The sequence below is a fragment of the Strix uralensis genome, chromosome Z, assembly GCF_047716275.1.
Source record: "Strix uralensis isolate ZFMK-TIS-50842 chromosome Z, bStrUra1, whole genome shotgun sequence".
Classification (NCBI taxonomy): Eukaryota; Metazoa; Chordata; class Aves; order Strigiformes; family Strigidae; genus Strix; species Strix uralensis.
In genome coordinates this window covers 16494954-16555901 of record NC_134012.1, presented here as the reverse complement: position 1 = coordinate 16555901, position 60948 = coordinate 16494954, and the positions used below count along the sequence as shown (strand labels likewise).

At 43.5% G+C, this 60948-nt stretch overlaps 3 protein-coding genes across 3 annotated transcripts; all 3 read left to right on the top strand.

The window, feature by feature from the left end:
• Positions 1-272: 272 nt before the first annotated feature.
• On the top strand, positions 273-15375 carry LOC141938218 (RNA polymerase II elongation factor ELL2-like). Its single transcript, XM_074856886.1, has 10 exons — positions 273-325; positions 509-672; positions 3324-3583; positions 6302-6426; positions 6570-6657; positions 7675-8233; positions 10531-10597; positions 14000-14171; positions 15082-15126; positions 15265-15375. The coding sequence occupies exons 1-10, from the start codon at positions 273-275 to the stop codon at positions 15373-15375; spliced, it is 1644 nt and encodes a 547-aa protein (XP_074712987.1).
• A 5317-nt stretch (positions 15376-20692) lies between these two features.
• LOC141938217 (RNA polymerase II elongation factor ELL2-like) lies at positions 20693-35798 on the top strand. Its single transcript, XM_074856885.1, has 10 exons — positions 20693-20745; positions 20929-21092; positions 23744-24003; positions 26722-26846; positions 26989-27076; positions 28094-28652; positions 30950-31016; positions 34423-34594; positions 35505-35549; positions 35688-35798. Exons 1-10 carry the CDS (start codon positions 20693-20695, stop codon positions 35796-35798), a joined length of 1644 nt encoding a protein of 547 aa, XP_074712986.1.
• Positions 35799-41115: 5317 nt separating this feature from the next.
• Positions 41116-56215, top strand: LOC141938215 (RNA polymerase II elongation factor ELL2-like). The gene is made up of 10 exons (XM_074856884.1): positions 41116-41168; positions 41351-41514; positions 44165-44424; positions 47143-47267; positions 47410-47497; positions 48515-49073; positions 51371-51437; positions 54840-55011; positions 55922-55966; positions 56105-56215. Exons 1-10 carry the CDS (start codon positions 41116-41118, stop codon positions 56213-56215), a joined length of 1644 nt encoding a protein of 547 aa, XP_074712985.1.
• Positions 56216-60948: the final 4733 nt, after the last annotated feature.

Sequence of the window (60948 nt, the reverse complement as noted above, 5' to 3'; positions counted from 1 at the left end):
CAGAGCGGGTGATGACGCGGGTGGACATCTTTGGAAGCAAGATGAGGGGAGACCAGGGCGCGGGCCGCGCGCGGGTCTCGAGGGGAGGCTGGCTTGGCCTCCCCGGGCCTCGCAGTGCCCAGGGCCACCACTGGCCACCTCAGGTGGAGGGGAGGAGAGATGTGCCCATCTGAGAGCCGGGCGGCTGGTGGAAGGCCTCTGGGGCGGGGCCTACGTGACGTCACAGGGCCGCTGTAACTGCCCGAGTTGTCCTGGCAACAGTCATTGCAACAATGAGCCACCAACGCTGCGGGCAGCCTGCCTCTCAAGCACAGTACACCGACAGGTAAAACTGATACCATTTGGACATGCAGAGACAATTTGGAATAGGTTTACGCCCTAGCTAGCTGTCAGGACTGGAAAGAAGATTTTTCTTCACCTGTTAAGACAGGTTTAAAAGTTCCTGATACAACCATGCTTCTAAACGTGAACTAGCGCTTGGGCTCAACCTTTTCCAATGTTTTTATAGTTCTGGAGCCTCTCAACTCAGTTGCCTGGGACTCATGCAGAACAAAATTACAGTACGTGCCACAAGTGATTCCTATCCGACGACCAAAGCGTGCATGACCCAGCCAGAAGAGGAGTTGCGCAATGGAAGTGCAAAGGTTATTAAACCTGATGGACCATTTTTAGGTATGGCGGTGTTTCACTTTTTACTAGATGCCTGTATGTTTTTAAACTCAGTAATTCATTTTTTCAGGATTCTTGGGAAAGTCGGTGTGTTCAGAGATCTCTGATGTAGGTAGCTTGCCCTCATGTTACAGTCTGCTCGTGCTGCATTCAGACATTAGCCCTTTTTTTCCCCCGAGAAAGCCTGCCAGTCGTTCCTCGTTCCCATATTGCTTGACTGGTTGAAATTTTGACCACTGAGGTGAGGGATTTTACCACCCCATGCCCTGAAATTCTCTGGTTCAGTACCTAACAGTTTGGTTTTGTGACAGCACTTTTGAGGACCTAAATACTGTGCTAAGTCATTAGCCTGAATTTGGAATCTAAAAAAATTCACATTGAGGAAGTCTCATATACAAATTCATAGGCTTTATAGGAAAAACTTTGCTTTCCACACTTGCTAATGCTGATTAAATTTTATTTATGTCTTGGCCATCAGTAAGCAACTGCTACCACAAGACCATGGTTGGTTTTCAAAAAAAAAAAAAACCTTAAATTAAGGCAATGCTGGCATGGGAACGTGGATTTCATCATTTTCCACAAAACAGAAAGCATTTAGGTGGTATTGTTTGTTATTAAACTGTTCTAAGTACCGTTTTCCTGAGGAGCCTGGAGCTGGCTGCAGAGAGGTGCAAGGTGAGCATCCCCTTTCTAGGCACTCAGTGGTACGGGCAGCGGCGGTCCTGCCCGCAGCAGCGAGCTGAACCAGGTACATCCATCTTCATTACGTAAAACAGGCTCTCACTTGGCTGCGGCCGCAGTTGTCCGCCAGCACGGACATCCCTGACAGCGATGGTACAACGCTTGCTCTGCCTCAGCAGGGCATTTGAAGCCAGCTTTGTCACAGCTTTTTGGAGATACAACACTAAGTGTGTGTGGTCTTGACACTAAGGCAGCTCAGCACGGGTTGATACAGGGACATGGAGTGGGGACTGCTTCCCCTGTATTGTCTAAACTGCTCTTTAACGGCAGCGTGAGAGGAGCCACTTTCATGTATTTCAAAACTTCTCCTTGGGGAAGTTCTATTTTACATGTGAATGATCTGTGTGATTCCTGTTGGTGGTTTAAATAGATCTTAAGCGAATATTTAACATTAAATAAATGGGGTCTGAAGATTGACAGTAGGACAGTTAGGATATTTGGGGGCACTTTTGTTTCAGACTGGCATTGAGGAGGCTCAGGTAGGACAGGTCTTGTTGCTGGTAGGTCACGGGGGTGACTCTGCAGCGTGCTTCGTGCAGTACAAATCAGGAACTGCGGTTGTTAATCATGTTAATGCTTGGTTATGTTCTCCGTTATTCTTTTTAAGGGATTCAGAGACATGACTTTAGGAGGTGTTTTGTTTGAATGCTGGTTACACCATCAGCTGTGCCGGGGGTGTGTGTGTGTGTGTGTGTGTGTGTATCTACACAGAAATGAACTTGTCCTGATGATTGTAATGCATTCAATTTAAAACTGCTAAGTTCACACTGTTCAAAAAATGGAACTGTGTGCATTTGCATGATGAGGTTTCCTCTTGAAAACCAGAAGGGCAAAGTCCAGGGAACATGCAGGGTGCCAAGGTTATAAAGGTTTGGCCTCCACTGCAAAAGGGAAACAAATTCCTGCTACTCCTGAGGACAAGCAGTACCTAAGCACAGCTCAGTCTCTGTGTGTCTGATGGAGAGAGCAAGCTCCAGATTTTCTCACCAATACTCATTAAGTCTCCCTCATGTACCAAACGTGAGCTGTTGGTTTCAAAAAAATAGCTGGTTTGTGTCACATCCTCTGTTGGATTGCAAACAGGTTTTACTACAATGATTTTCTGTAACATTCTGATAATTTTCTCTTTTTTTTTTTTTTTTTTTTTTTTTTTTTCCCCCTGCCTGATAGCAGAGCAAGGAGCTCAGGTCTTTTTCTGGAAAACTGAGATTCAGCTCGGGTAGTGTTGTTTTTAAATTCTGGATGCGTTGCTTGCGCACACTTGCATTGTTCCTCCAGTTGAGAAACGCATCTTTTTATAGAGTTTGATCCAAAATGCTGTGCAGGCCATGTTTTAAAACTTCTCCGGCCTTGATCCCAAGAACTGTTAAATTTTGGGTGTACTGTTGCTGACAAACCTGGGGTTATTTAACAAGAGGGGAACATTTCAGCTTAAAATGTGGTGTAAGTTATGGTAGCTCAAAAGTGATCAACACCAAGTGTTGGTAGTTTCTTTAAGCAGTGATGTGATTAATTGTGTAGACTTGTTCTCCCTAGGCATTAACGGGGGATCCTTTAGTTATATGGAAGACCTTTGCATCACACTTGGGAGCACTCTCCTGAAAAAAATGCCCGATTTTGAGTATTCAGTGCTTGAGCTTATAAACTGGAAAAATAATAAAAGCACCATGTATATAAATAATCAGTAAAGCCTTCCTACCGGTATCACTCCCCAGTTGTTTTAATACTGAATATTTCTTTGTTAATGCCTAGCTCGATGCAGCTTTGCTACCTGTATTCTTATAGATCTTGAAATGCTAACTTAAGTCATTTTTAGAGTTTATCTGGCTCGGTAAAGTCTTTAAAACAACTTTCTTGTCTTCTGCCAATCTCCCACATCATTCTCTCTTTTTTTCTTTTTACCCTTATTTCAGGAAGAAAAGCACAGGTCAGAAAAGCACCACAAAAAATTCCAGATCCTGTGCCTGTGAGGAAGAGATCAACGCCCATGAACCCTGCAAACATAACAGGGAGGACTTGCACACAGAATGTGGTTTGTCGGCGGCCGTACAGGGATAGGGTGATTCATTTGTTGGCACTGAAGAATTACAAGAAACCAGAGTTACTCACTCGCTTGCGGAAAGATGGTGTCCACCAAAAGGACAAGAATTGCCTTGGAATGATCCTTCATCAGGTGAGATCATAGAGTTTGTGCCAGAAATTCTTCCTTCCTGCTATTCTTTTCAAAATAATTTTGAGCTGTGTCACTTCAGTGTTTAAATCAGAAAATAGTAAGCAACTTAATGCTTCTTGTTTAAGTTTTTCAATAAACTTCATGCAGATGCCCCAAACTGCAAGTCAGTGTGAGGAAAGGAAAGACAGATGAAAAAATTCTTGGCGAGTGGTTTTGTTTTGCTAGAATGCCAGGCAATATTAACTATTTCTAGCTTTGTTTCTCCTAATGTCTTATTTTTTCCCCTCTCTCTTTTACTTGGACTGCTTAGTTGAGAGAAGTTGACTGTGCGTTCTCTCAATTGTGTGAAATAGTTTGTCATAGTACTTCATGTTTTTTGTGACGAGTTTATGTGAAGAGAAATTTGGTAACTGCAATCGCATAGGTTAGTCCTTCGTTTGAACGTGGCTGGTGGCCTGTAAGTGGCACTTGACTTCCCTTGGGATCTGTCGGAATTGCAACCAAGGGAAGGGTGTTCCAGCGAAATCGTAAATGCTAAAGGTGGTGGTCCGATTTTGAGCATATTATTTCTTTGCTATCATGTGGACTGTGTCTTTACCTTCCTTGAAACTTTTTTTTATTCAGTAGCTTTTCCAGTGCTCCTTTAAGTTCCACCTGTATTTCTTTATCACATCCCTCAAAATTACTGGTAAGTCTATAATGTTGTATAGGTGAAACTTTTAAGCTGCGTGTTCAAGAGCGTCACTTATTAATTTGCTACAAAAGCAGTTCAGAAAAGGCTTCTTAAAGTACCGTAAGATGCAGTGGCTCCTCCCTTACTTTTCAAATACTCCCTGTACCCATAGACTGTGGCTGAATTAGGCACGTATTGATGTGTGAAGTAGGAATATTTCCTACTTGTCTAGGAAAAAAGTGTTTGGGAACCTCTTGAAGTGAGCAAAATTCAACATTTATACAGCTTTGGTTGATCCTACACTGAATTCTAAAACCTCATTCCTTGAATATGTTAAGTGTTATTGTTTTGTTTCCCCAGTGCGATGGTAGTTGGTTTTTTTCCACCCCGAAGACAGACACAATTTAATGACAGCCATGTTCTTACCTACAAATTGAAGGAGTCAATCTATATTTTAAGTTGGTTATAAAATTCTAAAAGCTCAGCTCCCTAGAGCGTGAAAGGTGCAAAAACTTCCTCTTGTCCCATTATGCTTGGCAATGTTTAAGGAGACTTTCCTGGAGTCTGTTTCCTGTATGTGGTGTGAACCTCAAGGCACCAGTACCTCAAGGTACTGGTTTGCATCAGAAATGGTCGTGTTAGCAACGCTACACCCTGAAAAGCCTTGCTCATGTTTTTCTGAGCTCTGTAATGAGTTTTTTTTTTGTACAAATCTAAAATCAGCAGCCTGAACTTGCTAAGATCTAATATGCACAGATTTGCTTCTCTTAGAATACAGCTTTAGCTGTTTTTAACAAGTGAATTACTGTTTAAGGGTATCTTTGTTACTTTTAATTGTTTTTTTAGATGGGGACAGACAGACATGGACACAGGCATGAATTTGCAGTATTTACCATGTTTTGGAGGAAAAAAAAATAGGCTGAGCTGAAAAGTGGTGGTGGTGTGTTGATGAGTAGTTACTCCACATTTTGTATCAGGCAAAGAGAGATAGTTTTGGGGGTTTTCCCTGAAACTCTGAACAGGTGTCAGGTGATGAAGTCTAAACCAGCACTTTAGGTGTCAATGATCTCAAGGGCTTTTTAGCTCATTTTAACCTTTTGAGTACACTTTGCATTTTTCTTAAGGAAGCTATAAGCCCATTTTATTTTCAAAAGTATAGAGCGAGGCATGCACACAAGCCTCTCGTGACAATACTGAACCCTGCGTCTGCAGAATGAAGAGCACGTCTGGCCTGCACACCTCCCCTTAAACATTTCAGCACTAAAGCATTGTTAGACATGAGTACAGTTACTTTTTTCCCAGTTGGTAAAACTTTGATATGGCTTAAAACTAATGGGATAGATGAAGAATTCATCTTTGTACCAGAAGTACTTGTCTAGCGCCAGTTAGGTTATCAGGTACAACTGTTCAGTAGAGAGATACAGTTTCTTGTGGCTCAGGCACTTGAGAAAGAAAAGCAGTTGCGTTTCTCAAGACAAATGATGACATAGTGCGTTCATTAATGTGATGATGGAAAACAGGCGTTGTTCCAAGCACAGTCTGTGCTCTGCCATTGCCGTATAGCTGTGTACAACCAAAGAACAGCAGGTGTCCTCCTGAAGTTGAACCAATCTGAATTTGTATGTGGAGATAGTGTTCTTCAGTTCTTAAAACAAAACAAAACAACAAAAAGCCCCAAACAAAAAAAGGCAAACAAAACCCCCCACAAAACAGGCCTCTCGGCATATTTCATGCAGTGAATATTTAAAGTTTTGGCATAGTTTGCCTTGATTCCCAATGCTGTATTACAGACCCCTGGTGCAGAGAGAGGTTTGCAGCAGTTTGGGATTTTCTTACCTTCAAATTTCTACATCCCAAATTGACCACATTTTTAAAAATTGGTGCTCGTTACATGAGAGCTACTCGGATCTTCACATCTGAAAAACCTGGAAAACTGGTGTGTGATTCTGTTTTCAACTTCTATTTTACTTTGCAGTACGAATCTTATTTCTGTGGTGTGCATTTAGGTATCATGAACATTTATTTTCTTAAATGTCTGCCTATAGGTAGCCAGCCTGAATACAAAGGATAATTCTTACAGTCTGAAGGATCATCTGTTTAAAGACATTCAAAAAGATTGGCCTGGATACAATGAAATCGATAAACAGTCATTGGAGTTAATACTTTCTAGGTAAGTTCAGTCTCCAGGGGAAGGAAAATTGCCATTTAAAAACCTTGTTCTGGGAAATGAATGTCTGTCTTCCCTATAATGAAAGAGCTATGACATAGACATTTTTTTGCCTTGTAACCTGAAATGTTGGGTCATGCTTACAGAAAATTAAATTCATCTGAGGATGCCCCCAGCACCAGTCATTCGGGATCTCCTGTAACTCCCAGTAAAGATGGCCCATCAAATGCTCAGGTATTTTGTACTTTTTTTTATCATTATTTACAGTGTATTAAGATTTATCACACTTTGCACTGATGTAAAAGTTGTGATGTGAAGCACTAATATTGTCTTAAACACATGAAAAACTGAAGCATTTATCTTTAATTGGACGTTTCTTCTTTTGAAAGGTGGTTGCACTGTCAAGGACTGCAAAAAACTTAGTCACGTAGCTTTAAGGGCTGCTATATTTAGTGTTCTGTATTTCAGAATGTTTATTAAAATACTTAAGACAAGATGGGAAGCACAGAAAGCCTTTCACCACTGAGATATTTACATTTACACAGAGGAGGGAGGGCACACCTCTGTGTTTCCCTGACTTTCTTTCAGAGCATGAAATGGTGCAGGTCCCAGGGACCTCTTCCCACCTGCCTCCCTACCCACAGAACCCAGATTTATTCCAGCAGGGTGGCACAGAGCCGCGCCTGGGGCTCCCGGCCCAAGCTGCCGCTTGTACATCGACGTGAGCAGCGTGCGCTTGCTAGAGGAGAGGATGTGAACCAGCTGGAGAGCAGCTGGGACAACAGCTGCAGCAAAACTGGGGGGTTTACCCGTTCTTATCGGCTTTGCACATCACGCGCTCTGAGAAGCATGCCGCTGCGTGCTTCTCGGGGCCGCTTTAGTAAATCGCGTGGCTGTGTGCCAGCAAAAGCTGACTCTTCACCTGGTGTGTCCGAACGGAAATCGGTGCCTAAACGGTACCAACCTGACCTCCTCGTTTTGGGGAAGCCTTTGCTAGAGCTGCTGAAGAGAGTGTCTTTCTCCCAAAGCCTTTTAGCTGTAGGTTTGAAGAACGACTTGTTAATCATAAAATTAGAAACCAAGGATGAAAGAAACCATGTATTTAGCTGCAGTACTTCCTCGTTTGACAGCTAGTTTTGGAGAAGAAAGATGTGTTTTCAACAATTGCCAGTTCAGAACTGTTCCTTTTCCAGAACGGGAGCAAAACTTAGTTCTGCTGGTTTTTACGGGTTTTTTTCTTTATTATCACAGAAAAGGGTCTTGAATTCCTCTTCCGTCGGTCCTCTGAACAAAAAGAAGAGGATCTCTCGCCTGGGCAGTGGAATCCCGTCCCCGCTCAGAGACCGCTTGTCTGCCTTCAGGGAGAAAGCCGCTGCCGCCCCTCTGCCGTCTCCCCGCCCCACGGCCACCTCCATTCCCGCTCCTCACCCGCTGCCTGGGACGCGCCTTCACGCTTCCAACCTGCCAAAAACTGCCAGCTCCACCTCCCCCAGCACCCCTGAGGGGCAGGGGACACAAAACCTGCCCATGGACAGCTTCAGTCCTAATAGCACTAAGGCCTGTGAGGACCAGCAACAAAAATATACCTCTTGGAGTTCTTTGGGGATCCCAGAGCCTGCCGGGGTGCAGGTGAAGCCTCCTAAGTCCACAGGCAAGAAGCTGCACCAACTGCCCGAGAAGCTAAAAGAGCGTAAGGAGAAGGATGAAGGCAAAATGCAGCACACTGTGAGTGTGAGCATGGAGGAGAAAAACCTCAGAAAAGAAGAAACTGCCAAGCTGAGTACATCCTCCTGTTTGGATTCGGGTGAAGGTATTAATACGCTGCTTTTCCTAACTCCTGTATGGGTAACCGTGGTGCAAAGAGACCTGTAAAACGAGGGACTGGAAACCCAAATGGTCTATTTTTTCACTTGGCTTTGCCATTATCCCTGCTTTATGGTCATGAAGAATCCATATTGTTTTTCCGCTGTTGTATTACCTTGTAAATGTTAGTTTAAAGAGAACAACAACAAAAAGCAGAAGCTGTTCTGCTGGAAGCTTATCTAGAATTTGGTTCATTTTTAAGAATTCTCCCTCTGTAGTACAAAAATCGTTAGAAAGAAACCTGAAATGGATTGCTGTAGGGCAGAAACTGGTTAAAAGGAAGAGCTAGGAACTAGAAAAACACAAGGAATGGAGTTTTTTTTCCTTAATTTCCAGTAAACTGACAGTTCACTGAACTTACTCTGCTTCTTCCACGAGCCAGTTTTAAGGTCTGCGAGCTGCAGATAAAACCTGTCACAGGTTTATGGCATGCTAGCTTACTGAAACACATAGATCAGACTTAAATGTATTTCATGGCGTATCACAATGCAAGGTTCATCAGCCTCTGCCTTTTCATGGAGAGCCTAAAACCTGCACAAACTGGCATGAGGTTTGCTGGAGTTTTGGTTTGAACTGTGCTGTGAGCTCCTCTCTATCTGCAGAATTTATTACTTCCAAAGATGTAGAAACGGTGTGCACTGAAAATGGTAGTGAAAAGATAAACAGCAACCCTCGGAGAATACTTGACTTCTTGACGCACACACACACAGAGTAGGGCAGAGTTCAGTTCCTTTGTTAAGTCTGTGTGTTGTCTAATTTCAGAGGTTTGACGTGCAAATGAGAAGTCAGGTTTAGCCCTTTCCTATCACAGCCCAGAGGCGTGTTTGGACTAGGCAGGGTGCCTCTCTGAAGTGCTGTTGTGCTTGTCGACAAGGGTGCTTTGAGATGCTCTTTTCACTTTTACCCTGGACATACTACACAGTGCCCACGTGGCTTGGGATTTCTTTGCAAATATTTGTGCTTTCAGATATTTATGAATTTATATACAGGTGAGGGTCTTCCTGTGGATGCCAGTAACGAAATTCTGAACAGCTAGGGAAGGAAAAATCTGCACTGCATTTCAAGTTGGTGCTTACACTGAGCCATGTCAACAAACACACCTGAATTTTTGGAAATGAAGCGCTCGCAGTGAAACTGTTCACCTAAGTTGCATTGTACATGCCGCGACCGTTAATATTACTGTTTGCATTTCTCTCAAATGTTGTTCCCATTTTTACACCACTTTTTCTACTCCTGCTGTACTGCGTAATAATTTTAATACTAAAAGTAAAAGAATAGAGTAGAACATCACATGATAGTTCTTTTTCCCCCATGACCTAAAGCTCGGAGAGCTTAGAGATTGCAAGAACAGTTGAGCTTTAGCAGAAATACTGTGTTTAAGCAGTGGCAGTGGAAGAAAACAAAGAATATATAGGACTGTGTGTTTTTTAACTGCAAGACCCCAGATGAAAAGCAGAGAGAGATTACCAAGATCTTGAGTGTTCCTCCGTGTTCCAGCTAACTTTTCCTTATGGCCGCTATTTTTCTTATTTACCAAAAAGTCAGGAGGCTCCTGAAATATTCCTTTAAAAAGAGGGACTAGAGATTAAGTGTACTGTGCTCTCATAATGCCATTTAAAAGAGCAAAAGAGCAATTTACAAGTGCAAATAACTTTCAAACCCAGTTTTGCCACGTTAATGAGGAGCAAGCCTTTGTTGCAGGTCATTGAAGCCTGAATGCCAGGAACCTATATACAATGCTCCTGACTTTCCTGCTGAAATTAAATCTGACCTTGGATACCTGTAATTGGCAGGGAAGGAGGGATAAAAACATGGCATGAAAAGAACTTCAGCTTTCTGCTCTATTTCTTGCTGGAACCTGGACGTTGAGATACATCTATATCTACATAGATACAGATACATCTCAAGCTGTTGTCTTTTGTGCAGCCACATCTGTTGCTGCATAATTTGAATGGCTGTGCAGACGCCACATCGTGTCTTCAAATAAGAAAAGCTGACCTTGGGTTAATACTGCGGTAGCGCAGAACCTGTAGAATAAAGTAGCCGTGCCCTCTTTCTAAAGCCTGGTACTGCCTACTATGGAGAAGGGCATGTGAGCCCTATTATTAACTTACAGAGCTTATTCCAAGTAATTTACTCTGAGAATAAAACTCTAAAGGCTTTTTTCAAGCCCATTAAGCTGGTATTGTTTGGCTATATTAAAAATCTGTTTACCGCAAGTGTCAAAATTCTGCTTTTCTGTAGGAGTTGAAGAAACTTGCACTGCCTCCACAGGTTCTCCTTCAGCAAGCCAACCACCAGACTACTTCACGTGAGTAAAATAACAATTAACTTTCTTGCCACTCATTGAAGCAGATGAAAAATCACCTATAAAAACTCTCGTTTAGCTACAAAATTGAGAATTGACCAAAATGTAGTTTTAGAATAATGACAAGTTCCTTCAAGTCACCCAGCTGCCTCATTCAACTACCTGCAAGTTTTAAACTCTGAGGGTGTCCCTTAATTATTGCGGTGCGAAAAGAAGCCATAAAAAGTAATTTTAATACCCTTTAGAAGAAGACGTAAAACATTTAATTTCATTCTTCTTCAAGAACACCATAAGAAAGGAACACGAACCTGCGCTGTTTTCTTTTTAGAGGCAAGGCAAAACAGGAGGAAAGCTGAATGCTAGAATACATAAATTCGAACACCTTTCCTGCACTTTCACTGCTTAGTGCATTCTAAGGTGGAAAGTGGGGAGGGAAGGTAGCAGACTTTAAAGTCCAGAGTTACAAAGCCTATATGTGAGCTAACAGGAGTTAACCGTCAAAGTTATTTCTAAAGCTTTGATGTAAAATGGTCACTGGCTAACTTGAAGCTGCAGCAAAATATCCAATTTCACCGCAGAATTGCAGACCAAAGAGCTAGAGAAAACAGAAGAACCTCAGTTCAGATTTTAACTTTTACCTGCTTAATTTTGACTACAAAGCAAGATAAAAATACATTAAACTTGCATGTGAAAGGTAACATACCTACAGTGACTGCCATGTTGCAGTCTGTAAAACTACAGAAGGAGTTTACTTTTGGTGAGTTTACTTTTGGCTCCTGAACAAGTTGTCAAACATCAGATTGACATTTCCAAAAAGCTGAGATTTACCTGCTCTATAAAAAAGCTTTTCATCCGTGACAAGTGTTGAAGAACTTGCTTCAAAATGAAATACCTCTAACACCAGAATCATGTGGTTGCCTAAATAGTTTTTGACAGTATCAAAACTTTCCTAGGAGGAGGATTTGTCTTTACCGTTGCAAAACAGGGAAATAGCTTCTGCAAATGCCCAGTGTCTGGGCTTCTCCCCCACTGTTTTACTGGTGGCCTTTTTTTAAAAATGTGAAAGTTGAAGGAGGCCGCACTGGAATAATTGTGGAATAACGTGGTCAGCGCCACCTGAATTTCTAATAAAATGGGCTTTTTGGGGGGAGGATGGGCACAGTGGGGAGCAGTCTAAAGCTCTTTCCTCGGTTGGAAGGATGAGTTTGAGAAGGTTTTGAGGGGCCTTCGGTGCTCAGAGTTGGAACGAGCACCCCGACAGGTAAAGCCAGGACGAGCCCGACACTTCCTAGCAGCGCAATTGCCCAGCGTCAGCCGCAGCAGCGGCGCTGAGCCCATGGTCGTGTCTGCGGTGCAGGAGAGGAGGGAGAAGTGTGTTAAAACGCTGCGAATTGCCAAGTTCAGCAGCTTCTGTCAGAGGAGTAACATCAGCAAGGGAGGTCAGGCCTCCGCCTAGCGCTTGAACTTCGGAGCATCTTCTGCCTGTGCTGAAGCAGACGGCATGGCAGCGCTGTGCGTCTCACTTACTCTATTAAGTGATGCTCCACGGAAAGACTGAAATAAGTCTGGCCCTGCAGGGAAGCAGTTTAGTGCTTCACGTGTTAGGCTGAGAACTCAAACCGATGTTTAATTCTTGGCCTCTGCTGCGTGCCAATGAAGCGATCCAGCTCCCCGCTGTCTGCTTCCCAGTCAGCTGAGGGCAGGGATGCTGAGGAGGAAGGTTATTTGATGTAATCTAGTATTAAAGTCGGATGCCAATAGCTACTGTTAAAAGTTTAAAAAAAAACCCAACACAAAACGACCACCAACAAAAGAACAACCAACCAACCAACCAAAACCCCAAAACCCCAAAGAAACCTTCATGCAAGGTTTCATGAAGTTGGTTTAGTTCTGACTGGGATTAAAAACCTTAACGAAGACTTCCCTGTGAAAGGAGCAACATCTGGAGCAATCTCACAGATAATCTACTGGCCACAGTGTCCTGGAAAAAAATTAGGGTGTGCTGTTTCAGACTGATCACTACAGAAAGATTGAAACCTGAGAGCACCTACAATCTGATCCAGTTTAAAGGACTTTGGTAGTTTATTTCAATTTCTCTTCCTGTCTAAGTGCTCTATAATTCATGAGTATAATCACAGCTTTAGCATAAAGATACTTTCCATCTTAGTCTAAAGAAAGATGATGAGAGTAAAGGAACTCAAGCTTTTTAGGCAAAGCTTAAGGAAGAGCTAGACAAACCAAACAGATTCACCTTTCTCCCCACTTCTATCCTCATTTCTTCCCTCTGCACACGCCCACATTGCGAGTGCTCTGCTGGGCTCTAGTCCTGTGCTCAACTCCTGCTGTGGGATGTAACTGTGCACGAGCTTCACAGGTCCTTCCCAAAATGCTGGGGGGCACCTGTAGTTTTTCTTTTAAAAACCATCCAGCACTCTAACCAGGTGCCTCTGGCCTGGGACATCACCGAGCAAAGTTGTCATCTGCATTGGTGCAGACTTTCAACTTGTTAAAGTTTTACTGCTCGTTAAAATTAATCTAAAGGTGGTTTGAAGGATTTGTCCCCGTGTGGAGGTGCCTGTGTCACCCAAAGAGAACGGGGCCTTTAGGCTAGGAGGACCAGAAGCACTGGTGTGACAGCGGTGGGAAGTCCTATCTATTACTCGCATTCCCGCTTCATCTTGGATTTGCATAATGACCTTGTTAAACCTGCTCCTGGTGATTTGAGGGAGAGGGGAATGAAGAAAGTTTCAATCGCTTCAGTGGCTTTAAGCATTTAAGGGTTTTTCCCTCCTTAGGAGGTGATGTGATGGGTTTTTTTGTTTGTTTCAGACCTCTCTGCAGTTTGTTTTTGTTGCTGTATTGCAAGTGCCTTAGTTGAATGGACATCAGTGGAACTGGTGTTCCCTAAAATAATAAAACGTTATCATTAACTATGCTTGGCTGTTAGGTTTTTGGCTACATTTGTGCCTATCTGACTGCATCCAACACTGTAAATGTAGTCCCTTCCAAAAATGTAATGGAAATGAATTTTCAAAAGTAAATATAATCTAATTAACTTCTCCCTTCATAGAAAGAGATTATAATCTAGCAGTTTCTCTTCTCTCTCTGAAGCTGATGCATTTATTGATCCTTCTATATTTGAATGATTGCTTATGTTTTCTAAGTATGCTACGCCTTCCTTGTGCACCTTGTGAATGACACTCTAAGAAGTAAAATATTAGCAAACAGCTCTCACAGAAATATGGTAGATTTCTGTAATTACCTAAACACTTTCCCTTGGAGCACGTGTGCTTACTTGTAGAAGCAGTCAGTCATGTAGTTAACTGACTTAAAGCTTGGGTGTCTGTGCTTGATATTCATTATGTCCTTGGTGTGAAATTGCATGTGTGCTTATTTTTGCACCAGAAAATACACAGCCATAGTCTCATACGAGCAACGCCAGCGTTACAAGAATGACTTCTATGCAGAGTATGATGAATACAGGAACTTGTATGCTCAGATGGAGAGGATCAGCCAGCAATTCATGAGTCTTGATGCACAACGGCACATGCTTTCTCCAGGGTCCAAAGAATATAAGGTAAAGAAGGATAAAACTGTGAGGATTGTGTTTCATCTCCCTCTTATCCCTTCCAAAAGCCCACATTTTCAGCACAGGCAGACCTTTCAGTATATATATCTGTTAAATTATATTGACGTGGTTTTAAAACGAACATCTGAGACTGAGTAACCGGCCGCAGGGCTGGAATTGCCAGACTGGCTCATGCTTCGCTGTCGAGGCGTGGGGGTGCTGCGGTGCTGTTACACAGATCGGGGAGAAGATTGGAAGTGCGTGGAAACCAGCAGCTGTAATCCCAAAGCTTTCCTGACCCTCTGTTTCCCATGGTTTTATACCCTTAACTAAACCTGCAGCCACAGGTTACCCATCTTCCTGATGCTAGCTATGATTCTAGCAGAGAAGGGTGTTCAAAAACTGATACTCTGGCCTTCCACGCAGACTTCTCTGATTTGCACATACAAATTCCTCATGTTCAGTACCAGAATTCTTTAATTCTGTGTGCACGCTGAGGATTCTTGACTGGCGTTTTTTTTAGTTTTTGGTCAGATTGCAAGTGTATTTGTGAGCAGAAGGAGTATTTTAAAATCCCCGGTACTGCTCAACTAGACAAAGGGAAACCTTTTAGAATGGGCATACATCCTCAGACCCTGTGTGGGCTAGCCCGGATTTTTGAAGCTTGAAAAAACCCTGCAAAAAGTTGTTCAGCCCTCAAACTCCACCTATCTGAGCTGTCTGCAAACAGACAGCAGCGTGAGCGACTTGTCAAAGGGAATCGTCAAACACATGCCCCTTTTGTTGCCTATTTACACGTTTAATTGCAGATTTGGGGTGATGTGGGGGGATGGGAGGTTATTTTTGCATTTTCTGGTAGTAGTGAACTGTTCTTCGTGTTGTCTTCATGTTTGTTTGTCTGTTTGTTTTTTCCTTGAAGATGCTTTGTGAGGAAGTCTTAGAAGAGTACCGAAAGTTAAAAGAGGTATGTGTAACACCAGATTTGTGGGAGGTAGTAATCACTGAGCCTGGCTCAAGGGTATTTTTAAGCAAAGGACATGAAATATTGAACTCTGCAGAAACGTTTTCATGCCATGATTTTCTTTTTATCTTACCTTTACAGTCTAGCCCCAGCTACTTTGAAAAGAAGTGTAGATGCCAGTATCTCCACAGCAAGCTGTCTCACATTAAGAAACTAGTAGGGGAATTTGACGAACAGCAACAAGAGTTCTAGCACTAGCCTCCTGCTTCGACCAGGACACGTGAATGGACAGAAGCTTATGTATTTAAAACTTAAGATTAGTTTCTCTAAGATTCTAAAAGGTAGCATTGAACCTTTTTGTTACAGAAGTTTCCGTATTAGCAGAGTTAACTACTTTTATTGTTGTTGATGTTGCTTACATGTGTATTTAAAGCTGCTTCTTCTGGTCCCTTCTTTTTGTCAAGATTTTTGTTTGTGCATTTAATTAGTTTTAGCAGTAGATAACTGGGGAGCCAGTACCTTTACTATGAAGTTGTGCGCATATTAGGAAAACATTGTAGCAACCTGAAAGGCTGATGGATAGGTGTAAGGCTGTTTTCTGACCTTTCTTGTTAATGCAAACTCTTTGCCTTAAATGGTAGAAGGTTTAGAAATTAGCACAAAACAGAAAAACCACATTGTTTTGGAGGGTTAAAGAGGCACGTAGATGTGCAGTATACAGGGCATTTTGTGACAAAAGAAACTCGCCCCTGCAATTTAACCCCCCCGTTGCAGTGGCTGGTTGCCTTAAGGTGTTTGGTTGTGTATATTTAGTGTAGTTAAATCATGAGCTGCACTGCTTCCCGCTTTGCCGAAGCACCTGGGAAGCACTACGTGGCCTATCGGTGTCTGGAAGCGTGTGCTTGTACCGCGTGTGTGCGAGAATGTGTGGGTGTGAGCGTGTGCGACGGGGAAAAAAACCAAGCTGCTACTCTAAGTAGGCCAAACGCTCAGGTTAAAACAACTGACGAGTGTTGCTGTAGGCTTTTTCCTACAGAATTGCTACTTGTGTTCTGGAAGGTGAGAGCATTTCCATTTCGGTCATTTGTCAGCTTTAATAATACTGGGGAAATTGATACTTTACCAAAATGAAACAGATATATAGTTTGGGGGCAAGATTATGGAGTTAGACATGTAGGTTACCTATTTATATACTACTTAAAGTATTTTTTGAAGAGAGATATGCAAAGAAGCTATTGCCTGCATGAAATAGGTATTTAAAGATTTTTGTCCTGGGTGCCAAGAAGACAACAAAGAGGAGATGTATTTAACTATAAAATGATGTGATCACCAAACAGCACAAGCTTTCATTTCATGAAGATTTTTTGTTTATTTTGATGCAAGCCGTTGCTTACTTTATCAGGTGAAAACGCAGGTTATTTGGTCAAAATTGAGCAAAATCTTTGTGTGTCTTACTGTGTTTGTCTTTTCAACGTATTGCCAATTGAAGAGGGAAGCATTATGTTTACAAATCTGATTTTGGACCTTTTGCCAAAGTTTTGGTAGTATTGCTGATAGACAGAAAAAACTGTTGTATTATCACTGTAAACCAGAAAATGTCTGACTGCCAGAAAACACGCGTTCAGGTAAATGGGAGCGATGGAATTTTTGCCTTAAATTTCTGCGTTCAGAGACGATACATGTTTGTGAAGACGGCATAGCGAGGAAGGCGCATCCCTTTCTGCTGCCTGCCAGCGATAGTGGTGCTACCGACGGGAGACCAGGCTGACTCTGGGTCCCTTGGATTAGCACAGCTGTTTTCCCTCCGCATTTCAAGTGGCGAAATGAAGGGCAGATGTCTTGCTCCCTGTTAAGAACTGAGTTCATCTGGGTTTAACAACTGCATTCGGTCCCCAGCCTGCGCACGCAGGGGCTGTTAATTTCACTGCAGTTCTGCTGCCCGCGCGCTGGGGGCCCAGCTTTCAACCTAGAGACAGAGCTGCTGCTCAGATTAAAACGGTGGGAAGATCCTGATGTTGGGACCCAGTTTGGCAGTTGTTGGCTTTTTACCTAAACTGTGTGCCCGGGTCTGACGTTAACCGCCAGGACGGGACAAGCCGCGCTGCTACAACCGTCTCGACGGCTGGCGATCACCCGCAGTGCTGTCACTGTAGAACTGAGACCCGGTGCAGCTGACTGATTTCCCCCCCTGCCCCCTTTTGCCATCGCGCGCGTCTTCTGGTTTAGAGGCCGTGTACGTGTTGCCGCTGGAGGTTAGCGCTACTTCAGAGGTCCCGCGCTGCAGACCACCATCAGACCGGACAAGCTACTGTAAAGGCCTTAATCGAAGGCCTTAATACCTCCTATTAAAGCCAAGTTGTCTTAAATAAAAGAGTCATTGTGTGTCTAACTACCCATGCAGCTCCTTGAGAAATTTTAGGAGACTATATTCACCTCACATCCTTCCCTTTTGCATGAAGCAGGGAGGGAGGAATCATCCTTCTCGAGCAACACTGCTTGCAAACTAAGTGTTCGTGCATTGCATTAGTGGCATTCACTGCTGGCAGACCCTTTTTAACCCTTCTTAAACATTAACAAGTTACACCTCTTCAGCACTTCCTATAAAATAAATATTACCTATAAAATGAAGGTAGTATTGTAAAGACAAAAGAAGAACTACTTCAGGAGGCATATCCCACTGAATTTGGGCAATACCCTCCTGGCAGCTCTTTCTGACCCAAGAGACTTTCTGAACCAACACCTACCACAAAAGGTGTTTTCCTTCTTCAGCTGTTAGCTAGCAGAGATCACTGTTCTTCTAATTCAAGATTGTTTCTCTAGAACAAGTGCACTTTCCACTCAACTTTCTTCCCCGAAAGGAATCACCTTAATGGTAAACTGCAGTGGCAGAGAATTTTATGTGTGTAATACCTCTGGAGGAACCAGCGTTCAAATCAAATCTTTACAGAACCAAAATACCTCGGCTGCCTATAGGAGATGCCAACACTTCAGAGAGACTCTCAAACTCACCACCTTCGCTTTCCCCTTCGAGTGAAACCCCAAGAAATTGAGGAAACCTGCGATCCATACGCCAGCTGCTTCTCCAAACGCCAGCACACACAGACCTTGCTACGCAGACCCTTTGCTTGCGCTCAGCTATCAAGCATCTAAGGTCCTGTCTGCACTTCCAGAGCAGTGAACGTCCCCAAGATACTGTCGCTGTGTCTGACGGCTGCTGGTGGAATCAAAGGAGGCTCCTCTTCTAAGGTCAGAGAAGATCGTGATATGGGCAAAAACAAGTGAAGAGGAAAGGCCAGTGGTGATTTGGACATGGTTGCAACAAATACGCAGCATAGTGCTTACACAGTGGGAAAGCAACAAAGGCCTCAACACCCTCTGCTATCACCTCACTAGTTCCTAGACGCTGAAGGCTGTACCCCACTCCCACATGGCAGAATAGCAGAGTCCTTTAGCTGATGGGCTCAGGTAAGGCAAGTAGAGAACAGCTAGAAATAACACTGCCAAGATATTAGAAGAGAACATAAATCGGTGACCTTATCCATAACTGCGTGACCATGGTGTTTCAGAAGCCAAATGTAATACAGCAGCACCTTGTCCTGGTTCTCTGAGTCAAAGTGAACAGTGTTAACATCTCCCGAAAAGGCAAGAAAATGCCCTGCTTTTGCATTAAGTTTGCTTCAGCTTCTAGAAGATTACGTTCAGCGTCGTATCAATGTAGTCCAGTGGTGTTGAATAACTATTTGTCCCATTTGATTAACTGGGCTATCACAGGCAGAGTTTATGCACTGATCTGGGAAGCTGATAGCAAACAGGCACGTGGATGCTGTTCAGGTTCTCAGTCACAGGCGAGCTTGTGCCCTCAATTTCAGAACAGAGATTTCTCTAGATAGTGGGTTTTGGGAGCAATAAGCGAATGAGCTGATTTAATAGCTCTTTGCCTAACAGGAGATCTCTCACCATACCCATCCTCCTCTTTGTCCCCTTGCGCTAGGTCTCTTCTACTACAATACAACCTTTCAGTGAACTCATGTAACTGATGGGATTGGCAAAAAGCCGGATGGTTTAGTGGCAGACCTGGGCAAGCCTGGGGCAGTGTGGGCTTTTGGTTTTTTTGTCGGTTTTTTTTTTTTTTTTTGTTAAACTGTATCTGAAAGGGGCCAGACAGCTGCCACAGCTGGCAGAAAGCAAGCGGCAGGAGTGCATGCCAGGGCTGAGAGGTCCTGCCTCCGCTCGTGGCTTGCCCCTCCCCAGCATCTCTGATGACACTCTCTCCTTTAGGAAGGAGCACCTTCAGTTAAACAAAACTGTGTTTTTTAAGTAAGATTAAATTCAAGCTGCTTTAGCTCTGAATAATTCCAGATAGCAGTCTAGGTAGTTTTAATGTGGTTTTACTAATCTTCTTCAAAATCTAATTCAGACTAGCTTTCGTGAGGTCCTTTGTAGCCAGCTCTCAGTTTGTGCAAAGTGCCTGCAAAGTTAATGCAAGACTTGTGTGGTGTTACACACAGAGTCATTTAAAAGAAAATAAAACCAGAAAGGACCTCTGCAGGGTGTCTAGTCTAATTTTGTGCTCCAGTCAGGTCTGGCTTCAAGACTGTCTTGGATTTTGAAAACGCCCAGCCTGAGGAGAGGGGATTACACATCATCTCAGTCAGTGCTCGACTGTTCCTGTGGTGAAAGGAAACAGGCAACGGATAAAAGCTGTGCTTTAGATGGCAAGAAGGACCTTTATTTCTGTTGCAAATGCAGGGATTTCGGAACAAGGGATCAATACCTAGCCCTAGGCTATGGACAAAACTGTAGCTGGATCATCTTGAAATGTTGGTCAGGGCCTTGGTCCAGCTTTGACTTTCAGAAATGACGTGGTAAATTGAGACATGAGATTCTTGACCCTTCTTGGAGGCTTGATGGGGAGTTTGAGGGTGGCTAAAGTGTTTTCGGGTGAGCTAAAGCCAGTATCCTCTCTCTGTTCAGAGCCATTGCAATGGCAGGTGCCACACAGTGTACTCGTTAAGAGCAGTGACAGTTAGGCCAGTTTAAACAAAGCCGCTGTTAGTCAGTCGAGGTGCCCTCCTGGCCGGACGCAGCGCACTGCGGGTGCGCGTGTGGGCTGAGCATGGAGGGCTGGGCTCCTCCGGAATGGCTGCCTGAAGCCCCACGCCCACCCTGACGTTATCGGGGAGAGGTCACCGTCCTTCCCCTCACTCAGCGTTTGCTCTGAGTGCCTCTTCTCCAACACGAATCCTCACAGAAGCGGGCGGGTGGACCCCACGCACTCCTCAGCGCTGCCAGAGGCACAGAGCGGGTGATGACGCGGGTGGACATCTTTGGAAGCAAGATGAGGGGAGACCAGGGCGCGGGCCGCGCGCGGGTCTCGAGGGGAGGCTGGCTTGGCCTCCCCGGGCCTCGCAGTGCCCAGGGCCACCACTGGCCACCTCAGGTGGAGGGGAGGAGAGATGTGCCCATCTGAGAGCCGGGCGGCTGGTGGAAGGCCTCTGGGGCGGGGCCTACGTGACGTCACAGGGCCGCTGTAACTGCCCGAGTTGTCCTGGCAACAGTCATTGCAACAATGAGCCACCAACGCTGCGGGCAGCCTGCCTCTCAAGCACAGTACACCGACAGGTAAAACTGATACCATTTGGACATGCAGAGACAATTTGGAATAGGTTTACGCCCTAGCTAGCTGTCAGGACTGGAAAGAAGATTTTTCTTCACCTGTTAAGACAGGTTTAAAAGTTCCTGATACAACCATGCTTCTAAACGTGAACTAGCGCTTGGGCTCAACCTTTTCCAATGTTTTTATAGTTCTGGAGCCTCTCAACTCAGTTGCCTGGGACTCATGCAGAACAAAATTACAGTACGTGCCACAAGTGATTCCTATCCGACGACCAAAGCGTGCATGACCCAGCCAGAAGAGGAGTTGCGCAATGGAAGTGCAAAGGTTATTAAACCTGATGGACCATTTTTAGGTATGGCGGTGTTTCACTTTTTACTAGATGCCTGTATGTTTTTAAACTCAGTAATTCATTTTTTCAGGATTCTTGGGAAAGTCGGTGTGTTCAGAGATCTCTGATGTAGGTAGCTTGCCCTCATGTTACAGTCTGCTCGTGCTGCATTCAGACATTAGCCCTTTTTTTCCCCCGAGAAAGCCTGCCAGTCGTTCCTCGTTCCCATATTGCTTGACTGGTTGAAATTTTGACCACTGAGGTGAGGGATTTTACCACCCCATGCCCTGAAATTCTCTGGTTCAGTACCTAACAGTTTGGTTTTGTGACAGCACTTTTGAGGACCTAAATACTGTGCTAAGTCATTAGCCTGAATTTGGAATCTAAAAAAATTCACATTGAGGAAGTCTCATATACAAATTCATAGGCTTTATAGGAAAAACTTTGCTTTCCACACTTGCTAATGCTGATTAAATTTTATTTATGTCTTGGCCATCAGTAAGCAACTGCTACCACAAGACCATGGTTGGTTTTCAAAAAAAAAAAAAACCTTAAATTAAGGCAATGCTGGCATGGGAACGTGGATTTCATCATTTTCCACAAAACAGAAAGCATTTAGGTGGTATTGTTTGTTATTAAACTGTTCTAAGTACCGTTTTCCTGAGGAGCCTGGAGCTGGCTGCAGAGAGGTGCAAGGTGAGCATCCCCTTTCTAGGCACTCAGTGGTACGGGCAGCGGCGGTCCTGCCCGCAGCAGCGAGCTGAACCAGGTACATCCATCTTCATTACGTAAAACAGGCTCTCACTTGGCTGCGGCCGCAGTTGTCCGCCAGCACGGACATCCCTGACAGCGATGGTACAACGCTTGCTCTGCCTCAGCAGGGCATTTGAAGCCAGCTTTGTCACAGCTTTTTGGAGATACAACACTAAGTGTGTGTGGTCTTGACACTAAGGCAGCTCAGCACGGGTTGATACAGGGACATGGAGTGGGGACTGCTTCCCCTGTATTGTCTAAACTGCTCTTTAACGGCAGCGTGAGAGGAGCCACTTTCATGTATTTCAAAACTTCTCCTTGGGGAAGTTCTATTTTACATGTGAATGATCTGTGTGATTCCTGTTGGTGGTTTAAATAGATCTTAAGCGAATATTTAACATTAAATAAATGGGGTCTGAAGATTGACAGTAGGACAGTTAGGATATTTGGGGGCACTTTTGTTTCAGACTGGCATTGAGGAGGCTCAGGTAGGACAGGTCTTGTTGCTGGTAGGTCACGGGGGTGACTCTGCAGCGTGCTTCGTGCAGTACAAATCAGGAACTGCGGTTGTTAATCATGTTAATGCTTGGTTATGTTCTCCGTTATTCTTTTTAAGGGATTCAGAGACATGACTTTAGGAGGTGTTTTGTTTGAATGCTGGTTACACCATCAGCTGTGCCGGGGGTGTGTGTGTGTGTGTGTGTGTGTGTATCTACACAGAAATGAACTTGTCCTGATGATTGTAATGCATTCAATTTAAAACTGCTAAGTTCACACTGTTCAAAAAATGGAACTGTGTGCATTTGCATGATGAGGTTTCCTCTTGAAAACCAGAAGGGCAAAGTCCAGGGAACATGCAGGGTGCCAAGGTTATAAAGGTTTGGCCTCCACTGCAAAAGGGAAACAAATTCCTGCTACTCCTGAGGACAAGCAGTACCTAAGCACAGCTCAGTCTCTGTGTGTCTGATGGAGAGAGCAAGCTCCAGATTTTCTCACCAATACTCATTAAGTCTCCCTCATGTACCAAACGTGAGCTGTTGGTTTCAAAAAAATAGCTGGTTTGTGTCACATCCTCTGTTGGATTGCAAACAGGTTTTACTACAATGATTTTCTGTAACATTCTGATAATTTTCTCTTTTTTTTTTTTTTTTTTTTTTTTTTTTTCCCCCTGCCTGATAGCAGAGCAAGGAGCTCAGGTCTTTTTCTGGAAAACTGAGATTCAGCTCGGGTAGTGTTGTTTTTAAATTCTGGATGCGTTGCTTGCGCACACTTGCATTGTTCCTCCAGTTGAGAAACGCATCTTTTTATAGAGTTTGATCCAAAATGCTGTGCAGGCCATGTTTTAAAACTTCTCCGGCCTTGATCCCAAGAACTGTTAAATTTTGGGTGTACTGTTGCTGACAAACCTGGGGTTATTTAACAAGAGGGGAACATTTCAGCTTAAAATGTGGTGTAAGTTATGGTAGCTCAAAAGTGATCAACACCAAGTGTTGGTAGTTTCTTTAAGCAGTGATGTGATTAATTGTGTAGACTTGTTCTCCCTAGGCATTAACGGGGGATCCTTTAGTTATATGGAAGACCTTTGCATCACACTTGGGAGCACTCTCCTGAAAAAAATGCCCGATTTTGAGTATTCAGTGCTTGAGCTTATAAACTGGAAAAATAATAAAAGCACCATGTATATAAATAATCAGTAAAGCCTTCCTACCGGTATCACTCCCCAGTTGTTTTAATACTGAATATTTCTTTGTTAATGCCTAGCTCGATGCAGCTTTGCTACCTGTATTCTTATAGATCTTGAAATGCTAACTTAAGTCATTTTTAGAGTTTATCTGGCTCGGTAAAGTCTTTAAAACAACTTTCTTGTCTTCTGCCAATCTCCCACATCATTCTCTCTTTTTTTCTTTTTACCCTTATTTCAGGAAGAAAAGCACAGGTCAGAAAAGCACCACAAAAAATTCCAGATCCTGTGCCTGTGAGGAAGAGATCAACGCCCATGAACCCTGCAAACATAACAGGGAGGACTTGCACACAGAATGTGGTTTGTCGGCGGCCGTACAGGGATAGGGTGATTCATTTGTTGGCACTGAAGAATTACAAGAAACCAGAGTTACTCACTCGCTTGCGGAAAGATGGTGTCCACCAAAAGGACAAGAATTGCCTTGGAATGATCCTTCATCAGGTGAGATCATAGAGTTTGTGCCAGAAATTCTTCCTTCCTGCTATTCTTTTCAAAATAATTTTGAGCTGTGTCACTTCAGTGTTTAAATCAGAAAATAGTAAGCAACTTAATGCTTCTTGTTTAAGTTTTTCAATAAACTTCATGCAGATGCCCCAAACTGCAAGTCAGTGTGAGGAAAGGAAAGACAGATGAAAAAATTCTTGGCGAGTGGTTTTGTTTTGCTAGAATGCCAGGCAATATTAACTATTTCTAGCTTTGTTTCTCCTAATGTCTTATTTTTTCCCCTCTCTCTTTTACTTGGACTGCTTAGTTGAGAGAAGTTGACTGTGCGTTCTCTCAATTGTGTGAAATAGTTTGTCATAGTACTTCATGTTTTTTGTGACGAGTTTATGTGAAGAGAAATTTGGTAACTGCAATCGCATAGGTTAGTCCTTCGTTTGAACGTGGCTGGTGGCCTGTAAGTGGCACTTGACTTCCCTTGGGATCTGTCGGAATTGCAACCAAGGGAAGGGTGTTCCAGCGAAATCGTAAATGCTAAAGGTGGTGGTCCGATTTTGAGCATATTATTTCTTTGCTATCATGTGGACTGTGTCTTTACCTTCCTTGAAACTTTTTTTTATTCAGTAGCTTTTCCAGTGCTCCTTTAAGTTCCACCTGTATTTCTTTATCACATCCCTCAAAATTACTGGTAAGTCTATAATGTTGTATAGGTGAAACTTTTAAGCTGCGTGTTCAAGAGCGTCACTTATTAATTTGCTACAAAAGCAGTTCAGAAAAGGCTTCTTAAAGTACCGTAAGATGCAGTGGCTCCTCCCTTACTTTTCAAATACTCCCTGTACCCATAGACTGTGGCTGAATTAGGCACGTATTGATGTGTGAAGTAGGAATATTTCCTACTTGTCTAGGAAAAAAGTGTTTGGGAACCTCTTGAAGTGAGCAAAATTCAACATTTATACAGCTTTGGTTGATCCTACACTGAATTCTAAAACCTCATTCCTTGAATATGTTAAGTGTTATTGTTTTGTTTCCCCAGTGCGATGGTAGTTGGTTTTTTTCCACCCCGAAGACAGACACAATTTAATGACAGCCATGTTCTTACCTACAAATTGAAGGAGTCAATCTATATTTTAAGTTGGTTATAAAATTCTAAAAGCTCAGCTCCCTAGAGCGTGAAAGGTGCAAAAACTTCCTCTTGTCCCATTATGCTTGGCAATGTTTAAGGAGACTTTCCTGGAGTCTGTTTCCTGTATGTGGTGTGAACCTCAAGGCACCAGTACCTCAAGGTACTGGTTTGCATCAGAAATGGTCGTGTTAGCAACGCTACACCCTGAAAAGCCTTGCTCATGTTTTTCTGAGCTCTGTAATGAGTTTTTTTTTTGTACAAATCTAAAATCAGCAGCCTGAACTTGCTAAGATCTAATATGCACAGATTTGCTTCTCTTAGAATACAGCTTTAGCTGTTTTTAACAAGTGAATTACTGTTTAAGGGTATCTTTGTTACTTTTAATTGTTTTTTTAGATGGGGACAGACAGACATGGACACAGGCATGAATTTGCAGTATTTACCATGTTTTGGAGGAAAAAAAAATAGGCTGAGCTGAAAAGTGGTGGTGGTGTGTTGATGAGTAGTTACTCCACATTTTGTATCAGGCAAAGAGAGATAGTTTTGGGGGTTTTCCCTGAAACTCTGAACAGGTGTCAGGTGATGAAGTCTAAACCAGCACTTTAGGTGTCAATGATCTCAAGGGCTTTTTAGCTCATTTTAACCTTTTGAGTACACTTTGCATTTTTCTTAAGGAAGCTATAAGCCCATTTTATTTTCAAAAGTATAGAGCGAGGCATGCACACAAGCCTCTCGTGACAATACTGAACCCTGCGTCTGCAGAATGAAGAGCACGTCTGGCCTGCACACCTCCCCTTAAACATTTCAGCACTAAAGCATTGTTAGACATGAGTACAGTTACTTTTTTCCCAGTTGGTAAAACTTTGATATGGCTTAAAACTAATGGGATAGATGAAGAATTCATCTTTGTACCAGAAGTACTTGTCTAGCGCCAGTTAGGTTATCAGGTACAACTGTTCAGTAGAGAGATACAGTTTCTTGTGGCTCAGGCACTTGAGAAAGAAAAGCAGTTGCGTTTCTCAAGACAAATGATGACATAGTGCGTTCATTAATGTGATGATGGAAAACAGGCGTTGTTCCAAGCACAGTCTGTGCTCTGCCATTGCCGTATAGCTGTGTACAACCAAAGAACAGCAGGTGTCCTCCTGAAGTTGAACCAATCTGAATTTGTATGTGGAGATAGTGTTCTTCAGTTCTTAAAACAAAACAAAACAACAAAAAGCCCCAAACAAAAAAAGGCAAACAAAACCCCCCACAAAACAGGCCTCTCGGCATATTTCATGCAGTGAATATTTAAAGTTTTGGCATAGTTTGCCTTGATTCCCAATGCTGTATTACAGACCCCTGGTGCAGAGAGAGGTTTGCAGCAGTTTGGGATTTTCTTACCTTCAAATTTCTACATCCCAAATTGACCACATTTTTAAAAATTGGTGCTCGTTACATGAGAGCTACTCGGATCTTCACATCTGAAAAACCTGGAAAACTGGTGTGTGATTCTGTTTTCAACTTCTATTTTACTTTGCAGTACGAATCTTATTTCTGTGGTGTGCATTTAGGTATCATGAACATTTATTTTCTTAAATGTCTGCCTATAGGTAGCCAGCCTGAATACAAAGGATAATTCTTACAGTCTGAAGGATCATCTGTTTAAAGACATTCAAAAAGATTGGCCTGGATACAATGAAATCGATAAACAGTCATTGGAGTTAATACTTTCTAGGTAAGTTCAGTCTCCAGGGGAAGGAAAATTGCCATTTAAAAACCTTGTTCCGGGAAATGAATGTCTGTCTTCCCTATAATGAAAGAGCTATGACATAGACATTTTTTGCCTTGTAACCTGAAATGTTGGGTCATGCTTACAGAAAATTAAATTCATCTGAGGATGCCCCCAGCACCAGTCATTCGGGATCTCCTGTAACTCCCAGTAAAGATGGCCCATCAAATGCTCAGGTATTTTGTACTTTTTTTTATCATTATTTACAGTGTATTAAGATTTATCACACTTTGCACTGATGTAAAAGTTGTGATGTGAAGCACTAATATTGTCTTAAACACATGAAAAACTGAAGCATTTATCTTTAATTGGACGTTTCTTCTTTTGAAAGGTGGTTGCACTGTCAAGGACTGCAAAAAACTTAGTCACGTAGCTTTAAGGGCTGCTATATTTAGTGTTCTGTATTTCAGAATGTTTATTAAAATACTTAAGGCAAGATGGGAAGCACAGAAAGCCTTTCACCACTGAGATATTTACATTTACACAGAGGAGGGAGGGCACACCTCTGTGTTTCCCTGACTTTCTTTCAGAGCATGAAATGGTGCAGGTCCCAGGGACCTCTTCCCACCTGCCTCCCTACCCACAGAACCCAGATTTATTCCAGCAGGGTGGCACAGAGCCGCGCCTGGGGCTCCCGGCCCAAGCTGCCGCTTGTACATCGACGTGAGCAGCGTGCGCTTGCTAGAGGAGAGGATGTGAACCAGCTGGAGAGCAGCTGGGACAACAGCTGCAGCAAAACTGGGGGGTTTACCCGTTCTTATCGGCTTTGCACATCACGCGCTCTGAGAAGCATGCCGCTGCGTGCTTCTCGGGGCCGCTTTAGTAAATCGCGTGGCTGTGTGCCAGCAAAAGCTGACTCTTCACCTGGTGTGTCCGAACGGAAATCGGTGCCTAAACGGTACCAACCTGACCTCCTCGTTTTGGGGAAGCCTTTGCTAGAGCTGCTGAAGAGAGTGTCTTTCTCCCAAAGCCTTTTAGCTGTAGGTTTGAAGAACGACTTGTTAATCATAAAATTAGAAACCAAGGATGAAAGAAACCATGTATTTAGCTGCAGTACTTCCTCGTTTGACAGCTAGTTTTGGAGAAGAAAGATGTGTTTTCAACAATTGCCAGTTCAGAACTGTTCCTTTTCCAGAACGGGAGCAAAACTTAGTTCTGCTGGTTTTTACGGGTTTTTTTCTTTATTATCACAGAAAAGGGTCTTGAATTCCTCTTCCGTCGGTCCTCTGAACAAAAAGAAGAGGATCTCTCGCCTGGGCAGTGGAATCCCGTCCCCGCTCAGAGACCGCTTGTCTGCCTTCAGGGAGAAAGCCGCTGCCGCCCCTCTGCCGTCTCCCCGCCCCACGGCCACCTCCATTCCCGCTCCTCACCCGCTGCCTGGGACGCGCCTTCACGCTTCCAACCTGCCAAAAACTGCCAGCTCCACCTCCCCCAGCACCCCTGAGGGGCAGGGGACACAAAACCTGCCCATGGACAGCTTCAGTCCTAATAGCACTAAGGCCTGTGAGGACCAGCAACAAAAATATACCTCTTGGAGTTCTTTGGGGATCCCAGAGCCTGCCGGGGTGCAGGTGAAGCCTCCTAAGTCCACAGGCAAGAAGCTGCACCAACTGCCCGAGAAGCTAAAAGAGCGTAAGGAGAAGGATGAAGGCAAAATGCAGCACACTGTGAGTGTGAGCATGGAGGAGAAAAACCTCAGAAAAGAAGAAACTGCCAAGCTGAGTACATCCTCCTGTTTGGATTCGGGTGAAGGTATTAATACGCTGCTTTTCCTAACTCCTGTATGGGTAACCGTGGTGCAAAGAGACCTGTAAAACGAGGGACTGGAAACCCAAATGGTCTATTTTTTCACTTGGCTTTGCCATTATCCCTGCTTTATGGTCATGAAGAATCCATATTGTTTTTCCGCTGTTGTATTACCTTGTAAATGTTAGTTTAAAGAGAACAACAACAAAAAGCAGAAGCTGTTCTGCTGGAAGCTTATCTAGAATTTGGTTCATTTTTAAGAATTCTCCCTCTGTAGTACAAAAATCGTTAGAAAGAAACCTGAAATGGATTGCTGTAGGGCAGAAACTGGTTAAAAGGAAGAGCTAGGAACTAGAAAAACACAAGGAATGGAGTTTTTTTTCCTTAATTTCCAGTAAACTGACAGTTCACTGAACTTACTCTGCTTCTTCCACGAGCCAGTTTTAAGGTCTGCGAGCTGCAGATAAAACCTGTCACAGGTTTATGGCATGCTAGCTTACTGAAACACATAGATCAGACTTAAATGTATTTCATGGCGTATCACAATGCAAGGTTCATCAGCCTCTGCCTTTTCATGGAGAGCCTAAAACCTGCACAAACTGGCATGAGGTTTGCTGGAGTTTTGGTTTGAACTGTGCTGTGAGCTCCTCTCTATCTGCAGAATTTATTACTTCCAAAGATGTAGAAACGGTGTGCACTGAAAATGGTAGTGAAAAGATAAACAGCAACCCTCGGAGAATACTTGACTTCTTGACGCACACACACACAGAGTAGGGCAGAGTTCAGTTCCTTTGTTAAGTCTGTGTGTTGTCTAATTTCAGAGGTTTGACGTGCAAATGAGAAGTCAGGTTTAGCCCTTTCCTATCACAGCCCAGAGGCGTGTTTGGACTAGGCAGGGTGCCTCTCTGAAGTGCTGTTGTGCTTGTCGACAAGGGTGCTTTGAGATGCTCTTTTCACTTTTACCCTGGACATACTACACAGTGCCCACGTGGCTTGGGATTTCTTTGCAAATATTTGTGCTTTCAGATATTTATGAATTTATATACAGGTGAGGGTCTTCCTGTGGATGCCAGTAACGAAATTCTGAACAGCTAGGGAAGGAAAAATCTGCACTGCATTTCAAGTTGGTGCTTACACTGAGCCATGTCAACAAACACACCTGAATTTTTGGAAATGAAGCGCTCGCAGTGAAACTGTTCACCTAAGTTGTATTGTACATGCCGCGACCGTTAATATTACTGTTTGCATTTCTCTCAAATGTTGTTCCCATTTTTACACCACTTTTTCTACTCCTGCTGTACTGCGTAATAATTTTAATACTAAAAGTAAAAGAATAGAGTAGAACATCACATGATAGTTCTTTTTCCCCCATGACCTAAAGCTCGGAGAGCTTAGAGATTGCAAGAACAGTTGAGCTTTAGCAGAAATACTGTGTTTAAGCAGTGGCAGTGGAAGAAAACAAAGAATATATAGGACTGTGTGTTTTTTAACTGCAAGACCCCAGATGAAAAGCAGAGAGAGATTACCAAGATCTTGAGTGTTCCTCTGTGTTCCAGCTAACTTTTCCTTATGGCCGCTATTTTTCTTATTTACCAAAAAGTCAGGAGGCTCCTGAAATATTCCTTTAAAAAGAGGGACTAGAGATTAAGTGTACTGTGCTCTCATAATGCCATTTAAAAGAGCAAAAGAGCAATTTACAAGTGCAAATAACTTTCAAACCCAGTTTTGCCACGTTAATGAGGAGCAAGCCTTTGTTGCAGGTCATTGAAGCCTGAATGCCAGGAACCTATATACAATGCTCCTGACTTTCCTGCTGAAATTAAATCTGACCTTGGATACCTGTAATTGGCAGGGAAGGAGGGATAAAAACATGGCATGAAAAGAACTTCAGCTTTCTGCTCTATTTCTTGCTGGAACCTGGACGTTGAGATACATCTATATCTACATAGATACAGATACATCTCAAGCTGTTGTCTTTTGTGCAGCCACATCTGTTGCTGCATAATTTGAATGGCTGTGCAGACGCCACATCGTGTCTTCAAATAAGAAAAGCTGACCTTGGGTTAATACTGCGGTAGCGCAGAACCTGTAGAATAAAGTAGCCGTGCCCTCTTTCTAAAGCCTGGTACTGCCTACTATGGAGAAGGGCATGTGAGCCCTATTATTAACTTACAGAGCTTATTCCAAGTAATTTACTCTGAGAATAAAACTCTAAAGGCTTTTTTCAAGCCCATTAAGCTGGTATTGTTTGGCTATATTAAAAATCTGTTTACCGCAAGTGTCAAAATTCTGCTTTTCTGTAGGAGTTGAAGAAACTTGCACTGCCTCCACAGGTTCTCCTTCAGCAAGCCAACCACCAGACTACTTCACGTGAGTAAAATAACAATTAACTTTCTTGCCACTCATTGAAGCAGATGAAAAATCACCTATAAAAACTCTCGTTTAGCTACAAAATTGAGAATTGACCAAAATGTAGTTTTAGAATAATGACAAGTTCCTTCAAGTCACCCAGCTGCCTCATTCAACTACCTGCAAGTTTTAAACTCTGAGGGTGTCCCTTAATTATTGCGGTGCGAAAAGAAGCCATAAAAAGTAATTTTAATACCCTTTAGAAGAAGACGTAAAACATTTAATTTCATTCTTCTTCAAGAACACCATAAGAAAGGAACACGAACCTGCGCTGTTTTCTTTTTAGAGGCAAGGCAAAACAGGAGGAAAGCTGAATGCTAGAATACATAAATTCGAACACCTTTCCTGCACTTTCACTGCTTAGTGCATTCTAAGGTGGAAAGTGGGGAGGGAAGGTAGCAGACTTTAAAGTCCAGAGTTACAAAGCCTATATGTGAGCTAACAGGAGTTAACCGTCAAAGTTATTTCTAAAGCTTTGATGTAAAATGGTCACTGGCTAACTTGAAGCTGCAGCAAAATATCCAATTTCACCGCAGAATTGCAGACCAAAGAGCTAGAGAAAACAGAAGAACCTCAGTTCAGATTTTAACTTTTACCTGCTTAATTTTGACTACAAAGCAAGATAAAAATACATTAAACTTGCATGTGAAAGGTAACATACCTACAGTGACTGCCATGTTGCAGTCTGTAAAACTACAGAAGGAGTTTACTTTTGGTGAGTTTACTTTTGGCTCCTGAACAAGTTGTCAAACATCAGATTGACATTTCCAAAAAGCTGAGATTTACCTGCTCTATAAAAAAGCTTTTCATCCGTGACAAGTGTTGAAGAACTTGCTTCAAAATGAAATACCTCTAACACCAGAATCATGTGGTTGCCTAAATAGTTTTTGACAGTATCAAAACTTTCCTAGGAGGAGGATTTGTCTTTACCGTTGCAAAACAGGGAAATAGCTTCTGCAAATGCCCAGTGTCTGGGCTTCTCCCCCACTGTTTTACTGGTGGCCTTTTTTTAAAAATGTGAAAGTTGAAGGAGGCCGCACTGGAATAATTGTGGAATAACGTGGTCAGCGCCACCTGAATTTCTAATAAAATGGGCTTTTTGGGGGGAGGATGGGCACAGTGGGGAGCAGTCTAAAGCTCTTTCCTCGGTTGGAAGGATGAGTTTGAGAAGGTTTTGAGGGGCCTTCGGTGCTCAGAGTTGGAACGAGCACCCCGACAGGTAAAGCCAGGACGAGCCCGACACTTCCTAGCAGCGCAATTGCCCAGCGTCAGCCGCAGCAGCGGCGCTGAGCCCATGGTCGTGTCTGCGGTGCAGGAGAGGAGGGAGAAGTGTGTTAAAACGCTGCGAATTGCCAAGTTCAGCAGCTTCTGTCAGAGGAGTAACATCAGCAAGGGAGGTCAGGCCTCCGCCTAGCGCTTGAACTTCGGAGCATCTTCTGCCTGTGCTGAAGCAGACGGCATGGCAGCGCTGTGCGTCTCACTTACTCTATTAAGTGATGCTCCACGGAAAGACTGAAATAAGTCTGGCCCTGCAGGGAAGCAGTTTAGTGCTTCACGTGTTAGGCTGAGAACTCAAACCGATGTTTAATTCTTGGCCTCTGCTGCGTGCCAATGAAGCGATCCAGCTCCCCGCTGTCTGCTTCCCAGTCAGCTGAGGGCAGGGATGCTGAGGAGGAAGGTTATTTGATGTAATCTAGTATTAAAGTCGGATGCCAATAGCTACTGTTAAAAGTTTAAAAAAAAACCCAACACAAAACGACCACCAACAAAAGAACAACCAACCAACCAACCAAAACCCCAAAACCCCAAAGAAACCTTCATGCAAGGTTTCATGAAGTTGGTTTAGTTCTGACTGGGATTAAAAACCTTAACGAAGACTTCCCTGTGAAAGGAGCAACATCTGGAGCAATCTCACAGATAATCTACTGGCCACAGTGTCCTGGAAAAAAATTAGGGTGTGCTGTTTCAGACTGATCACTACAGAAAGATTGAAACCTGAGAGCACCTACAATCTGATCCAGTTTAAAGGACTTTGGTAGTTTATTTCAATTTCTCTTCCTGTCTAAGTGCTCTATAATTCATGAGTATAATCACAGCTTTAGCATAAAGATACTTTCCATCTTAGTCTAAAGAAAGATGATGAGAGTAAAGGAACTCAAGCTTTTTAGGCAAAGCTTAAGGAAGAGCTAGACAAACCAAACAGATTCACCTTTCTCCCCACTTCTATCCTCATTTCTTCCCTCTGCACACGCCCACATTGCGAGTGCTCTGCTGGGCTCTAGTCCTGTGCTCAACTCCTGCTGTGGGATGTAACTGTGCACGAGCTTCACAGGTCCTTCCCAAAATGCTGGGGGGCACCTGTAGTTTTTCTTTTAAAAACCATCCAGCACTCTAACCAGGTGCCTCTGGCCTGGGATACATCACCGAGCAAAGTTGTCATCTGCATTGGTGCAGACTTTCAACTTGTTAAAGTTTTACTGCTCGTTAAAATTAATCTAAAGGTGGTTTGAAGGATTTGTCCCCGTGTGGAGGTGCCTGTGTCACCCAAAGAGAACGGGGCCTTTAGGCTAGGAGGACCAGAAGCACTGGTGTGACAGCGGTGGGAAGTCCTATCTATTACTCGCATTCCCGCTTCATCTTGGATTTGCATAATGACCTTGTTAAACCTGCTCCTGGTGATTTGAGGGAGAGGGGAATGAAGAAAGTTTCAATCGCTTCAGTGGCTTTAAGCATTTAAGGGTTTTTCCCTCCTTAGGAGGTGATGTGATGGTTTTTTTTTTTTTTGTTTCAGACCTCTCTGCAGTTTGTTTTTGTTGCTGTATTGCAAGTGCCTTAGTTGAATGGACATCAATGGAACTGGTGTTCCCTAAAATAATAAAACGTTATCATTAACTATGCTTGGCTGTTAGGTTTTTGGCTACATTTGTGCCTATCTGACTGCATCCAACACTGTAAATGTAGTCCCTTCCAAAAATGTAATGGAAATGAATTTTCAAAAGTAGATATAATCTAATTAACTTCTCCCTTCATAGAAAGAGATTATAATCTAGCAGTTTCTCTTCTCTCTCTGAAGCTGATGCATTTATTGATCCTTCTATATTTGAATGATTGCTTATGTTTTCTAAGTATGCTACGCCTTCCTTGTGCACCTTGTGAATGACACTCTAAGAAGTAAAATATTAGCAAACAGCTCTCACAGAAATATGGTAGATTTCTGTAATTACCTAAACACTTTCCCTTGGAGCACGTGTGCTTACTTGTAGAAGCAGTCAGTCATGTAGTTAACTGACTTAAAGCTTGGGTGTCTGTGCTTGATATTCATTATGTCCTTGGTGTGAAATTGCATGTGTGCTTATTTTTGCACCAGAAAATACACAGCCATAGTCTCATACGAGCAACGCCAGCGTTACAAGAATGACTTCTATGCAGAGTATGATGAATACAGGAACTTGTATGCTCAGATGGAGAGGATCAGCCAGCAATTCATGAGTCTTGATGCACAACGGCACATGCTTTCTCCAGGGTCCAAAGAATATAAGGTAAAGAAGGATAAAACTGTGAGGATTGTGTTTCATCTCCCTCTTATCCCTTCCAAAAGCCCACATTTTCAGCACAGGCAGACCTTTCAGTATATATATCTGTTAAATTATATTGGCGTGGTTTTAAAACGAACATCTGAGACTGAGTAACCGGCCGCAGGGCTGGAATTGCCAGACTGGCTCATGCTTCGCTGTCGAGGCGTGGGGGTGCTGCGGTGCTGTTACACAGATCGGGGAGAAGATTGGAAGTGCGTGGAAACCAGCAGCTGTAATCCCAAAGCTTTCCTGACCCTCTGTTTCCCATGGTTTTATACCCTTAACTAAACCTGCAGCCACAGGTTACCCATCTTCCTGATGCTAGCTATGATTCTAGCAGAGAAGGGTGTTCAAAAACTGATACTCTGGCCTTCCACTCAGACTTCTCTGATTTGCACATACAAATTCCTCATGTTCAGTACCAGAATTCTTTAATTCTGTGTGCACGCTGAGGATTCTTGGCTGGCGTTTTTTTTAGTTTTTGGTCAGATTGCAAGTGTATTTGTGAGCAGAAGGAGTATTTTAAAATCCCCGGTACTGCTCAACTAGACAAAGGGAAACCTTTTAGAATGGGCATACATCCTCAGACCCTGTGTGGGCTAGCCCGGATTTTTGAAGCTTGAAAAAACCCTGCAAAAAGTTGTTCAGCCCTCAAACTCCACCTATCTGAGCTGTCTGCAAACAGACAGCAGCGTGAGCGACTTGTCAAAGGGAATCGTCAAACACATGCCCCTTTTGTTGCCTATTTACACGTTTAATTGCAGATTTGGGGTGATGTGGGGGGATGGGAGGTTATTTTTGCATTTTCTGGTAGTAGTGAACTGTTCTTCGTGTTGTCTTCATGTTTGTTTGTCTGTTTGTTTTTTCCTTGAAGATGCTTTGTGAGGAAGTCTTAGAAGAGTACCGAAAGTTAAAAGAGGTATGTGTAACACCAGATTTGTGGGAGGTAGTAATCACTGAGCCTGGCTCAAGGGTATTTTTAAGCAAAGGACATGAAATATTGAACTCTGCAGAAACGTTTTCATGCCATGATTTTCTTTTTATCTTACCTTTACAGTCTAGCCCCAGCTACTTTGAAAAGAAGTGTAGATGCCAGTATCTCCACAGCAAGCTGTCTCACATTAAGAAACTAGTAGGGGAATTTGACGAACAGCAACAAGAGTTCTAGCACTAGCCTCCTGCTTCGACCAGGACACGTGAATGGACAGAAGCTTATGTATTTAAAACTTAAGATTAGTTTCTCTAGGATTCTAAAAGGTAGCATTGAACCTTTTTGTTACAGAAGTTTCCGTATTAGCAGAGTTAACTACTTTTATTGTTGTTGATGTTGCTTACATGTGTATTTAAAGCTGCTTCTTCTGGTCCCTTCTTTTCGTCAAGATTTTTGTTTGTGCATTTAATTAGTTTTAGCAGTAGATAACTGGGGAGCCAGTACCTTTACTATGAAGTTGTGCGGATATTAGGAAAACATTGTAGCAACCTGAAAGGCTGATGGATAGGTGTAAGGCTGTTTTCTGACCTTTCTTGTTAATGCAAACTCTTTGCCTTAAATGGTAGAAGGTTTAGAAATTAGCACAAAACAGAAAAACCACATTGTTTTGGAGGGTTAAAGAGGCACGTAGATGTGCAGTATACAGGGCATTTTGTGACAAAAGAAACTCGCCCCTGCAATTTAACCCCCCCGTTGCAGTGGCTGGTTGCCTTAAGGTGTTTGGTTGTGTATATTTAGTGTAGTTAAATCATGAGCTGCACTGCTTCCCGCTTTGCCGAAGCACCTGGGAAGCACTACGTGGCCTATCGGTGTCTGGAAGCGTGTGCTTGTACCGCGTGTGTGCGAGAATGTGTGGGTGTGAGCGTGTGCGACGGGGAAAAAAACCAAGCTGCTACTCTAAGTAGGCCAAACGCTCAGGTTAAAACAACTGACGAGTGTTGCTGTAGGCTTTTTCCTACAGAATTGCTACTTGTGTTCTGGAAGGTGAGAGCATTTCCATTTCGGTCATTTGTCAGCTTTAATAATACTGGGGAAATTGATACTTTACCAAAATGAAACAGATATATAGTTTGGGGGCAAGATTATGGAGTTAGACATGTAGGTTACCTATTTATATACTACTTAAAGTATTTTTTGAAGAGAGATATGCAAAGAAGCTATTGCCTGCATGAAATAGGTATTTAAAGATTTTTGTCCTGGGTGCCAAGAAGACAACAAAGAGGAGATGTATTTAACTATAAAATGATGTGATCACCAAACAGCACAAGCTTTCATTTCATGAAGATTTTTTGTTTATTTTGATGCAAGCCGTTGCTTACTTTATCAGGTGAAAACGCAGGTTATTTGGTCAAAATTGAGCAAAATCTTTGTGTGTCTTACTGTGTTTGTCTTTTCAACGTATTGCCAATTGAAGAGGGAAGCATTATGTTTACAAATCTGATTTTGGACCTTTTGCCAAAGTTTTGGTAGTATTGCTGATAGACAGAAAAAACTGTTGTATTATCACTGTAAACCAGAAAATGTCTGACTGCCAGAAAACACGCGTTCAGGTAAATGGGAGCGATGGAATTTTTGCCTTAAATTTCTGCGTTCAGAGACGATACATGTTTGTGAAGACGGCATAGCGAGGAAGGCGCATCCCTTTCTGCTGCCTGCCAGCGATAGTGGTGCTACCGACGGGAGACCAGGCTGACTCTGGGTCCCTTGGATTAGCACAGCTGTTTTCCCTCCGCATTTCAAGTGGCGAAATGAAGGGCAGATGTCTTGCTCCCTGTTAAGAACTGAGTTCATCTGGGTTTAACAACTGCATTCGGTCCCCAGCCTGCGCACGCAGGGGCTGTTAATTTCACTGCAGTTCTGCTGCCCGCGCGCTGGGGGCCCAGCTTTCAACCTAGAGACAGAGCTGCTGCTCAGATTAAAACGGTGGGAAGATCCTGATGTTGGGACCCAGTTTGGCAGTTGTTGGCTTTTTACCTAAACTGTGTGCCCGGGTCTGACGTTAACCGCCAGGACGGGACAAGCCGCGCTGCTACAACCGTCTCGACGGCTGGCGATCACCCGCAGTGCTGTCACTGTAGAACTGAGACCCGGTGCAGCTGACTGATTTCCCCCCCTGCCCCCTTTTGCCATCGCGCGCGTCTTCTGGTTTAGAGGCCGTGTACGTGTTGCCGCTGGAGGTTAGCGCTACTTCAGAGGTCCCGCGCTGCAGACCACCATCAGACCGGACAAGCTACTGTAAAGGCCTTAATCGAAGGCCTTAATACCTCCTATTAAAGCCAAGTTGTCTTAAACAAAAGAGTCATTGTGTGTCTAACTACCCATGCAGCTCCTTGAGAAATTTTAGGAGACTATATTCACCTCACATCCTTCCCTTTTGCATGAAGCAGGGAGGGAGGAATCATCCTTCTCGAGCAACACTGCTTGCAAACTAAGTGTTCGTGCATTGCATTAGTGGCATTCACTGCTGGCAGACCCTTTTTAACCCTTCTTAAACATTAACAAGTTACACCTCTTCAGCACTTCCTATAAAATAAATATTACCTATAAAATGAAGGTAGTATTGTAAAGACAAAAGAAGAACTACTTCAGGAGGCATATCCCACTGAATTTGGGCAATACCCTCCTGGCAGCTCTTTCTGACCCAAGAGACTTTCTGAACCAACACCTACCACAAAAGGTGTTTTCCTTCTTCAGCTGTTAGCTAGCAGAGATCACTGTTCTTCTAATTCAAGATTGTTTCTCTAGAACAAGTGCACTTTCCACTCAACTTTCTTCCCCGAAAGGAATCACCTTAATGGTAAACTGCAGTGGCAGAGAATTTTATGTGTGTAATACCTCTGGAGGAACCAGCGTTCAAATCAAATCTTTACAGAACCAAAATACCTCGGCTGCCTATAGGAGATGCCAACACTTCAGAGGGACTCTCAAACTCACCACCTTCGCTTTCCCCTTCGAGTGAAACCCCAAGAAATTGAGGAAACCTGCGATCCATACGCCAGCTGCTTCTCCAAACGCCAGCACACACAGACCTTGCTACGCAGACCCTTTGCTTGCGCTCAGCTATCAAGCATCTAAGGTCCTGTCTGCACTTCCAGAGCAGTGAACGTCCCCAAGATACTGTCGCTGTGTCTGACGGCTGCTGGTGGAATCAAAGGAGGCTCCTCTTCTAAGGTCAGAGAAGATCGTGATATGGGCAAAAACAAGTGAAGAGGAAAGGCCAGTGGTGATTTGGACATGGTTGCAACAAATACGCAGCATAGTGCTTACACAGTGGGAAAGCAACAAAGGCCTCAACACCCTCTGCTATCACCTCACTAGTTCCTAGACGCTGAAGGCTGTACCCCACTCCCACATGGCAGAATAGCAGAGTCCTTTAGCTGATGGGCTCAGGTAAGGCAAGTAGAGAACAGCTAGAAATAACACTGCCAAGATATTAGAAGAGAACATAAATCGGTGACCTTATCCATAACTGCGTGACCATGGTGTTTCAGAAGCCAAATGTAATACAGCAGCACCTTGTCCTGGTTCTCTGAGTCAAAGTGAACAGTGTTAACATCTCCCGAAAAGGCAAGAAAATGCCCTGCTTTTGCATTAAGTTTGCTTCAGCTTCTAGAAGATTACGTTCAGCGTCGTATCAATGTAGTCCAGTGGTGTTGAATAACTATTTGTCCCATTTGATTAACTGGGCTATCACAGGCAGAGTTTATGCACTGATCTGGGAAGCTGATAGCAAACAGGCACGTGGACGCTGTTCAGGTTCTCAGTCACAGGCGAGCTTGTGCCCTCAATTTCAGAACAGAGATTTCTCTAGATAGTGGGTTTTGGGAGCAATAAGCGAATGAGCTGATTTAATAGCTCTTTGCCTAACAGGAGATCTCTCACCATACCCATCCTCCTCTTTGTCCCCTTGCGCTAGGTCTCTTCTACTACAATACAACCTTTCAGTGAACTCATGTAACTGATGGGATTGGCAAAAAGCCGGATGGTTTAGTGGCAGACCTGGGCAAGCCTGGGGCAGTGTGGGCTTTTGGTTTTTTTGTGTGTTTTTTTTTTTTTTTTTGTTAAACTGTATCTGAAAGGGGCCAGACAGCTGCCACAGCTGGCAGAAAGCAAGCGGCAGGAGTGCATGCCAGGGCTGAGAGGTCCTGCCTCCGCTCGTGGCTTGCCCCTCCCCAGCATCTCTGATGACACTCTCTCCTTTAGGAAGGAGCACCTTCAGTTAAACAAAACTGTGTTTTTTAAGTAAGATTAAATTCAAGCTGCTTTAGCTCTGAATAATTCCAGATAGCAGTCTAGGTAGTTTTAATGTGGTTTTACTAATCTTCTTCAAAATCTAATTCAGACTAGCTTTCGTGAGGTCCTTTGTAGCCAGCTCTCAGTTTGTGCAAAGTGCCTGCAAAGTTAATGCAAGACTTGTGTGGTGTTACACACAGAGTCATTTAAAAGAAAATAAAACCAGAAAGGACCTCTGCAGGGTGTCTAGTCTAATTTTGTGCTCCAGTCAGGTCTGGCTTCAAGACTGTCTTGGATTTTGAAAACGCCCAGCCTGAGGAGAGGGGATTACACATCATCTCAGTCAGTGCTCGACTGTTCCTGTGGTGAAAGGAAACAGGCAACGGATAAAAGCTGTGCTTTAGATGGCAAGAAGGACCTTTATTTCTGTTGCAAATGCAGGGATTTCGGAACAAGGGATCAATACCTAGCCCTAGGCTATGGACAAAACTGTAGCTGGATCATCTTGAAATGTTGGTCAGGGCCTTGGTCCAGCTTTGACTTTCAGAAATGACGTGGTAAATTGAGACATGAGATTCTTGACCCTTCTTGGAGGCTTGATGGGGAGTTTGAGGGTGGCTAAAGTGTTTTCGGGTGAGCTAAAGCCAGTATCCTCTCTCTGTTCAGAGCCATTGCAATGGCGGGTGCCACACAGTGTACTCGTTAAGAGCAGTGACAGTTAGGCCAGTTTAAACAAAGCCGCTGTTAGTCAGTCGAGGTGCCGTCCTGGCCGGACGCAGCGCACTGCGGGTGCGCGTGTGGGCTGAGCATGGAGGGCTGGGCTCCTCCGGAATGGCTGCCTGAAGCCCCACGCCCACCCTGACGTTATCGGGGAGAGGTCACCGTCCTTCCCCTCACTCAGCGTTTGCTCTGAGTGCCTCTTCTCCAACACGAATCCTCACAGAAGCGGGCGGGTGGACCCCACGCACTCCTCAGCGCTGCCAGAGGCACAGAGCGGGTGATGACGCGGGTGGACATCTTTGGAAGCAAGATGAGGGGAGACCAGGGCGCGGGCCGCGCGCGGGTCTCGAGGGGAGGCTGGCTTGGCCTCCCCGGGCCTCGCAGTGCCCAGGGCCACCACTGGCCACCTCAGGTGGAGGGGAGGAGAGATGTGCCCATCTGAGAGCCGGGCGGCTGGTGGAAGGCCTCTGGGGCGGGGCCTACGTGACGTCACAGGGCCGCTGTAACTGCCCGAGTTGTCCTGGCAACAGTCATTGCAACAATGAGCCACCAACGCTGCGGGCAGCCTGCCTCTCAAGCACAGTACACCGACAGGTAAAACTGATACCATTTGGACATGCAGAGACAATTTGGAATAGGTTTACGCCCTAGCTAGCTGTCAGGACTGAAAAAAGATTTTTCTTCACCTGTTAAGACAGGTTTAAAAGTTCCTGATACAACCATGCTTCTAAACGTGAACTAGCGCTTGGGCTCAACCTTTTCCAATGTTTTTATAGTTCTGGAGCCTCTCAACTCAGTTGCCTGGGACTCATGCAGAACAAAATTACAGTACGTGCCACAAGTGATTCCTATCCGACGACCAAAGCGTGCATGACCCAGCCAGAAGAGGAGTTGCGCAATGGAAGTGCAAAGGTTATTAAACCTGATGGACCATTTTTAGGTATGGCGGTGTTTCACTTTTTACTAGATGCCTGTATGTTTTTAAACTCAGTAATTCATTTTTTCAGGATTCTTGGGAAAGTCGGTGTGTTCAGAGATCTCTGATGTAGGTAGCTTGCCCTCATGTTACAGTCTGCTCGTGCTGCATTCAGACATTAGCCCTTTTTTTCCCCCGAGAAAGCCTGCCAGTCGTTCCTCGTTCCCATATTGCTTGACTGGTTGAAATTTTGACCACTGAGGTGAGGGATTTTACCACCCCATGCCCTGAAATTCTCTGGTTCAGTACCTAACATTTTGGTTTTGTGACAGCACTTTTGAGGACCTAAATACTGTGCTAAGTCATTAGCCTGAATTTGTAATCTAAAAAAATTCACATTGAGGAAGTCTCATATACAAATTCATAGGCTTTATAGGAAAAACTTTGCTTTCCACACTTGCTAATGCTGATTAAATTTTATTTATCTCTTGGCCATCAGTAAGCAACTGCTACCACAAGACCATGGTTGGTTTTCAAAAAAAAAAAAACCCTTAAATTAAGGCAATGCTGGCATGGGAACGTGGATTTCATCATTTTCCACAAAACAGAAAGCATTTAGGTGGTATTGTTTGTTATTAAACTGTTCTGAGTACCGTTTTCCTGAGGAGCCTGGAGCTGGCTGCAGAGAGGCGCAAGGTGAGCATCCCCTTTCTAGGCACTCAGTGGTACGGGCAGCGGCGGTCCTGCCCGCAGCAGCGAGCTGAACCAGGTACATCCATCTTCATTACGTAAAACAGGCTCTCACTTGGCTGCGGCCGCAGTCGTCCGCCAGCACGGACATCCCTGACAGCGATGGTACAACGCTTGCTCTGCCTCAGCAGGGCATTTGAAGCCAGCTTTGTCACAGCTTTTTGGAGATACAACACTACGTGTGTGTGGTCTTGACACTAAGGCAGCTCAGCACGGGTTGATACAGGGACATGGAGTGGGGACTGCTTCCCCTGTATTGTCTAAACTGCTCTTTAACGGCAGCGTGAGAGGAGCCACTTTCATGTATTTCAAAACTTCTCCTTGGGGAAGTTCTATTTTACATGTGAATGATCTGTGTGATTCCTGTTGGTGGTTTAAATAGATCTTAAGCGAATATTTAACATTAAATAAATGGGGTCTGAAGATTGACAGTAGGACAGTTAGGATATTTGGGGGCACTTTTGTTTCAGACTGGCATTGAGGAGGCTCAGGTAGGACAGGTCTTGTTGCTGGTAGGTCACGGGGGTGACTCTGCAGCGTGCTTCGTGCAGTACAAATCAGGAACTGCGGTTGTTAATCATGTTAATGCTTGGTTATGTTCTCCGTTATTCTTTTTAAGGGATTCAGAGACATGACTTTAGGAGGTGTTTTGTTTGAATGCTGGTTACACCATCAGCTGTGCCGGGTGTGTGTGTGTGTGTGTGTGTGTGTATCTACACAGAAATTAACTTGTCCCGATGATTGTAATGCATTCAATTTAAAACTGCTAAGTTCACACTGTTCAAAAAATGGAACTGTGTGCATTTGCATGATTAGGTTTCTTCTTGAAAACCAGAAGGGCAAAGTCCAGGGAACATGCAGGGTGCCAAGGTTATAAAGGTTTGGCCTCCACTGCAAAACGGAAACAAATTCCTGCTACTCCTGAGGACAAGCAGTACCTAAGCACAGCTCAGTCTCTGTGTGTCTGATGGAGAGAGCAAGCTCCAGATTTTCTCACCAATACTCATTAAGTCTCCCTCATGTACCAAACGTGAGCTGTTGGTTTCAAAAAAATAGCTGGTTTGTGTCACATCCTCTGTTGGATTGCAAACAGGTTTTACTACAATGATTTTCTGTAACATTCTGATAATTTTCTCTCTCTTTTTTTTTTTTTTTTTTTTTTTTTTCCCCCTGCCTGATAGCAGAGCAAGGAGCTCAGGTCTTTTTCTGGAAAACTGAGATTCAGCTCGGGTAGTGTTGTTTTTAAATTCTGGATGCGTTGCTTGCGCACACTTGCATTGTTCCTCCAGTTGAGAAACGCATCTTTTTATAGAGTTTGATCCAAAATGCTGTGCAGGCCATGTTTTAAAACTTCTCCAGCCTTGATCCCAAGAACTGTTAAATTTTGGGTGTACTGTTGCTGACAAACCTGGGGTTATTTAACAAGAGGGGAACATTTCAGCTTAAAATGTGGTGTAAGTTATGGTAGCTCAAAAGTGATCAAGACCAAGTGTTGGTAGTTTCTTTAAGCAGTGATGTGATTAATTGTGTAGACTTGTTCTCCCTAGGCATTAACGGGGGATCCTTTAGTTATAGGGAAGACCTTTGCATCACACTTGGGAGCACTCTCCTGAAAAAAATGCCCGATTTTGAGTATTCAGTGCTTGAGCTTATAAACTGGAAAAATAATAAAAGCACCATGTATATAAATAATCAGTAAAGCCTTCCTACCGGTATCACTCCCCAGTTGTTTTAATACTGAATATTTCTTTGTTAATGCCTAGCTCGATGCAGCTTTGCTACCTGTATTCTTATAGATCTTGAAATGCTAACTTAAGTCATTTTTAGAGTTTATCTGGCTCGGTAAAGTCTTTAAAACAACTTTCTTGTCTTCTGCCAATCTCCCACATCATTCTCTTTTTTTTTCTTTTTACCCTTATTTCAGGAAGAAAAGCACAGGTCAGAAAAGCACCACAAAAAATTCCAGATCCTGTGCCTGTGAGGAAGAGATCAACGCCCATGAACCCTGCAAACATAACAGGGAGGACTTGCACACAGAATGTGGTTTGTCGGCGGCCGTACAGGGATAGGGTGATTCATTTGTTGGCACTGAAGAATTACAAGAAACCAGAGTTACTCACTCGCTTGCGGAAAGATGGTGTCCACCAAAAGGACAAGAATTGCCTTGGAATGATCCTTCATCAGGTGAGATCATAGAGTTTGTGCCAGAAATTCTTCCTTCCTGCTATTCTTTTCAAAATAATTTTGAGCTGTGTCACTTCAGTGTTTAAATCAGAAAATAGTAAGCAACTTAATGCTTCTTGTTTAAGTTTTTCAATAAACTTCATGCAGATGCCCCAAACTGCAAGTCAGTGTGAGGAAAGGAAAGACAGATGAAAAAATTCTTGGCGAGTGGTTTTGTTTTGCTAGAATGCCAGGCAATATTAACTATTTCTAGCTTTGTTTCTCCTAATGTCTTATTTTTTCCCTCTCTCTTTTACTTGGACTGCTTAGTTGAGAGAAGTTGACTGTGCGTTCTCTCAATTGTGTGAAATAGTTTGTCATAGTACTTCATGGTTTTTGTGACGAGTTTATGTGAAGAGAAATTTGGTAACTGCAATCGCATAGGTTAGTCCTTCGTTTGAACGTGGCTGGTGGCCTGTAAGTGGTACTTGACTTCCCTTGGGATCTGTCAGAATTGCAACCAAGGGAAGGGTGTTCCAGCGAAATCGTAAATGCTAAAGGTGGTGGTCCGATTTTGAGCATATTATTTCTTTGCTATCATGTGGACTGTGTCTTTACCTTCCTTGAAACTTTTTTTTATTCAGTAGCTTTTTCAGTGCTCCTTTAAGTTCCACCTGTATTTCTTTATCACATCCCTCAAAATTACTGGTAAGTCTATAATGTTGTATAGGTGAAACTTTTAAGCTGCGTGTTCAAGAGCGTCACTTATTAATTTGCTACAAAAGCAGTTCAGAAAAGGCTTCTTAAAGTACCGTAAGATGCAGTGGCTCCTCCCTTACTTTTCAAATACTCCCTGTACCCATAGACTGTGGCTGAATTAGGCACGTATTGATGTGTGAAGTAGGAATATTTCCTACTTGTCTAGGAAAAAAGTGTTTGGGAACCTCTTGAAGTGAGCAAAATTCAACATTTATACAGCTTTGGTTGATCCTACACTGAATTCTAAAACCTCATTCCTTGAATATGTTAAGTGTTATTGTTTTGTTTCCCCAGTGCGATGGTAGTTGGTTTTTTTCCACCCCGAAGACAGACACAATTTAATGACAGCCATGTTCTTACCTACAAATTGAAGGAGTCAATCTATATTTTAAGTTGGTTATAAAATTCTAAAAGCTCAGCTCCCTAGAGCGTGAAAGGTGCAAAAACTTCCTCTTGTCCCATTATGCTTGGCAATGTTTAAGGAGACTTTCCTGGAGTCTGTTTCCTGTATGTGGTGTGAACCTCAAGGCACCAGTACCTCAAGGTACTGGTTTGCATCAGAAATGGTCGTGTTAGCAACGCTACACCCTGAAAAGCCTTGCTCATGTTTTTCTGAGCTCTGTAATGAGTTTTTTTTTTTGTACAAATCTAAAATCAGCAGCCTGAACTTGCTAAGATCTAATATGCACAGATTTGCTTCTCTTAGAATACAGCTTTAGCTGTTTTTAACAAGTGAATTACTGTTTAAGGGTATCTTTGTTACTTTTAATTGTTTTTTTAGATGGGGACAGACAGACATGGACACAGGCATGAATTTGCAGTATTTACCATGTTTTGGAGGAAAAAAAAATAGGCTGAGCTGAAAAGTGGTGGTGGTGTGTTGATGAGTAGTTACTCCACATTTTGTATCAGGCAAAGAGAGATAGTTTTGGGGGTTTTCCCTGAAACTCTGAACAGGTGTCAGGTGATGAAGTCTAAACCAGCACTTTAGGTGTCAATGATCTCAAGGGCTTTTTAGCTCATTTTAACCTTTTGAGTACACTTTGCATTTTTCTTAAGGAAGCTATAAGCCCATTTTATTTTCAAAAGTATAGAGCGAGGCATGCACACAAGCCTCTCGTGACAATACTGAACCCTGCGTCTGCAGAATGAAGAGCACGTCTGGCCTGCACACCTCCCCTTAAACATTTCAGCACTAAAGCATTGTTAGACATGAGTACAGTTACTTTTTTCCCAATTGGTAAAACTTTGATATGGCTTAAAACTAATGGGATAGATGAAGAATTCATCTTTGTACCAGAAGTACTTGTCTAGCGCCAGTTAGGTTATCAGGTACAACTGTTCAGTAGAGAGATACAGTTTCTTGTGGCTCAGGCACTTGAGAAAGAAAAGCAGTTGCGTTTCTCAAGACAAATGATGACATAGTGCGTTCATTAATGTGATGATGGAAAACAGGCGTTGTTCCAAGCACAGTCTGTGCTCTGCCATTGCCGTATAGCTGTGTACAACCAAAGAACAGCAGGTGTCCTCCTGAAGTTGAACAAATCTGAATTTGTATGTGGAGATAGTGTTCTTCAGTTCTTAAAACAAAACAAAACAACAAAAAGCCCCAAACAAAAAAAGGCAAACAAAACCCCCCACAAAACAGGCCTCTCGGCATATTTCATGCAGTGAATATTTAAAGTTTTGGCATAGTTTGCCTTGATTCCCAATGCTGTATTACAGACCCCTGGTGCAGAGAGAGGTTTGCAGCAGTTTGGGATTTTCTTACCTTCAAATTTCTACATCCCAAATTGACCACATTTTTAAAAATTGGTGCTCGTTACATGAGAGCTACTCGGATCTTCACATCTGAAAAACCTGGAAAACTGGTGTGTGATTCTGTTTTCAACTTCTATTTTACTTTGCAGTACGAATCTTATTTCTGTGGTGTGCATTTAGGTATCATGAACATTTATTTTCTTAAATGTCTGCCTATAGGTAGCCAGCCTGAATACAAAGGATAATTCTTACAGTCTGAAGGATCATCTGTTTAAAGACATTCAAAAAGATTGGCCTGGATACAATGAAATCGATAAACAGTCATTGGAGTTAATACTTTCTAGGTAAGTTCAGTCTCCAGGGGAAGGAAAATTGCCATTTAAAAACCTTGTTCCGGGAAATGAATGTCTGTCTTCCCTATAATGAAAGAGCTATGACATAGACATTTTTTGCCTTGTAACCTGAAATGTTGGGTCATGCTTACAGAAAATTAAATTCATCTGAGGATGCCCCCAGCACCAGTCATTCGGGATCTCCTGTAACTCCCAGTAAAGATGGCCCATCAAATGCTCAGGTATTTTGTACTTTTTTTTATCATTATTTACAGTGTATTAAGATTTATCACACTTTGCACTGATGTAAAAGTTGTGATGTGAAGCACTAATATTGTCTTAAACACATGAAAAACTGAAGCATTTATCTTTAATTGGACGTTTCTTCTTTTGAAAGGTGGTTGCACTGTCAAGGACTGCAAAAAACTTAGTCACGTAGCTTTAAGGGCTGCTATATTTAGTGTTCTGTATTTCAGAATGTTTATTAAAATACTTAAGGCAAGATGGGAAGCACAGAAAGCCTTTCACCACTGAGATATTTACATTTACACAGAGGAGGGAGGGCACACCTCTGTGTTTCCCTGACTTTCTTTCAGAGCATGAAATGGTGCAGGTCCCAGGGACCTCTTCCCACCTGCCTCCCTACCCACAGAACCCAGATTTATTCCAGCAGGGTGGCACAGAGCCGCGCCTGGGGCTCCCGGCCCAAGCTGCCGCTTGTACATCGACGTGAGCAGCGTGCGCTTGCTAGAGGAGAGGATGTGAACCAGCTGGAGAGCAGCTGGGACAACAGCTGCAGCAAAACTGGGGGGTTTACCCGTTCTTATCGGCTTTGCACATCACGCGCTCTGAGAAGCATGCCGCTGCGTGCTTCTCGGGGCCGCTTTAGTAAATCGCGTGGCTGTGTGCCAGCAAAAGCTGACTCTTCACCTGGTGTGTCCGAACGGAAATCGGTGCCTAAACGGTACCAACCTGACCTCCTCGTTTTGGGGAAGCCTTTGCTAGAGCTGCTGAAGAGAGTGTCTTTCTCCCAAAGCCTTTTAGCTGTAGGTTTGAAGAACGACTTGTTAATCATAAAATTAGAAACCAAGGATGAAAGAAACCATGTATTTAGCTGCAGTACTTCCTCGTTTGACAGCTAGTTTTGGAGAAGAAAGATGTGTTTTCAACAATTGCCAGTTCAGAACTGTTCCTTTTCCAGAACGGGAGCAAAACTTAGTTCTGCTGGTTTTTACGGGTTTTTTTCTTTATTATCACAGAAAAGGGTCTTGAATTCCTCTTCCGTCGGTCCTCTGAACAAAAAGAAGAGGATCTCTCGCCTGGGCAGTGGAATCCCGTCCCCGCTCAGAGACCGCTTGTCTGCCTTCAGGGAGAAAGCCGCTGCCGCCCCTCTGCCGTCTCCCCGCCCCACGGCCACCTCCATTCCCGCTCCTCACCCGCTGCCTGGGACGCGCCTTCACGCTTCCAACCTGCCAAAAACTGCCAGCTCCACCTCCCCCAGCACCCCTGAGGGGCAGGGGACACAAAACCTGCCCATGGACAGCTTCAGTCCTAATAGCACTAAGGCCTGTGAGGACCAGCAACAAAAATATACCTCTTGGAGTTCTTTGGGGATCCCAGAGCCTGCCGGGGTGCAGGTGAAGCCTCCTAAGTCCACAGGCAAGAAGCTGCACCAACTGCCCGAGAAGCTAAAAGAGCGTAAGGAGAAGGATGAAGGCAAAATGCAGCACACTGTGAGTGTGAGCATGGAGGAGAAAAACCTCAGAAAAGAAGAAACTGCCAAGCTGAGTACATCCTCCTGTTTGGATTCGGGTGAAGGTATTAATACGCTGCTTTTCCTAACTCCTGTATGGGTAACCGTGGTGCAAAGAGACCTGTAAAACGAGGGACTGGAAACCCAAATGGTCTATTTTTTCACTTGGCTTTGCCATTATCCCTGCTTTATGGTCATGAAGAATCCATATTGTTTTTCCGCTGTTGTATTACCTTGTAAATGTTAGTTTAAAGAGAACAACAACAAAAAGCAGAAGCTGTTCTGCTGGAAGCTTATCTAGAATTTGGTTCATTTTTAAGAATTCTCCCTCTGTAGTACAAAAATCGTTAGAAAGAAACCTGAAATGGATTGCTGTAGGGCAGAAACTGGTTAAAAGGAAGAGCTAGGAACTAGAAAAACACAAGGAATGGAGTTTTTTTTCCTTAATTTCCAGTAAACTGACAGTTCACTGAACTTACTCTGCTTCTTCCACGAGCCAGTTTTAAGGTCTGCGAGCTGCAGATAAAACCTGTCACAGGTTTATGGCATGCTAGCTTACTGAAACACATAGATCAGACTTAAATGTATTTCATGGCGTATCACAATGCAAGGTTCATCAGCCTCTGCCTTTTCATGGAGAGCCTAAAACCTGCACAAACTGGCATGAGGTTTGCTGGAGTTTTGGTTTGAACTGTGCTGTGAGCTCCTCTCTATCTGCAGAATTTATTACTTCCAAAGATGTAGAAACGGTGTGCACTGAAAATGGTAGTGAAAAGATAAACAGCAACCCTCGGAGAATACTTGACTTCTTGACGCACACACACACAGAGTAGGGCAGAGTTCAGTTCCTTTGTTAAGTCTGTGTGTTGTCTAATTTCAGAGGTTTGACGTGCAAATGAGAAGTCAGGTTTAGCCCTTTCCTATCACAGCCCAGAGGCGTGTTTGGACTAGGCAGGGTGCCTCTCTGAAGTGCTGTTGTGCTTGTCGACAAGGGTGCTTTGAGATGCTCTTTTCACTTTTACCCTGGACATACTACACAGTGCCCACGTGGCTTGGGATTTCTTTGCAAATATTTGTGCTTTCAGATATTTATGAATTTATATACAGGTGAGGGTCTTCCTGTGGATGCCAGTAACGAAATTCTGAACAGCTAGGGAAGGAAAAATCTGCACTGCATTTCAAGTTGGTGCTTACACTGAGCCATGTCAACAAACACACCTGAATTTTTGGAAATGAAGCGCTCGCAGTGAAACTGTTCACCTAAGTTGTATTGTACATGCCGCGACCGTTAATATTACTGTTTGCATTTCTCTCAAATGTTGTTCCCATTTTTACACCACTTTTTCTACTCCTGCTGTACTGCGTAATAATTTTAATACTAAAAGTAAAAGAATAGAGTAGAACATCACATGATAGTTCTTTTTCCCCCATGACCTAAAGCTCGGAGAGCTTAGAGATTGCAAGAACAGTTGAGCTTTAGCAGAAATACTGTGTTTAAGCAGTGGCAGTGGAAGAAAACAAAGAATATATAGGACTGTGTGTTTTTTAACTGCAAGACCCCAGATGAAAAGCAGAGAGAGATTACCAAGATCTTGAGTGTTCCTCTGTGTTCCAGCTAACTTTTCCTTATGGCCGCTATTTTTCTTATTTACCAAAAAGTCAGGAGGCTCCTGAAATATTCCTTTAAAAAGAGGGACTAGAGATTAAGTGTACTGTGCTCTCATAATGCCATTTAAAAGAGCAAAAGAGCAATTTACAAGTGCAAATAACTTTCAAACCCAGTTTTGCCACGTTAATGAGGAGCAAGCCTTTGTTGCAGGTCATTGAAGCCTGAATGCCAGGAACCTATATACAATGCTCCTGACTTTCCTGCTGAAATTAAATCTGACCTTGGATACCTGTAATTGGCAGGGAAGGAGGGATAAAAACATGGCATGAAAAGAACTTCAGCTTTCTGCTCTATTTCTTGCTGGAACCTGGACGTTGAGATACATCTATATCTACATAGATACAGATACATCTCAAGCTGTTGTCTTTTGTGCAGCCACATCTGTTGCTGCATAATTTGAATGGCTGTGCAGACGCCACATCGTGTCTTCAAATAAGAAAAGCTGACCTTGGGTTAATACTGCGGTAGCGCAGAACCTGTAGAATAAAGTAGCCGTGCCCTCTTTCTAAAGCCTGGTACTGCCTACTATGGAGAAGGGCATGTGAGCCCTATTATTAACTTACAGAGCTTATTCCAAGTAATTTACTCTGAGAATAAAACTCTAAAGGCTTTTTTCAAGCCCATTAAGCTGGTATTGTTTGGCTATATTAAAAATCTGTTTACCGCAAGTGTCAAAATTCTGCTTTTCTGTAGGAGTTGAAGAAACTTGCACTGCCTCCACAGGTTCTCCTTCAGCAAGCCAACCACCAGACTACTTCACGTGAGTAAAATAACAATTAACTTTCTTGCCACTCATTGAAGCAGATGAAAAATCACCTATAAAAACTCTCGTTTAGCTACAAAATTGAGAATTGACCAAAATGTAGTTTTAGAATAATGACAAGTTCCTTCAAGTCACCCAGCTGCCTCATTCAACTACCTGCAAGTTTTAAACTCTGAGGGTGTCCCTTAATTATTGCGGTGCGAAAAGAAGCCATAAAAAGTAATTTTAATACCCTTTAGAAGAAGACGTAAAACATTTAATTTCATTCTTCTTCAAGAACACCATAAGAAAGGAACACGAACCTGCGCTGTTTTCTTTTTAGAGGCAAGGCAAAACAGGAGGAAAGCTGAATGCTAGAATACATAAATTCGAACACCTTTCCTGCACTTTCACTGCTTAGTGCATTCTAAGGTGGAAAGTGGGGAGGGAAGGTAGCAGACTTTAAAGTCCAGAGTTACAAAGCCTATATGTGAGCTAACAGGAGTTAACCGTCAAAGTTATTTCTAAAGCTTTGATGTAAAATGGTCACTGGCTAACTTGAAGCTGCAGCAAAATATCCAATTTCACCGCAGAATTGCAGACCAAAGAGCTAGAGAAAACAGAAGAACCTCAGTTCAGATTTTAACTTTTACCTGCTTAATTTTGACTACAAAGCAAGATAAAAATACATTAAACTTGCATGTGAAAGGTAACATACCTACAGTGACTGCCATGTTGCAGTCTGTAAAACTACAGAAGGAGTTTACTTTTGGTGAGTTTACTTTTGGCTCCTGAACAAGTTGTCAAACATCAGATTGACATTTCCAAAAAGCTGAGATTTACCTGCTCTATAAAAAAGCTTTTCATCCGTGACAAGTGTTGAAGAACTTGCTTCAAAATGAAATACCTCTAACACCAGAATCATGTGGTTGCCTAAATAGTTTTTGACAGTATCAAAACTTTCCTAGGAGGAGGATTTGTCTTTACCGTTGCAAAACAGGGAAATAGCTTCTGCAAATGCCCAGTGTCTGGGCTTCTCCCCCACTGTTTTACTGGTGGCCTTTTTTTAAAAATGTGAAAGTTGAAGGAGGCCGCACTGGAATAATTGTGGAATAACGTGGTCAGCGCCACCTGAATTTCTAATAAAATGGGCTTTTTGGGGGGAGGATGGGCACAGTGGGGAGCAGTCTAAAGCTCTTTCCTCGGTTGGAAGGATGAGTTTGAGAAGGTTTTGAGGGGCCTTCGGTGCTCAGAGTTGGAACGAGCACCCCGACAGGTAAAGCCAGGACGAGCCCGACACTTCCTAGCAGCGCAATTGCCCAGCGTCAGCCGCAGCAGCGGCGCTGAGCCCATGGTCGTGTCTGCGGTGCAGGAGAGGAGGGAGAAGTGTGTTAAAACGCTGCGAATTGCCAAGTTCAGCAGCTTCTGTCAGAGGAGTAACATCAGCAAGGGAGGTCAGGCCTCCGCCTAGCGCTTGAACTTCGGAGCATCTTCTGCCTGTGCTGAAGCAGACGGCATGGCAGCGCTGTGCGTCTCACTTACTCTATTAAGTGATGCTCCACGGAAAGACTGAAATAAGTCTGGCCCTGCAGGGAAGCAGTTTAGTGCTTCACGTGTTAGGCTGAGAACTCAAACCGATGTTTAATTCTTGGCCTCTGCTGCGTGCCAATGAAGCGATCCAGCTCCCCGCTGTCTGCTTCCCAGTCAGCTGAGGGCAGGGATGCTGAGGAGGAAGGTTATTTGATGTAATCTAGTATTAAAGTCGGATGCCAATAGCTACTGTTAAAAGTTTAAAAAAAAACCCAACACAAAACGACCACCAACAAAAGAACAACCAACCAACCAACCAAAACCCCAAAACCCCAAAGAAACCTTCATGCAAGGTTTCATGAAGTTGGTTTAGTTCTGACTGGGATTAAAAACCTTAACGAAGACTTCCCTGTGAAAGGAGCAACATCTGGAGCAATCTCACAGATAATCTACTGGCCACAGTGTCCTGGAAAAAAATTAGGGTGTGCTGTTTCAGACTGATCACTACAGAAAGATTGAAACCTGAGAGCACCTACAATCTGATCCAGTTTAAAGGACTTTGGTAGTTTATTTCAATTTCTCTTCCTGTCTAAGTGCTCTATAATTCATGAGTATAATCACAGCTTTAGCATAAAGATACTTTCCATCTTAGTCTAAAGAAAGATGATGAGAGTAAAGGAACTCAAGCTTTTTAGGCAAAGCTTAAGGAAGAGCTAGACAAACCAAACAGATTCACCTTTCTCCCCACTTCTATCCTCATTTCTTCCCTCTGCACACGCCCACATTGCGAGTGCTCTGCTGGGCTCTAGTCCTGTGCTCAACTCCTGCTGTGGGATGTAACTGTGCACGAGCTTCACAGGTCCTTCCCAAAATGCTGGGGGGCACCTGTAGTTTTTCTTTTAAAAACCATCCAGCACTCTAACCAGGTGCCTCTGGCCTGGGACATCACCGAGCAAAGTTGTCATCTGCATTGGTGCAGACTTTCAACTTGTTAAAGTTTTACTGCTCGTTAAAATTAATCTAAAGGTGGTTTGAAGGATTTGTCCCCGTGTGGAGGTGCCTGTGTCACCCAAAGAGAACGGGGCCTTTAGGCTAGGAGGACCAGAAGCACTGGTGTGACAGCGGTGGGAAGTCCTATCTATTACTCGCATTCCCGCTTCATCTTGGATTTGCATAATGACCTTGTTAAACCTGCTCCTGGTGATTTGAGGGAGAGGGGAATGAAGAAAGTTTCAATCGCTTCAGTGGCTTTAAGCATTTAAGGGTTTTTCCCTCCTTAGGAGGTGATGTGATGGGTTTTTTTGTTTGTTTCAGACCTCTCTGCAGTTTGTTTTTGTTGCTGTATTGCAAGTGCCTTAGTTGAATGGACATCAGTGGAACTGGTGTTCCCTAAAATAATAAAACGTTATCATTAACTATGCTTGGCTGTTAGGTTTTTGGCTACATTTGTGCCTATCTGACTGCATCCAACACTGTAAATGTAGTCCCTTCCAAAAATGTAATGGAAATGAATTTTCAAAAGTAGATATAATCTAATTAACTTCTCCCTTCATAGAAAGAGATTATAATCTAGCAGTTTCTCTTCTCTCTCTGAAGCTGATGCATTTATTGATCCTTCTATATTTGAATGATTGCTTATGTTTTCTAAGTATGCTACGCCTTCCTTGTGCACCTTGTGAATGACACTCTAAGAAGTAAAATATTAGCAAACAGCTCTCACAGAAATATGGTAGATTTCTGTAATTACCTAAACACTTTCCCTTGGAGCACGTGTGCTTACTTGTAGAAGCAGTCAGTCATGTAGTTAACTGACTTAAAGCTTGGGTGTCTGTGCTTGATATTCATTATGTCCTTGGTGTGAAATTGCATGTGTGCTTATTTTTGCACCAGAAAATACACAGCCATAGTCTCATACGAGCAACGCCAGCGTTACAAGAATGACTTCTATGCAGAGTATGATGAATACAGGAACTTGTATGCTCAGATGGAGAGGATCAGCCAGCAATTCATGAGTCTTGATGCACAACGGCACATGCTTTCTCCAGGGTCCAAAGAATATAAGGTAAAGAAGGATAAAACTGTGAGGATTGTGTTTCATCTCCCTCTTATCCCTTCCAAAAGCCCACATTTTCAGCACAGGCAGACCTTTCAGTATATATATCTGTTAAATTATATTGGCGTGGTTTTAAAACGAACATCTGAGACTGAGTAACCGGCCGCAGGGCTGGAATTGCCAGACTGGCTCATGCTTCGCTGTCGAGGCGTGGGGGTGCTGCGGTGCTGTTACACAGATCGGGGAGAAGATTGGAAGTGCGTGGAAACCAGCAGCTGTAATCCCAAAGCTTTCCTGACCCTCTGTTTCCCATGGTTTTATACCCTTAACTAAACCTGCAGCCACAGGTTACCCATCTTCCTGATGCTAGCTATGATTCTAGCAGAGAAGGGTGTTCAAAAACTGATACTCTGGCCTTCCACTCAGACTTCTCTGATTTGCACATACAAATTCCTCATGTTCAGTACCAGAATTCTTTAATTCTGTGTGCACGCTGAGGATTCTTGGCTGGCGTTTTTTTTAGTTTTTGGTCAGATTGCAAGTGTATTTGTGAGCAGAAGGAGTATTTTAAAATCCCCGGTACTGCTCAACTAGACAAAGGGAAACCTTTTAGAATGGGCATACATCCTCAGACCCTGTGTGGGCTAGCCCGGATTTTTGAAGCTTGAAAAAACCCTGCAAAAAGTTGTTCAGCCCTCAAACTCCACCTATCTGAGCTGTCTGCAAACAGACAGCAGCGTGAGCGACTTGTCAAAGGGAATCGTCAAACACATGCCCCTTTTGTTGCCTATTTACACGTTTAATTGCAGATTTGGGGTGATGTGGGGGGATGGGAGGTTATTTTTGCATTTTCTGGTAGTAGTGAACTGTTCTTCGTGTTGTCTTCATGTTTGTTTGTCTGTTTGTTTTTTCCTTGAAGATGCTTTGTGAGGAAGTCTTAGAAGAGTACCGAAAGTTAAAAGAGGTATGTGTAACACCAGATTTGTGGGAGGTAGTAATCACTGAGCCTGGCTCAAGGGTATTTTTAAGCAAAGGACATGAAATATTGAACTCTGCAGAAACGTTTTCATGCCATGATTTTCTTTTTATCTTACCTTTACAGTCTAGCCCCAGCTACTTTGAAAAGAAGTGTAGATGCCAGTATCTCCACAGCAAGCTGTCTCACATTAAGAAACTAGTAGGGGAATTTGACGAACAGCAACAAGAGTTCTAGCACTAGCCTCCTGCTTCGACCAGGACACGTGAATGGACAGAAGCTTATGTATTTAAAACTTAAGATTAGTTTCTCTAAGATTCTAAAAGGTAGCATTGAACCTTTTTGTTACAGAAGTTTCCGTATTAGCAGAGTTAACTACTTTTATTGTTGTTGATGTTGCTTACATGTGTATTTAAAGCTGCTTCTTCTGGTCCCTTCTTTTCGTCAAGATTTTTGTTTGTGCATTTAATTAGTTTTAGCAGTAGATAACTGGGGAGCCAGTACCTTTACTATGAAGTTGTGCGCATATTAGGAAAACATTGTAGCAACCTGAAAGGCTGATGGATAGGTGTAAGGCTGTTTTCTGACCTTTCTTGTTAATGCAAACTCTTTGCCTTAAATGGTAGAAGGTTTAGAAATTAGCACAAAACAGAAAAACCACATTGTTTTGGAGGGTTAAAGAGGCACGTAGATGTGCAGTATACAGGGCATTTTGTGACAAAAGAAACTCGCCCCTGCAATTTAACCCCCCCGTTGCAGTGGCTGGTTGCCTTAAGGTGTTTGGTTGTGTATATTTAGTGTAGTTAAATCATGAGCTGCACTGCTTCCCGCTTTGCCGAAGCACCTGGGAAGCACTACGTGGCCTATCGGTGTCTGGAAGCGTGTGCTTGTACCGCGTGTGTGCGAGAACGTGTGGGTGTGAGCGTGTGCGACGGGGAAAAAAACCAAGCTGCTACTCTAAGTAGGCCAAACGCTCAGGTTAAAACAACTGACGAGTGTTGCTGTAGGCTTTTTCCTACAGAATTGCTACTTGTGTTCTGGAAGGTGAGAGCATTTCCATTTCGGTCATTTGTCAGCTTTAATAATACTGGGGAAATTGATACTTTACCAAAATGAAACAGATATATAGTTTGGGGGCAAGATTATGGAGTTAGACATGTAGGTTACCTATTTATATACTACTTAAAGTATTTTTTGAAGAGAGATATGCAAAGAAGCTATTGCCTGCATGAAATAGGTATTTAAAGATTTTTGTCCTGGGTGCCAAGAAGACAACAAAGAGGAGATGTATTTAACTATAAAATGATGTGATCACCAAACAGCACAAGCTTTCATTTCATGAAGATTTTTTGTTTATTTTGATGCAAGCCGTTGCTTACTTTATCAGGTGAAAACGCAGGTTATTTGGTCAAAATTGAGCAAAATCTTTGTGTGTCTTACTGTGTTTGTCTTTTCAACGTATTGCCAATTGAAGAGGGAAGCATTATGTTTACAAATCTGATTTTGGACCTTTTGCCAAAGTTTTGGTAGTATTGCTGATAGACAGAAAAAACTGTTGTATTATCACTGTAAACCAGAAAATGTCTGACTGCCAGAAAACACGCGTTCAGGTAAATGGGAGCGATGGAATTTTTGCCTTAAATTTCTGCGTTCAGAGACGATACATGTTTGTGAAGACGGCATAGCGAGGAAGGCGCATCCCTTTCTGCTGCCTGCCAGCGATAGTGGTGCTACCGACGGGAGACCAGGCTGACTCTGGGTCCCTTGGATTAGCACAGCTGTTTTCCCTCCGCATTTCAAGTGGCGAAATGAAGGGCAGATGTCTTGCTCCCTGTTAAGAACTGAGTTCATCTGGGTTTAACAACTGCATTCGGTCCCCAGCCTGCGCACGCAGGGGCTGTTAATTTCACTGCAGTTCTGCTGCCCGCGCGCTGGGGGCCCAGCTTTCAACCTAGAGACAGAGCTGCTGCTCAGATTAAAACGGTGGGAAGATCCTGATGTTGGGACCCAGTTTGGCAGTTGTTGGCTTTTTACCTAAACTGTGTGCCCGGGTCTGACGTTAACCGCCAGGACGGGACAAGCCGCGCTGCTACAACCGTCTCGACGGCTGGCGATCACCCGCAGTGCTGTCACTGTAGAACTGAGACCCGGTGCAGCTGACTGATTTCCCCCCCTGCCCCCTTTTGCCATCGCGCGCGTCTTCTGGTTTAGAGGCCGTGTACGTGTTGCCGCTGGAGGTTAGCGCTACTTCAGAGGTCCCGCGCTGCAGACCACCATCAGACCGGACAAGCTACTGTAAAGGCCTTAATCGAAGGCCTTAATACCTCCTATTAAAGCCAAGTTGTCTTAAATAAAAGAGTCATTGTGTGTCTAACTACCCATGCAGCTCCTTGAGAAATTTTAGGAGACTATATTCACCTCACATCCTTCCCTTTTGCATGAAGCAGGGAGGGAGGAATCATCCTTCTCGAGCAACACTGCTTGCAAACTAAGTGTTCGTGCATTGCATTAGTGGCATTCACTGCTGGCAGACCCTTTTTAACCCTTCTTAAACATTAACAAGTTACACCTCTTCAGCACTTCCTATAAAATAAATATTACCTATAAAATGAAGGTAGTATTGTAAAGACAAAAGAAGAACTACTTCAGGAGGCATATCCCACTGAATTTGGGCAATACCCTCCTGGCAGCTCTTTCTGACCCAAGAGACTTTCTGAACCAACACCTACCACAAAAGGTGTTTTCCTTCTTCAGCTGTTAGCTAGCAGAGATCACTGTTCTTCTAATTCAAGATTGTTTCTCTAGAACAAGTGCACTTTCCACTCAACTTTCTTCCCCGAAAGGAATCACCTTAATGGTAAACTGCAGTGGCAGAGAATTTTATGTGTGTAATACCTCTGGAGGAACCAGCGTTCAAATCAAATCTTTACAGAACCAAAATACCTCGGCTGCCTATAGGAGATGCCAACACTTCAGAGAGACTCTCAAACTCACCACCTTCGCTTTCCCCTTCGAGTGAAACCCCAAGAAATTGAGGAAACCTGCGATCCATACGCCAGCTGCTTCTCCAAACGCCAGCACACACAGACCTTGCTACGCAGACCCTTTGCTTGCGCTCAGCTATCAAGCATCTAAGGTCCTGTCTGCACTTCCAGAGCAGTGAACGTCCCCAAGATACTGTCGCTGTGTCTGACGGCTGCTGGTGGAATCAAAGGAGGCTCCTCTTCTAAGGTCAGAGAAGATCGTGATATGGGCAAAAACAAGTGAAGAGGAAAGGCCAGTGGTGATTTGGACATGGTTGCAACAAATACGCAGCATAGTGCTTACACAGTGGGAAAGCAACAAAGGCCTCAACACCCTCTGCTATCACCTCACTAGTTCCTAGACGCTGAAGGCTGTACCCCACTCCCACATGGCAGAATAGCAGAGTCCTTTAGCTGATGGGCTCAGGTAAGGCAAGTAGAGAACAGCTAGAAATAACACTGCCCAGTGATTAGAAGAGAACTAGTTGTAAATTCAAACACCATTTTGATTCATTAATATCCAACAGCTAAAGACAAACCTAAAGCAAAATCAACGTGATTTTAGACTAAGCACTTGTATCCTGGGAGTATTTTTCAGCCTGCTGAGAGAGAATGAGCTGATCAAAGCAGACACTTCATTGAGAGCAGCGAGATTAGTGCTGCTTCAGCAAGCCTGCAGTTAGTTAGTTGACATTAACTAACCTGTTTGAGAAGCTGGTAACACCATAATTAACCTTAGCTTCAATTTGAATTGAAACCTGTCCACCTCCTGATGATACCGCACCTGCCACACAAGCCAGTGCAAATTTATGTCTAGTGTTTCGGTGGTGGTGTCCTGGTGATGAGCTGTAACTCATTTCCCATTAAGGGCCACAAGCTTTCAAGACTTCCCTGGGAAAGCAGCAGAGCAGAGGTACTGTTTTGCTGGCTCAGCGTACAGTGGCCAGTTGAAATCCTACCAGGTGACTGCAGGGAAGCCAGGAGCCCACTACAACTGGCCGCACCAGGAGCTAAGAGCCATCAGCAGCGAGCCAGCTGAGAAAGAACAGAGCAACACCACAGTCCCAGAGTCACGCCCACCAAGGCAAGCCCAGTGTTTCAGCAGCAACAGTCTGGACCAACTTAAAATATGAATGGTTTATGCAATCACGTTTCTGGGTAGGTTACCAATACCAACATTCTGTAGAATTATGTCCCTTAAGTAAATCGATGAGATTCAAAGATAAAGGAAAAAAAACCCACCAACAAACAACTAAAAAAACCCTTCAACCACCATTTGTTTAAATCCATCCATCTGAAATCTGTCTTCAGCAACCCCACCTTCTACTGTTCACTGTTACCTCTTACCATATACCTGCCCACATAATGCGATAGATATATACCGATACAGCAGTGAGAGCTGAGAGATCGCATAACACACGCGTTCGCTGACTCTCCCGCACTCCCGCGCTTGGGCACCCGGAGGTGATGTCAGCATGGTATTGAATAACGCGGCTAGAGCTTCCCCCCACTGCTGGAGAAACTTAACCCTATCCTAGCTAAACCAGGACAGGGAGTTAGTCAGTATAACCAGTGAGTTCAAGGAACTGTTTATCTTACCCTAAAGTAAATGCTTATGCGCTTGGTCAGAGAGACTGCGCACTGGATTCAGTGATTTTATTCATTATAACTCCTTTAAAACAAAATAGGCCCCCAGGCCCCTCGTGCAGGCAGAGATGATTACAGCTACACCACAGACACACCGCTGAGGTCAGAGAAATTACAGCCCATCTCTGCTCTACCCAGTCTGGCTCAGCTGGTGAATTTACACCTCCCTCCCTCTCAGAACAGCTCCTGTAACCCCCAGAAGAAGGGAAATGGCAGATTCACCTGTTAAAGCTCTTCCCCTTCCTGTGAGCAATGGGACCAGTCACTGGACCAGAGAAAAAGAGCCCGTCTCCCCCGCAG

Coding starts and splice junctions, on each gene's coding strand:
- LOC141938217 (XM_074856885.1), top strand. CDS start 20,693: ATGAGCCACCAACGCTGCGGGCAGCCTGCCTCTCAAGCACAGTACACC. Junction 27,077..28,093: donor ATGGCCCATCAAATGCTCAG/GTATTTTGTACT, acceptor TTATTATCACAG/AAAAGGGTCTTGAATTCCTC. Junction 34,595..35,504: donor CAGGGTCCAAAGAATATAAG/GTAAAGAAGGAT, acceptor TTTTCCTTGAAG/ATGCTTTGTGAGGAAGTCTT.
- LOC141938215 (XM_074856884.1), top strand. CDS start 41,116: ATGAGCCACCAACGCTGCGGGCAGCCTGCCTCTCAAGCACAGTACACC. Junction 55,012..55,921: donor CAGGGTCCAAAGAATATAAG/GTAAAGAAGGAT, acceptor TTTTCCTTGAAG/ATGCTTTGTGAGGAAGTCTT. Junction 55,967..56,104: donor AGTACCGAAAGTTAAAAGAG/GTATGTGTAACA, acceptor TTACCTTTACAG/TCTAGCCCCAGCTACTTTGA.
- LOC141938218 (XM_074856886.1), top strand. CDS start 273: ATGAGCCACCAACGCTGCGGGCAGCCTGCCTCTCAAGCACAGTACACC. Junction 326..508: donor CAAGCACAGTACACCGACAG/GTAAAACTGATA, acceptor ATGTTTTTATAG/TTCTGGAGCCTCTCAACTCA. Junction 3,584..6,301: donor TTGGAATGATCCTTCATCAG/GTGAGATCATAG, acceptor GTCTGCCTATAG/GTAGCCAGCCTGAATACAAA.